We start from the raw sequence: 72,089 nt of genomic DNA, 5'->3' as shown, positions 1-72,089 counted from the left end.
CAACATCGAGAGCATTAGTGGCCTCATTCAAGAGTAAGATAGGTAAATCTTTAAAGGTCAACCAGACTCCCCAGAAATTTTCCACATCAGATAGCCTACATATGAAACTTCAAGGCCTACATAGTACACCACCATGTTTAAATCTCTATGGCCAGGATCAAGCTCATCCATCGGTGGAGCATTGGGTGTGGCTAACTTAGAACTGGGAGACATTGGTTGCCTATACAGGTGTGCGTGCATGACTCCTCTGTGCTAGAATCAACTGCCATAGATATGTCGTTCTCCATTGAATCATGATGAGAGCTAGATGGCATGATTACATTCAATGATAGATTAGGATGGGAATACTCCTCGGCGGTTTCAAATTCAGGCACATGATTACCACATTCAAAAGAAGGTGGGCCTTTCTCAAAGTCAAAATGACTTGCATGACCATTGACTAGTGAAACCGTTGTACAAATTTTGAGACAGAACTATATGGGATCCGTATGCTTGCATGCGATATTGATAATTCCTATAAAAGCCATGGTGAACTTTGTCAGTTTACATGCACTATGTACTTGCAAGCATCGTAAAAGTGAAGCTCTAATTATTATGTCTTGACATGCAATAACTAGATTGATACAAAAGGGGCAAAGGACGTCCAGAAGAGTGTTCTAGTGGAAGGAGAGGAAGACAGATTATAAGCAAAGAAAACAAAAACCATCATTTTTACAAAGTAAATAAGCCTTTGCATGTATACTGTATAGTTAATTGTCCTCTTACAATAGGCAAAGGCTACATTGATCGACAGCATCCTATGTTAGCTATGTTAAAAACTTAATATCAAAATTTCCACCACCTGGTTGTCAATGCTACGATCCCAAACTCGCCTTATCGATGCTTTTAGTTACAATAATCTTTACACTTGTGTTCTCGTTTTGTTCTTGTCATCATCGACCCTTAATGATCCTTCAGAGTTATTAACGTGAGAGTGCTTTCTTACTATCCTTTCTCTTTTGTAATATTGCTCAAAGAATTCTTGATTTGCCTTCTCTAATTCCTTCCAGACTGCAAGCTTAAACATAGTATAGCATGGATTAAGACAGAAGAAAATAATCAAAGTCCAGTTGTCAGCAATGTTTATATGTAAACCTTAATTAGGTAGTTGTGATAGTTTGATTGAATCAATTAGATGATTTCGATTGGCTGGCAAGTGATTCACACCTATGCGGGTGACGATGGGATCAATTCCGGCATGCTGGAAGAGCGCTTTGACACATACTTCTTTGTCTAGACAGAGAGTGAGGCAGCGTTCTATGAAGTGATGCACCTGCAATTCAGAGGAGCGAGCTTGCATGTGTAATTAATGACGTTATCTAGCAGACCTATATATGTATGTTGGTTGATAATTAAAACCCTAATTGACTTAATAATCAAGCTCTAGCACATATTTGCAGCTAAAGGAATAGAGCATAAATAAATGATTACAGGCATGCACGCTCATGGCCTTCCTAATGAAAGATTGCAAAGCCTCATCCATCAAATTTTCTGTTCCTGTGCTCGAATTCGTTGATGATGATGCGGTGTCGGCGCTAGCTGCGCCGCAGCTTAATGCACTGGCGGCCGAGGTACTTGACGAGGAGAATGACTGGCGGCCGAGGTACTTGAGGAGGAGACTGATCTCATGATGTTGTTGCTCGCTCGCAAAGACAGGAAAAGACAGTGGCAGAGTCTATAGAGCAGAAGACGTGCATCACTTATACTAGCAGTTCAGAGCATTGTAGGACGATTACGGTGACAGTAGAGTCTAGACATGCCTTAGACATGTACACATAGTGCTGAAACACCACTCCAGTCTCCAGAGTTACACACTCATGGCGGCCAGACAGTGTCGACAGTAGTGTCAGGATACCAGTACTATATTGAGCCACGCGCTTATATTAGTACGAGCACAGGCCCAAAGTACGGTACAACGTCCTGTTGTAGAGAAATTGAGGCTGGTTACACACAGAACGCCCAAGTTTGGGCATGCTTGCGTGGATTCCAAGTGGCAACGTCGAATTTGATGCGCAAAAAGTGGAGTGCCCAAGGCAAGGGACAGCCAAGCTCCACTGTCCATCGATGGGCGGGGGTGGAGCTCGCGCCGCAACAGCTGGAAGACTCTGACGCAACCAATAGCCTACGCACCAACTGTGCTATTGTGTAGCTTTTATTTTATTGTTACTTGAGGCTGGGTAGGCATGTGTGTAAAGCTCACCCGCCCACCCCAAATTGAACGTGAGGCGGTGCCCATTAGTGTGTAAACGGCCTGAATTACTCTGATTAGCCTATAGTTAACGACGCTATTGATGATCTCAGACACAGCGGTTTCAAAGACGCTATTGACAATCTCAGATCACGATGTGTCAAGTAAATCTGTGCTTGTTGCACTAAGAGCTCCAGCATGGGGGCAGCTATGTCGACAACCACGGCCTGTGAGAAAGAGGTCCCAGGAAGAGCCATTATATAGCTTCTAGGGAGGTTTTCTTTTAGTGAGCCCGCGGCCAGAGCACACGGATCACTCAGTCTAGAGCAGCGCACGCGCTGTTGTTTCCCTTGGCCGCTGGAAAGACCTTGCGTCCTCCTTGGGAGCACACTGAGGGAGCAGCGTGCACGCTGCTTCTTCATGGTGCTCTTTGCAAGCATATTGGATCTCCTACATGACCACGCCACATGATCACATGTCCACCTGGTGCAGGCACATGCGAAAAGAAATAGATTCTCACACAAGGAGAAAGGAGAACGTGTTTTGCAAAGGCACCTTCCCCTCAACAATCTTTCTCAAATAGACCATGGGTGGGGGACGTGGGCAAAAAACTTTGTCTAGCAATATGCAACCAATGACCAGCATGCACATTGCTTGTGACTGGAGGCTACATACCGATCAAGGGAGGTGATGGGGACTGGCCCTAGCACCCTTGATCTCAAGGGTGCCAATGCCCCTTTACTGGAAGACTTGCCCATCAAGTAGCAACACACGAGTATCCTACTCCTAAAAGCGAAAAAACAATAAGACCACAAATAGCTTAGTATATAGTGACAAATAAAAAAAAGACCACAAATAGCAAGTGTTTATGTGTGTGTATGCAATTGTATTTGTGTGTGTGTATTACAACAAGTTTATTTGTGTTTGTGTTTGTAGTATAAAAATGCATGATTGTGAAGTGCGTTTGTAGTATACAAATTCGTTATTTTATTTGTGTCATGTGATACTGTGTGGTTGTGTGTGAATGCAAGTGTGTATATATGTGTGTGTATGCATGATTGTATTTGGGAAATGTGTTGCTCTGTGTGTGTGTATGCATGATTGTATTTGGGAAATGTGTTGCTCTGTGTGTGTGTGTGTGTGTGTGTGTGTGTGTGTGTGTGTGTGTGTGTGTGTGTGTGTGTGTGCATTTCCGCCATAGGAGCTTCCAATGGAGCCCCATTTAGAGTTGCTCCATGCCTTGAAAGTCATGGTGAGAAGGAAGCGCGCACGCTGCCTTTTTACCATGCCTTTCAAGGCATGGGGGAGCTCTATTTGGAGCCCCAATGGAGCTCTTCAATGCCTTGAAATGCATGGTAAGAGGGCAACGCGCGCGCTGTCTTCTCACCATGCCTTTCAAGGCATGAAGGAGCTCCATTTGGAGCTCCATTGGGGCTCCATTGGAAGCTCCTATGGCAGACCTACACGCGCACCCACGTGCGCACACACACATACACATACACCCATTTACATGAGTATAAAATGCACACGCGCGCACACACACACACACACACACACACACTAAGTACCTTCTCTTCTTCTACTACTCCTTCTTCTGCAAACTGAACACATAACAATTTTATATTTCAAGTATAAAACTCCTGGTTTTTGCATTCTTTTGGTTTTTTTAACCGGCTGATATAACTGGTATAGGGGTATAGCAGAATAAATGTATCATTACCAGTGCTACCAGCACTAGTACAAGCACTAGAAGTCTTTTGACTAGTACTAGTACTAGCAGTTTTAGTAACATTACTAGCACTAAAAGTTGGAAGACTAGTACTTGTACCAGTTCCAATATACCAAACCTGTATCTATACTTGTATACTGTCTCTCATCAGGACCCTTATAGAATTTCCTATTTCCTATCTCCAAGGGTAAAACTCTTGGTTTTAACATTGTTCATATATTTGTGAAATAACAATATGTCAGGGAACCGGTAAACCATTAAACATGTATACTAGAAAAGTAATAAAGTAGTATCAGTACCAGTACTACTAGTGCTAGTACTAGCACTAACAATTTTAGACTAGTACCAATACTAAGTATGCCACTTGGTATACCAGTCTAGAAGTATCACAATTTCAGTACCAGTACTAGGAGTACTGGTACTAATAGTACTAGTACTAGCAGCACTAACTGATACTAGTACGAGTATACCATACCTGTATCAGTACCAGTATACTGGCTCTTTGCAAGATTTATGGAATCACCTATCTCCTATATAAGACTACTAGTTTATACACCTTTTTGGTATTCTCAACATAAACAATGTTTGAAAACCAGTTTGTTAATAAACCAGTATAGCGTTATAACAATATAGACGTGTAGCAGTATCAATACCAGTACTGCCAATAGTAGTACTAGCACTGAGAGTCTGAGACTAGTACCAGTACTAGTATACCAGTTGACCAGGATTGTAGGATAGCAGTACTAGTACTTCCAGTATACCAGTACTGACATTGAAAACCTGAGAATGGTATTAGTACCAATACCAGTGTATTAGACTATAATAAGTTTGTTTAAATCGATATAATTGGCTACCAAAGTCTCTTGAAATTTTTCTTTCAATTATAAGGTTACTTACACAAAAAGGTGTACCTATATGAAATGGATAACAACTAGTGTACCAATTTACCAAGATAGTAGGATAGCAGTACCAGTATTGACACTGAAAATGTGAGACTGGTACCAGTACTAGTAGTAGTGTATCAGACTGTAAAAAGTTTGTTTAAAATGATGTAATTGGTTACCAAAGTCTCTTGAAATTTCGCTTTCAATTATAAGGTCACTTACACAAAAAGGTGTACCTATGTGAAATGGATAACAGCTAGTGTACCAATTTAACAAGATAGCAGGATAGTAGTACTAGTACTACCAGTACCAATACTGGCACTAAAAATCTAAGACTGGTATCAATACCAGTGTATCAGACTGTAAAATTTTTGTTTAAAATGATGTAACTGGCTACCAAAGTCTCTTGAAATTTCACTTTCAATTATAAGGTTACTTACACAAAAAGGTATACCTATGTGAAATGGATAACAGCTAGTGTGCCAATTTACAAGGATAGTAGGATATATAGCAGTACTAGCACTACCAGTACCAATACTGGCACTAAAAATTTGATAATGGTACCAATACCAGTACCAGTATATTAGACTGTTAAAAGTTTGTTTATAATGGTGTAATTGACTACCAAAGTCTCTTGAAATTTACATTTCAATTATAAGGTTACTTGCACAAAAAGGTTTTACTTTTGTGACATGGATAACAACTAGGATGCCCATGCATCACCTTCATACAGAGCCAATGCTAACAAAATGTTGTGTTGTTTCTATGGGTGTAAGTGAGGTCTACTCTCTTTGGTTCAACTTTTTTGGTGCTTTACTGTTTGGAAGATTGGCAATTGGTTTGAAGTTTGTGAAGGAGCTTCTTCCTTTTGGATGGGGTCTTTTGGATGTTATTCATCTGTACAAAATCAGGCTATCTAAGTTTGTTTTGTATAATAAACCTTGTATTTATCTAGGTACCTTGTTCGTTGAACATGTATATGTTTGTCTATGGGTAATATAAGTAAATAACTAAAACACACACACACACACCCATGAGTACCTTCTCTTCTTCTTCTACTCCTCCTTCTTCTTCACGACAAAATAGGCTCCTTCACTTTCACTTCACTTCATTGCACTTTCATTTCACTTTTCATGTATTATATTTATAAAATATATACAATAAGCACTTATAAAGAGTATATAATTAAACAAATTGAACACATCACAATTATATATTTCAAATAACTAACCACTTATAGAATAAAATATATATATTGAACTTCTATTAACATATACACTTGTGTTCACACACATACACACACTCACACATACACACCAGTTGTATATATATAGATATGTGTGTGTGTGTGTGTGTGTGTGTGTATGTATGTATATGTACACACACACACACACACACACCAGTTGGAAGCACTATTAGACCGCATTAAATGCAGTCCTTGAACCACCATCTAGAAATTAAAAGGCCCGCCAAATTTGACGCCAAATTCCAATGGAAAGCACAAAATTATAGTTTGTACATATTTAAAAATTATAATTTACCAATTTGAATGCAAGGGCAAAAAAGCTAAAGGATTTATTAGGATTATGTGGAATTGTTTCAAAGGAGATGAAGAGTCAAGGTGTTTTTATTGGGGATGGATATGATAATATTTTATTGCTTCAAAAAAAGTGCATGTTTCCTTTTTTCCATGGGAGTAGATTTCCTAGATAGGACGAAGAGGATGACAAGTGCTTCCTATTTAAAATGTCCACTAAGGGACCAGGTTTTGGGATTGATCTAATGAAACGAATGGGAACGGGTGACTTAAGAAATGTGTGGGTGCATTTTGATTTTACCCATAGGTTGGGCAACAATGTCATGCTCAGTTTGCGATCCAAGGTAATCTTTAAGTATTTAAAATATCTCAAATTTTCTTTCATCATCAAATTTGAGATGATATGTGTGAGAATATTTATGTTGAATATGTTGCAGTATATGATCACTATAGATAATTGCTATATGTGAAACTAAAGAGGAGGATGCAAAGATTCTTTCCAATTCTTATTTTTCTTTATCTGTTTGGGAAAGGCTTACAAAATTGATCTACCTTAAGTTCCTTTTATATAAATATTTTGAGAAGAAGAGCCAAGGTTCGACTAATGAGGACAATTGTGGGATTGCCCATTCAGGTTCCTAGCCTTTCCAAACGTTCCTTTTTACCAAGCAATTAGAAGAGTTCCTTAATTAAATCAAATCTTTCTCCCTAATTTAATTCCTTTATGGTTCCATTTTCCTTCCTTCATTCTCGTCGGCATCATGCCTACCTAAACTAGACCGTTTTCCATATGCATCCGCGTTCCTCCCACCCAACGGGACTCGCTTCCATCCAATCACAATTCTAGGACATTGAATGAACCCAAGCTCAAAATAGACCAACGGTTATCATACCTAGCGAGAAAGGACCATCCCCTATTGCATCCCACAAGTAAACACATGCACCATCCTTTTTCCAAACATTTAAAACAATTTTCACACTTAACCTTGTATGTTATGCTAGGGCTATCCACGTCAAACCTTCCCGGTAAAGTTTTTAATCCTACTTAAAATTTTCATTAGGTTCATTGAGTGATAATACCTTAGTTTCTATTTTATTTTAATGTCTACTCAAAACAAGACCTTAAAAAAACGACGAGTCTCTTAGAAGTTAAGGTTTTGTCTTGACGTAATTTTCAAATTAACCTCGTTGTAGACAAATTCCATTTGTTTTCTTTGCATCATTTTCCATCCATGGCACATCTCCATGGAAGAGATGGAAGTTTTATGTTCAAGAAACATGGTTGTCAATTTTGTGAAGCTATCCCCTTACTCCCCCCCTCCTTCGTAATTACAAAATAAACTTGAAAGTAGGCAGACTTGAATTGAACAATGCATATGCTCTCTACATTGACCCTAACTTTGGAGTTGCAAGCAAAAAACTTTAGAATGCACCAACTTGTAATCTTAAGTCAAATAATCTTAAAAGTTCCTTTGATTACTTATGCAAAATTAGATGATTGTTCATGCAAGAGTAGAATCCTTCGATGAATGGTAGTGTAAGACTAATTTGCAAAATTGATAAAAGTGGACATGTTGGTGTTGTGCAAAATGCTCATACAATGGAGTATGAATGATTAACAAATTCTTCTTTAAGATGGGATTCATGCTTATCTCTGCTTCCATGGAGAGGATTAATCACGTAGCTAGGAGAGGTCAAGAGAGTTGGGATTTTTCAATTGATAAGAAGGGAATAAATTCACTTGGAGGAAGGGAAATTTTCTTTCGAATAAAACTCCTTTGATTATGATAAATTTACCCTTCGAAACTCAACTTCCTCTTGAGATAATTAAATATTAACTTAATTATATCACTAAAAATCTTACACACATAATTTATAAAGAGAAAAAAAGAGTTTATTGCTTCATTTAACTTGAATACAAAATCAAAAAAAGTTGTGAGCCTTTCATGAGAGCATTTATTTTGGAGGAATTATAATTCCTCTTTTAAAAAGTAAGGTAAGTTCCAAGTTTAAAAAATTCCAATACCTATATGCCTTTGATTCAAGGCATTTATCTCTATTAGATAATCTAGGTAAAAGAAAAAGAGTAACTTAAATATTGATAAGAAATTGTTGCCGGGGTTTAGGTGTAAGTGTTGATATTAGTCATATAGATAAGTATGATCTCCTGGCACCTATGGATGAGAGAGTGCTTTCTACTCTCTCTAAGCCATATTAACCTTGTACTCTAAAGAACTTGAAATAACATCATGGTTAGTGGTTAGTAACATTGTTAGTTAATAGATAGAGAAAAAAAAATTGTTCTCCTAAATAAGAAGAAATCTTGCTTATGGCAACATGAGAGCTTGAACATGAGATAACTTAGAATGAAAAGTAATCCAATTTTGTTTTAAGAGGTGCAATAGCATGAAAATAACAAGAAAAAACTACCTTGTGTATGTATAGTAGAGTATTCTCTTTGCTTTGGGAGAGTATTAAAGAAGCTTACTGACGTAATCGTCTCTCTCCTCTTCACCTTCAATTGAAGACTACCAATTGCGCTACTTGAAATTAGATAAAGGAATGAAACAAGGGATATTTAAGCTATGGAAATCTTGAGGGCTAGGCAAGAGGAGAGAAAGAGTGTAATGAGAAGAAGAAGATCACTTTATGGCAAGCTTGATTAGGGTTTTGGCCATGGATTCTCTTGGAGAGGGGGTGTGTGTAGGATGTTTGTGTAGGAGGTGTGTGAAAGTGGCTTTGCTATGGATTTCCCATGCTTACTCTCAAGTTTGCACCTTGAAAAAGAAAAGAGAGAAGTGTTGAATGAGTAGAGGAGGCCTCCTTTTATGCTTATTTTTTATAAGAGCCTTTACCAATCTGAATAGCTTATCTTTTTTATCCATAAGTTATTTTCACTTATCTTGATAAATTTTTCTCCTTTTCAAAACTTCTCCAACAAGTTACTTACTCACCTTATTGTTATCTTTTCTTTGTTTTTCCTTATGATAATTTCTTGAGAGAAAAATGATAATTTCTCATGCATTGGTGAGCACATGTCCCCATGGTGTGAACCAAAAGCGTCTTGTGAGTAACTAGGGGGCTTTAATTTAACCCAAAATTTTTTTTGTTTATAAAAGTTGATGGCTTAGATGCATCGCTCAAGAATAAGGGATAGGAGGAGGCCCTTACAAACTTCCCAACAAAAAGAAAAAGTTGTCCTCAACTCAAAACAATAAAGGAGGATAGTAAATATTTGTCCGCAAGTTACATGTTTAACTTTTAGGTAACGATAATTCATTTTTTGCTAGCTGCCTCATCTATCTAAGGTGCAATCTATCATCATCTCGCACAGTAATCTGAACTCTATCTTTCTTCCATCTTCTTGCCAAGAGCTTTTTAGGATTATCTCTTTTAATCCTTTAGGGTGTCCCTTTGCTCATCACCTTACTTTATGGATCGGTGGCAAGTGTTGGTTTTATCTGTGGACATTTCTCATCTTTAACAAGCAAGTGAATCTGTAAGGAGAAATTTTGTGGAGCGATATGAGCACCTAGTCTTCCCTCACTTGGGAACTTCGGTAGAACAAACCAATGGTGGACATTTCGGGGCATAACAAGGATGACACTTTGGCGTCGGGATCACTTTTGCAACAATGTTCACTTGGATATGGTTATTGAAGCTATGGGTTTGGGTCCTTGATACTACTACGCATTGAGAACAATGCATCGTGGATTCTTGGAATGAGTTTGTTTGCTTGCATAGTCCTTGCTCACCACAAGATATGCTTTTATTCCCATTTTGGCTTGCCCCTTAGAGATCCTTTTGGAATTTCACCTCATGCCAATGAGATGGGGGATACGATAACATGCCAAATTATTCCAATAAATGAGTTATCTAATATGTGCTATGTTTGTGATAGTTTCTCTTATGATCATGTGATGGATGGGCTTATTCACTTGTAAAAAAATAATCTATCTTCATTGCATCTCTTAACAAGATCTTGGTTCTTGTCTTGAGCCCTTGTTTCTCTAATTTCTCTTGACAGATACAGTGAAATTCATTCTTATTGAAATTCATCCTTGCGTATGTATGGTAGAGTCTTCTCTTTGCTTTGGAGGGAGTATTGAAGAAGCTTGTTGACGTAGTCGGATCTCTCCCTCTTCATCTTAACTTGAAGACCACCAATTGCACTACTTCAAATGAAAGAAAGGAATGAGATACCGAAGATTCAAGCTATGGAAATCTTGAGGGCTAGGAGAGAGGAGAGGGAGATTTTAATGAGAAGAAGAAGTTCAAGTTATGGAAAGCTTGATTAGGGTTTTAGCCATGGCTTCACTTGGAGAGGGGGTGTGTGTAGGAGAGGTGTGTGAAAGTGGATTTTCCATGGCTTTCCCAAGATTACTCTCAAGTTTGCACCTTAGAAAATGAAAAAGAGAAGTGTTGAACGAGTAGAGAAGGCCTCCTTTATGCTTGTTTGTTATAATACCTTTTACCAATCAAGATAACTTAGTTTCTTTATCAATAATTTATTTTTACTTATCTTGATAACTTTTTATCATTTTTGAAACTTCTTCAACAATTTACTTACTCACATTATCCTTATCTTTTGTTTCTTTTTCCTTATGCTAATTTCCTTGAAAGGAAAAAGCTAACTTCTCATGCATTGGATATGCCCATGTCCCCATGGTGTGAACCGAAAGCGTCTCGTGAGTAACTAGGGTGCTTTGATTTAGCCCAAATGTTTCCAAACATTGCTTTTTGTTTTTTAAAAGTTGATGGTTTAGATGCGTCGATCAAGGGTAAGAGCTAGGAGGAGGCCCTTACATTTAAGAAAGCCTTTGATATGATTTCACATAGCAATTTGTGAAGAAGGATGGAAGAACTCCAAGTGTTAAGTGAGTTAATGCTTTGTGGTTTCTCAAATCTGTGAGAAGGTTATGTATCAATTGCGCATGGGAAGAGGAATTTCAAAAAAATTGCAAAAACTATTTGGGTTGAACAAGGATATCCATTGTCACCAACTCTCTTTGGTCAATGCATTGATCAACTAGAACAAATTGTACTGAACTTCATTCAAGAATAAGGCATTCAAGAGGTCACTATTTGCAATGCGGTAATCATGCGGATGATGTAGTGCTTCTAGCACACACTTTAGAGGATGCATAAAAGCTTATGGTTGTCCTTGAGAACTTTTTTTGCATAGTGGGTTGATTGTGAGTGAATCCAAAACAAAGGTTATGCTTGTGAAAACCAACCATAAGGAGAAGCCATGCATTGTGTACAACAATGAGACACTTGAAGTTTTTGAGAGCTTTAAGTACCTTGGCCTTGAGGTTCCTGCCAATGGAAAGTGGCATGAATGTGTTGTGCATTGTTTGAAAGCAGGAAAGAGAGCATACTATGCATTGTTTACAACAATGAGACACTTGAAGTTTTTGAGAGCTTTAAGTACCTTGGCCTTGAGGTTCCTGCCAATGGAAAGTGGCATGAACGTGTTGTGCATTGTTTGAAAGCAGGAAAGAGAGCATACTATGCATTTGAGAACGTATGTAATGCGGAAAACATCAAGTGTTGGCGTTGGTGGACTATCACACTTGGACGATGCAGCCTAGTGAGAACTCAAACCAGAGAGTTATCGGCACGATTTCTTTGTTAAAATCCTCAGCTAGCTTGGATATTAGTGCTACCTTGGCCATACTGGACAAAGATTCTTGGATGATTGGCCCTTGAACAACAACTTGTGTCGTCTCGGTGGTGGTTTTTGGCACAGATTCCTTATTTTCATCTTTCTTGGTAAGAGTGACTTTCAGTGGAGCGGTTGTCTCGGGCAAGTCTTTGCTCTGATTTGTCTCCATGGGGAGTCTCCTTGAGAGAGTGTCGGGTAAAGACTTCAATCCTACCCTGTGGTGTTTTCTCCACATTTGTTGTATCTTTTTGACTCCATGGTTTACTTGTTGTTGTTGAGCTTCTGATAAAGCTGGTAAACTCATCTCGAGGTTTTCTTGTACTTTTAACAAGCCTTCAGGCTGATTCACTTCGTCTTGTACCTGTTCAATTTTTAATTCCTGTTCTTGATCAGTCGTCATGGGGTTTTCTTGCATTTTTTGCAAGCCCTCTGATTGATCATCTTCACCTGTAGTCTGCTCGAGTGTTTTTGGCTCTAGGTTGGGTTCTTTTACCACCACCCGGGCCTCTTCTAGGCTGTAGCCTACTGCTAAAAAATCTTGAATGGTCTTGGCATGTTCTTCCTCTATGAGGGGTCTGTATGGAATATCCACCTTTGTGATTTCCTTGTGGAATTGGCTTGCCTGTTCTAACTGAAAGCCTTCATTTGTGGGTGGGGACTCCATGTGAATTAGATTTGTAGGCACAGTGCTTGGTATTTTGATTCTTCTTGTTGTCGAGTTTCCTGTTTCTGCCCTTGCCTTGCCTTCTCCTCTTGCTGGTAGATATGGTCCATCATATCTATGATTGTCATGATCAAAGGTTTCTTCTTTTGCAGTGGTCTCAACAGGTTGTTGGCGGTCTAATCTTCTTTTTAATCGCAATTCTCTAGCAGAGGCACCTTCTTCAGGCTGATCCTAAGTTTTCATCCTTTTTGGCTCCTCCCCTTCTATTTCTTCTTCTGATGGTCTCTTTGATGGCTGGCCTGTTTGTTCTTTGATCTTGGCCCTCATCATATCTGATAAACTATGGGCCTGCTCTCCTTTTCTAATTCTTTTTGTGTCTCTTCTTCTTTGAGCACCCTCTCTTTGCTTTTGTTTCCTCTCTTCTTCTGCTTTCAGCTTTCTCTCTTGTTCATCTTTAGCTTTTTTTTCCCGTTGCTCCACTCTTCTGGTGTATGCCAATAGTGGCTTCTTTTCTTGAGTGGTGGGGTCTAATTGTTGGAGCTCAATTATTTCCTCGTTAGCCTTTGACCTTACTGACTTGGAGTTGGTGGGCCCTTCATCTCTTACATATTCATGTTGTGTTGTCTTTTTAGCTCTTGTGGTTCGCGCCCAAATGTAGATGGTGCTTCCACCTTCTTTGCTTTGGGTTGTATTACCCTTTCTGCCCTTTCATTTGAGTTTGGGGCATCCTCCAGTGAGTCCCTCTCTCTGACTAAGCATGCCTCAATCTTTGTCAAGAATTTGGCTCCTCCGAGATGTGGGATGTCAAAAGGTTTGGCCCGTTTCTTTTTCTCGGCCGCTGCTACAAGCCAGTCGAAGCCCCATTTGGCTAGATCTACAGGCACATGTCTGTGGGTATGATACTAATTTGCATAAGGTTGAGGCTAAATTTATGTCACGCCTCGTGTATCTGGTTTGCCTATCAAAATGGAGGTGTTGGTGTAGTACCTCATCAAATTCCATGTCCTCCTTTCTTAGATGCTACTAAATGTCAACAGCTGCATAGTACTGAGATCCTCGTTAGCATAGCCTTGAGGATTTATCGGCTCCCCCCTTTGGCAACTTTGTGATTTTTCCTATGGAATTCGAGGTGATCTCTACTGTAACCTTCTCTCTGTCTGCCTTTTTAAGATTTTACTCATCCTTTCTTCATCCACCTTCTAGAGAGTTTTGAATAGCTCATGAGCTCTTTGGTAATCATCTCGTACTATTTGTTCAGAGAGGAAATCCTCAACTCCTAGCCTGGATATGGCTTTGTCTGCATTTTGTGGTGTGTATGCAATGGTATTGAAATCTTTGAGCATAGTTGGTGCTTCCATCTCTTTCCTTGCTCGTCTTTCCACACGTAGTTAAAGACTTTGAGGCTATGCTGCGTTTGGATGGCCTCGTCAACAAAACATCCCCTGGACCCTACGATGTGGTCCATGTCGACCTGATAGATTTCCTTTTCTTTGAGCTTGTAGATGCTCTGGTGTCACATTTTCTTGGGAGTATCTGAACCTGTGGCAATACAAGTGACAAAAATCCAATTTTTAGTTGCATAATCATCAAATGTCAGTCATTTTTGCAGTTAAGACTCTAAAAGTTAGTTTGGTCAATATCCTGAGATCAAAGTGTCTAATTTTGGCATATGAGGTGTCATTAGAATTCCCTTGAGGTGTACTTCATCATGGTCAACTCCAATCCCAAAAATCTGACAAGTGGCAGCAACCTTGATAGATGTGCCAAATCTAACTTTTTTTATATAATTTGTAAATTCAGCTCTCCTTGATTCCATCCATGCTATGCATGATTAATTTGGACACCTAAATCTTCAAATCAGGCCCAAAAAGTGTATGGACCCCTTTTGACTTGGTCTTTCCGGAGTCAAGTTGGAATTCTTGACTTTTGACCTGCCTTGTGACTTCATTTTTGCATTTGACTCTTCAAATGGGTTCTCTGGATTGGCAACATGCTATAGCTTGTAAGTTAGTCAATTTTCTAGGTTCAAGTGCACTTTTCAGCTCATGTGGCAACAACCGCGTTACCTATGAACTATGCCCAATTTCATCATGAGTGGTATCCTTTGACTTCCCTTGATGTGTAGAGTCTATTGCCACCCTACATGGTCAATTTGGATCACTGGTTTGGTTACCGCTTAGTTTTTCCTCTTGTCAAAAATTCGATTTGTTAAACAAGCCCTAGTTATGGTTTCATGTTCAAACCTTCCATGTGGCTTCCTATGGTCATTAATGTGCTTTGGAGGGTTGGGTTGCAAACTTTGTCCTATGGCTAGCCAACCTGCCTTTTTTTTTAAAAAAAAGGCACTAAAAACGCTCTTTCTATTATAAGTTGAACTTCCGGACAACTTTTTGCCCTATTCCTTATGGAAATTGGTTTGTTATGGCTAGGTTGAACTTATGGTCCAAAAATTTGAGGCTTCTGCACAAGTTTGGCCTAGTTTTGCAATTTTTTTGCTTGTTGAACTTTGAAACCTGTAAATCTTTGAGTGAAAAGTCCGTCTTGGTCCAATTTGAGCAAATGAGGTGTCATAGGACTCCTCATCACCTATAGAACCTGCTGATGGACAAATTTGCATGCACTGGACCGTGTGGTAGCTATCGCAAACTACCATGTTAGCTATCATACGTGGCCATTTTGCACAAAATTGATATGGTTGGATTCCCTATGCCAAGGAGATCCTATTTGGGCCATGCACTTGTAGTTTGGTCACATGGACTCTGTGTGAGGGTAATATATGGGTTCATGGGCACTTTTCTTGTTCCTGATGGGTTTTAGGTATCCATTTGAGGTGATCATGGCCTCATTGGATCCTTTGGTGATGTACAACATGTGGGTATGCTATATTCCTATTTTGGTGCCAGGTGGCAGCTACCGCGGTAGCTGTCACTGTGACCTGCTATTGACCTAGGTCATACCCCTGCATTCTCCATGCTTTGTGGGTTCTTTTGATGCCTTGCACTTGTCATCTTGACTTTCCTACTTTGTGCAGTGCTCAATTCTTTATTTGAGGTGCTTAGACCCTGTTTTTGTGTTTTTGGTGAGTGGATTAGTTTTTTGGATGCATACACATGTTCTATAAGCAGTATAGAACTCACCACTAGCTCCGCTTGTTATGGGAATGCATGATCTATGTGTATGGGATCTTTGAAGGACGTGCGTGCTACGGCTTGCTCTCTCTCTCTCGCAAAATCGCTAGAAATGTTGAAAGACCTTGTAGATATAAGATTCATGCGACAACTCAAGAATACCCTTTTTCTTTTCTCTCTTGAAACACGTATCAAGAAAATGATTTTTTTCTCCCAAATTTCTCATATCAAAGTTTTTTGCTCAGATTTAGTTTCTGCAATTGCCTTGGTGTACTTTCCTGCAATTAGCATCATCTACATATAAGATGAGAATGAGAAATGAACCACCACTAAGTTTTTGTGTATAAAAGAATTGATATGCTTGACTCCTTATAAACCCTTGGGACCTCATAAAAGCATCAAAATTTTGATGCCATTTCCTTGAGTTCTGCTTTAAGTAGTAAAGCGCTTTCTTAATTTTACATATAATCTCCTACGTGCTAAGTTTCTCAAAACCTTTAAGTTACTTCATATAAATAAATGTCCTCCTCAAGATCCTCGGGAAGAAAGGATGCCTCCATATCCATTTGGACAAGCTCCATGTCCATGGCTACTAGTCCAAGTATTGTACGCAATGTAGTCATCCTGATAATGGGCAAGAAGATTTTATCAAAATAAAATCCCTTCTACTTCATGAAACTTTAGCAACCAGCTTAGCCTTGTCCTTAGGCTTAGGATCCTCATATGTAAAATTCTTCTTGTAAATCCATTTGCAAGGTAAGGCCTGCTTGCTTTCTAGAAACTTGATTAAGTCTTATGTCTCATTGTTGACAATCACATCATACTTTTATTGCATGGCCTACTATTACTTGAACTTGTCATCTGTGCGCATTTTTTGTCATTTTTAGCCCAAAAATGCCCTTTTTTGCACATAAAAAGCCCAAACAAGTTGGGAAAAATCCCTAAATTGTGGCTCACCACAATCAAGTTAACATGACATAGTCCAACCTTGGCTAGGATCATTCAAGTGGATGCAAGGATCTACTAGATCATCTCAACAACTGACTACTACTCTCTGCCCTATCAATTGGGGTGATGCTAGTGGAAGGTGCATCGCAAGTCTTTTGAGCTTTCATTGAATCTCAAGCAACTTTTATTTGTTGAAAATAATGTGTGAACTATAAATGACTTTACAAGATATTGTGATGATATCCCATTTTTCCATCTATACCATAACCAAGGAAAATACACATGTGACTTTGGGTCTAGCTTTTTTGGAAGCTCCTTTGTTACACTTTTGAATCGTCATCCTTTCTGTACCATTTTGATTAGGTGTGGAAGGAGCAGTAAGCTACCTCTTAATAGGTCTCTTTGGTACAAAAATTATTAAACCCCTTGGTAAAGACATATCTCCGCCATTATCACCCATCAAGCATTTTAGCTTTGTGTCAAACTAAGTCTCTTAAATGCTAAGAATTTTTGGAAAGTAGAGGACTTAATCATTATGACACAAAGTATAAACCCACACATTCCTAGTGAAATCATATGTAAAGGTCACAAAATAGCTAGCTTCCCTAGAGACTTGGTCAGCATAGGACAACAAATGTCACTATGAACAAGGTTTAGTGGTGGTTACAAACACTTCCTATTCAATGGTGATACATTATTCCTAGTCTGTTTACCATAGATGTAGCGTTTACACATAGAAAAGTTGGAAAAACTCAACACAAGTAGCCAAAACATACCAATGTTTTCGTTCCCTTTTGGCTTATATGGCTTAGTCGACTATGTCACAACTCAGTGGATGGTAGCTCGGCTATGGATATACAATCCTCTTTTACACATGAGACAAACATAGAATAGAGTGTTCCATGCTTCTGACCTCTAAAATGACAAGGTTTCCCTTCTTGATTATCCATGAACCGTTCATGAAGGTTGTCATGTAGCACGGCATTAAGCTAACCAACAAATACTCTTTGCTAACTTGGGGACATGTTTAACATTCTTAAATATGAACTCCGTGCCATTATGTAGAGCTAGACTAATGTCTCCAACACCATGTATCTCAAGATCATAAGCATCACCAAGCTTCATTATGCCACGTGTAATTTAATAAGTACAGAACCACTCTCTATGAAGTGTCACATGGAAACTAGGCTCCAGAATCTTCGACCCCCAATTGTGATCAAAGCTGGCATCTTCTACAGCAATAGCATTTGGGCTAAGATCTGTTGTAAAGACTACAGCATGTGAGGGAGGTAGGACCCTAGGCGCATTTGTAGCCTTAGGAGACTCTACCATATTGAGCTCCTCAATCTAAGGAGACTCTACCATATTGAGTTCCTCAATCTTAGCTTTGTCCTTTCCATCATTGTCGAACTTTTGTGCATCCTTTGACTTCTTCTTATCCCTTTGCCATGCACAAGAGTCTTTCTTTAGATGCCCTTCCTTATGAAAGTGATAGCACTCAACATTGCGCAAAGAACTTCTAGATCTACCATTAGAGTTCCCATGATCCCTACTTTTAGCACGATTTTGAGTGTGACCCCTCTACCTTTGCCATTAGAAACATACACATCACCTGCTTAACACACTGCATACATTTCCTATGGATCTCTTCACAGTGAGCATATTGGCTACCGCGTCATTGTAGATCAATTTGTCCTTATGCACATAGTTGCTTATGGTTGTGTAGAAAATGTCCATGATGAGAAAGGTAGAGAGCATAACAAGAAGATAGACCACACCTTGTTGGGGTAAAGGCCTATGGCTACCTACTCGTGACTGACACCCTCTACCTACTAGCTTTGCTAACTCATTTTACCTTTCGTATACATACAATAAAGAATACACTCTCTCCTTCTCTTGAGTGGTGTTTCCCCCAAAAGGCTCTCCTCTCTTCTTCTTCTTCTTCTTCTTCTCCTTCCCAAATGCACACACGCATGGGCATGCGCACTCTCTCACAACTGGTATCAAAGTGCCTTCTTGATCCCAAGTCATGGTTTCCCAGCACTCTCCCACTCTCCCACCTCCCATCGCTTGTGCAGCGCACTTGATCTCAACCTTGGGTGACCTTGGAAAATTGATGGCGCTAGAGATTTGAGAAATCGAGCAAATTTGAAGAAGCTTTTATGGGAGTGTACCACAACAAAGCGCAACACCACAGTCAATCTTGCCTTAAGGTTTGGAAGGGTTTTAAGAGCTTGAAGGCCTTTGGAGTTAAACCTTAGCAACAAGGAAAGTAAAGAAAAGGCTTCAACAATGAAATAAATCAAGCAGCACTCAATTTTGCGGAAGCTCTTGGGGGAGAATAGCAAGGGTTGAAGCTTTTGTGTGTGCACACAAACATAAAAGTGTCAATGAGCTTGGGTAGCTTCACACGGTGTCTTTGACAAGTATGAAAAATCAAGCATGTCAATGAGAGTGTGTAACACACACACACATCGGCAGGAACATCGACCTCAAGCCCACTTTTTGGATTTTTTAAAATTTTCAAAATAGCGAGAGTGAGAGAGAGCAGCTTGGCTCTCCTTCGGCATAGCCTCATTTTTCAGCACCATGTTAGACTCGACTTCCCCCGATACCTTTGCATTGGTGGCCTTTCTCAGCTTACCATCGACACCCAGTCTTGGTTTTTTGTCGCATCCCAAACATTGGATTGTAGCATTGGCTCTCCTTGTCGACCATCAGCTTTCTTTTGGCTTCCAGCATCCGCGTTTTTGGAACTTCCATTCAAAGGTAAAAGACAGTGTCAACTTTGGATCTACGTGGATACATAGATTTCTCACAGGCTGACAGGCTTACGAGGGGGCACATAGCCCAAGCATAAATCACTTTTGATGTTCACAAGTGTTTACATATTCTATGCATTTTTTAGAGAGGTTATTGCTTGTCATATGCATATTGGCATCATGCATGACACTTGTGGCTGTTTCTAAGATATAGATCTTAATTTTCTTCAGATTGTCAGCCACTTGGACGCATAGATTGTAGATTCGTTGGATACAGGTATAGTGCTTTCATAGGCATTTTGGGCAATGCTTTTGGCAACACTTTCACTGCGGGATGTTATACATTGACAGATGTGGGATTTTTTTTAGTACTTAGAGTGCTATTGAGCACTTTTGAGAGCAAGTATCCCCTAGGAATATTTTCTACATCTTGCATCAGTTTTTGATGTTTCTTTGTGTGCGGTTCTTACTCATGTATGTTGAGTTGCTAATAATGCCCTCTATACTTTGTGTGGATCCATTTTTTGGTGTTTTTGATAGTCCCTGCCGTTTCTAAAACTCGGAGACTGTGACTAGTGTCTTATGTCTGCTTAGCCTTTTGTCTTGTATGAGGTTATTTTGTTTTGAGATGGGGTAGTCTCAAATGTTGGGATACCTTCGATAATACAAGTTGTTGGATTTTCCCATTTTGGTATCCTTGCCATAGGTCATGTATCTTATGAGATATTTTATTTGAGTTGATGCCGTGTATGGCAATCATTTGCTAGTGATAGTTGACATATGCTCACTTTTACTCTCTTGAGTTGATTTTATGTTTTTTATGCATCATTTGGGTCGACTTTTCAATCCCTGTACAAAGGAAACTCTACCATTTTGGTCGAGTTTTCACTCCCCGTACAAAGGAAACTCTACCATATTTTTCCCATGAGTCTAACTATGCATTTATAACACTTTGAGCACCATTTTGGCTTGAGCTTTTCCTCTTGTTACAAAGGAAGTTCTGTCAAGATTTGTTAACTACATAGCTAACCTATAAGCGGATAGCTACACTTATAATCCCTTGTTGTAAACTTTTGAGATGTGAGTGTTTGATGAGTGAGAATATGTTAAAATTTAAAACTTGATACTCAAGGCATAAGAAACAAGAAAAAAAACTCAATGTTTATGTACACTTTCCACTACCCTTGTTATGTTTTGATAAAGAGTAGGTTAACTAATCGTCACAGTGGATTTTCAACCTATCTCACTCTCTAAAAGATCAACAGTGAGTTGTTCTTTGAAGTTTAAGAGTTTCAAATTCTGGACTCCTAAGGTAAGTTTGAAAGGCCACTAAATAGTGTTTTGTGTCAAAAATTGATCCTAAATGAGCTATAGGAGCACTTTGGTAAGTTGAAACCTTCTCTAGAGAAAATTTTCAAAGGTTTACAGAAGTACATATTATTATCGCCTGTGTGAAATCTGCATGCAAATTTGATTTTTTTCAGCTAAAAGTGCTTGAAATACACTGTAAAAGACCTGTCAAGCATCAAACTTTCAAAACAATACAATTCACACCAAACGATAATAATCGCTTTTTTTCTAAGGTTGAAATTGAGCTTTGGATCAAGGTTTGTCTTGCCAAGGTGAAGTATAAGAAGTTTTTTGAAGGCTCAAAAAGTTTTGATCTCATCTCAGTTGGAAATTGGGCCACATCTGCTTCCATCTTTGATCAACTAGTAAGTGAAGGTGAGTACATCAAAGCTTATCCAAATTTGTTGAAACTTGTTGAATGACCTTAAAATACCTTGTACTAATTGTGGGAAACCTCACAAGTAAAAAATTTTACAAATTTGAACACTTAGATAATAATCACGCTTATTATCTCCACCCTCAAAATTGCAAAATTCTCATTAATTCAGCTTATGTTTCAAACTTGGTGTCATTTGAAGCAATTTAGTGCTAGTAATACCAAATTTGTGACAAATCCAACCATAGTTACAAGAATTGGGCTAGAGACTTGGAAATTGACCCAAACCAAGTGAAACTTGTCAAGGAACCTATTCTTACATTGTACAACTAGAATAGAACCAAAAATTGGAAAAAAATCCTCATTTTAAGCCAGCATATAATAGTCGTGCTTATTATCTCCTAGGCCAAAACAAGATATTTTTGAACGTTTTTTGACGAAATTTTGATCAATGATAGCAATAGAGTACAATTTCAAGTGATTTGGAATAGTTTTGACGGAGATTCACACTTGTTTTGTATTAGAGTCTGCAAACTAATGAAAATACAAAACTCGTTCAAATTTGTTGAGAATTAACTTAGATCTCTTTGACCACATCTTTAACCAGTGGTAGCAACAAAAGTACAAAAAAGTTTTTTTCTAAGCTAGTGGATAATAATTGCTCTTATTACCTCCTGCTAACCAAAGTAGGAATTTCTAAAAAAATTGATTGGCGAGGGTTAAGCACCTATCGAAGGTTGCAGATTGGTCTTTTGGCCATTTCTTCAATTTGGGACTAAATTTTTTTGCCATCATTCATTGTATATGCTTGTGGTAATGATACACTCGATTGTTGTGACAAGTAGGAGCAAGAAATTGAAAGCCCATTTCAATAGATAGACTAACTAGCAGACTGTTTGATTTTGGAGGACTTAATGAAAATTGAATCAGGTTGGTATTAAATTAAACAGTTAGATATTCCATTCCACTAAGCATTATCAATCGTTATGTACCGTAGGTCAAGCCATGTACTAGCAAATTAGGAAGGATTAAATAGAGAAATTAAGAATGTATGAGAGTGCTCCTTATTCCTTATATATGTAAAATGAATACGGAGAAGAGTGGGTAGCTAAATATTGTGTCCGAAAAAGGTTCACCCGTCTTTAACCCCAAAAACCTGCTTTGACACTAGTTGAAGAGCATGTCACTATGGAAGCTGTGTGGTGTAGGGGTGTGTGTGTGTGTGTGTGTGTGCACGCACGCATGCACGCATGCGGTGAGTGTAGCGTGAGACTATGTGGGTGTGGGTGGAGTACTCACTAGTAAAATGAGTGAGACCCCTTATTCTTTTATGTAGAAAAAATAAGGCCAACAATCACTAAAGTCAATGGACATTGAACATCCGCCCTCGAGGCAAGGCACATGCCACCTTTACCCCAACACCCTAAGAGAACTTGGAGGAATTACTACAGTGAGGTGATTACTTGGAGGGGCTGTCATGGACACTTGCCCAATGTATTTTGAACCTAAACTAGAGAGATTGATTTTGAAGTTTCAAGAACAATAAGAAGGCATGTAAGTTTTGAATGAAAAATAATACAATTTTTAAAATGCTAACAGCGTGGCAAACTTTGGTTTTTCGAAACTCATTCCAAAGATTTGACATGGCATATGAAGGTAGTAGGCACACAACTTCCAGATGCTCCAACTTTGCCCTTGCACTGCCCTAACAGCTCAAATAGCATCACTACATAGTTCTGAAGTAAAAAGCTACGGCTGGCATTAATCATCAAGACCCAACGGTATACTTAAGGTGAATGCCTTGGACAGTGTAAAGAAGTTGCCTTCCAGGAACCTTGCCACAAATTTATGAGACAACGCATGACCTGCAGCAGGTCTTTAAGGATTCCCTAGTCAAATCTGCCGAGCAATCCATTCACTCGAAGGCATGGAGCCAAAGAACATATGAATTAAATCACAAACCCAAACCAGGTCTATCTGCCCAAATGCAAAACATCAGTAGCTTGTCAACTCCTTTTCTGTGAGCCCATAAGCATTCAACGTGCAAAATCCTCAAGGTGGAAAATTTTGGTTCACAGCACCACTTGAGTGCTATATTCATGCCTCTTGCAAGAGGAATGGTAGCCCATAAATGCTCTGTAGCGAATCAGTCTAGCAGAGGCAGCATCCAGGTATTTTATACAGCCGATGTATAATCCAGGGCCACTGCAAGAGCTTCACTCAAAAAAACTTGACCCCCCTCTTTCTTGTTACACCATAACACTCACTAGGCAGCCACACACCCAGCTCCTACAAAAAGAAAGTTGACTAATACGAGCATGCTCCCATCTGGCCAATGCCAGAGAAAGCTTCAAATTATTTCAAAGGCTCTGCTGCTTACCAGAGCTACTTCTTCACAGCTTTGCTATAGATAGAATGGTGCTGTTATGAGGGAAAAACAACTACAAATTGTTCGCAAGAATGATAGCTCTTGATACATTTATAACCGAGTACAGCTAAAATCAAAATCACCTGGTGCAATTTGTTGGATCCAATCACTTAGATTCTTTTTTGTCTGCACATTATGAACGAAAGCTAGCTCATACATGCTGCAAAGGTTGAGCACAAGGCTTTCATTAAGGGCAACAAGAGGAGCCTTATCTAGTATACTTTCTAATACTTTAGATGAACCAATAAGATCCCGGTTGTACATGTAGCACAATGCCTTGTTGTTGGCAGAGATAATATCTATGGGGTTGATTGAAAGAGCCAAATCAAACTCTTTGACAGCTTCACTGTATTGCTTAAGTACCACATGTTCAAGACCTCTATTTCGACAATCCAATCCTTTCAATGCAGATGATTGCCCTGAATTTTCCGCTTCAAACTTACCGATGATGTTCCTGGCTTCTGAGAAGGTGTAGCTAGCACCAGTTAAATCCCCCATTTGTAGCTGCACATACCCTAGCTTTGAAAGCAACCATGGATCTGATGGGTGCAATTTGAAGAGCTCCTTAAACCAAGTCAAAACAAGAAGAAAATCCTTTCGATTCAGGTGGTGACTTATGATACAATTGATGATGATTTCCTGCCTATGCTGCCACCGTTTCTGAAGATTTGCATCACTTCTAAAAATGCCCTCCACATTTCTGGTTGAACCTCCCAGGTCATGTAAGGCAGCACTCATTCCTGAGACAAAATGTCCAAAATCAGTATCCGATTCTGCCTGCACTGGCTCTACCTCATTTGTTGGCGACATAGAAGAAGCCTTTCCTGCATCATCTGCAACAGTAAAGACTAGCCATTGTAAATGAAGAGGGAAAGAAAGCAAATGTACACATCATTAAGAGGCATCAATCAATGTCCAAAATCAAAGTGTAGTGTAGTTTTGAAGTGTCTGCCTATTGCAAGTCATAGGAGTAATCTCTGTTCAGCTAGGCCTGCTGCTAAAAGAAACACTTATAACAGCCACAAAGGATGAGACAAGTTACTTGGACAGGATTGTTCATGCGTGGAAACCAATCATCCTCCAAAATCTATCCAAAGGACAAAGAAAACGGCGAAGGGAAAGTTGACGCAGCTAAAAACCTTGATGAGTTTCTTGAGCACTCCTCCGCATTTTAATATTTTATCCAATCCTGTTAGGGATTTATTGTCTATTTAAGAGCTTGTCAAGTGACACGATCCTTTCCATCATCAAATCCTTTCCTCCCTTGCCTCCATATCAGGGTTATGGGATGGACAGGGAGGCTGTCATTGGACAATGGATCCTCATTGGCATTATGGTTAGGTTACATGGCAGTTATGGTTTGAGAGGAAGGCAGACCATGATTGAGTTTGTGAGGTTCAATACACTTAAAAACATAAATTTAGAGAAATTCGTCAAAGTTGAGACATTCTGAAAATTCTACACAACTAGACAATCTTGTAATCAAGAGCAGATTAGGGAGCGAGGGCTGTTTTGTGGCTGTGCCCTGTCGTATGACAGGTAGCCATACCACACCCAACCTATTGAGTCATGTATGAGTAGGCTGGCTAGAGGTAGGCTGCAGGACCCCTGTTCCTAGGTCTTTATGGGGTAAAATAGGGTCTCTCTTCTTGCAAATTTGAGCCTGTTAGGGGATCAGATCCGGTGGTGCCTCCAATATCTCCCAGAAGCAGATTAGCGAGCGAGGGTTATTATGTGGCTGTGCCCGTCTGTATCTGAGGTAGACATATCTTTTCTCAGCGATGCACTCCACGGTATTGCCAACACAGTAGGCTGGTATGAGGCGTGACCCTTGTTCCTAGGGTTACCCGGGGTCAAAGTCACCAGTGTTTTTCAGTTTTGCTACTAAATGTGTGTCCCGGGTCACTTTTAGCGAGTTAACATATTTATTGGCATTTTTTGTCCATTTATCAAGATCGTGGGGTTTCTGAGTATGTAGGGCAATTCTAGCAATTCCCTATATAATGCGACCCCCCCGTACTTTTTGACATGTTGTCCAGTGCAGAGTCCCAACGTTTTGGACACACTCTCTCTCTAGCATTTTGGTGTGTGCAGCCTCTCTCTATCTGTCTCTAGCGTTTTCCATGACCATCTCTCTCTCTCTCTCTCTCTCTCTCTCTCTCTCTCTCTCTCTCTCTCTCTCTCTCTCTCTCTCTCTCTCTCTCTCTCGTTTTTGCATAGCGATCTCTCTTCCTCTCTCTAGCGCTCCCTCTCCTTCCTGTGTAGACACCATACACAAGCATGATTGCTTGCAGGTGGTTGTCGTGCCCGTACGGCGGGTGGTTCACGCTAGGAGCTTGTGTACGAGGAGATCTATCGCGAAAGATCCGAGATCCATTGGCTGTGTCACAAGATGGGCACCACGTGCCGATAGAAAAGAACAGACTGAACACACTTTTAGCACTCCAAGATCCGAGATCCATTGGCTGTGTCACAAGACGGGCACCAGGTGCCGATAGAAAAGAACAGACTGAACACACTTTTAGCACTCCAATAACAACTGAACTAAAAGAGAGAGAGAGAGAGAGAGAGCACACGCGACATGGAGTGGCGGAATTCCATCCCAGAGAGTTTTGGCCCCAAACCTTGGTGCCCCTTTCGGTATTTCTTTATATTACTTGAACTCAAAACAATGCCGGTACTCGCGCTCTGCATTTTCACCTAGAAGAGTGCCAGAGACTGATCCCTTCGCACATATTTAAAGGCTCTTGGCCTCAAAAGCATCTGGTCCAAAAGTTGCCAACGCAAAAGCACGAAATCCGTACAACTGCCACGTCAACAGTTTGTGACAGGTTGCCCGGTTCCGAGAGGAGGTTTGCTCGCCATTCTAGACGAAATCATCACCCGATTCACCCTTTTCCGTTGCACCTTTGACATGGTATCAGAGCCACGGCATGCTCTTGAATCGGCTGATGACTGATGCTGGCCTTCTTGGTGCCAAAATGCTGGTCTTGCTGATGCTTCTGTAGAGGCTCTGTCACTGCTCCTCTGCCTCACTCTGGTGCCCCTAGGACTGCATTTATACTTCTTTTAGCCATTTGCCCTACCTACTTTTAATAAATGTCATGTCAAAGTCACTTATTAAGTGACTGTTCATATGCCTATATGTTTAAGTGACTTAACTGTGCAAGTGAGGGTATGCAACTATGACCTAGCTGATCATGCACGTCCTTCTAGAGGCTCACAAAGTGTCAAGCTAGGTCATATGCTAGACTATGACTGACGCTAGACTGTTATAGAAGCTTGTCCACATAGCGCAAGTGAAGTGCGCACATAGCACATCGAAATGATGTAGATGGGATATCTGGGGAGCGTTTCGTTGTACCCTGGAAAACCTCCAAACGACGCGGACAGGATGTCTGGGGAGCGTTTGATTGTATGCTTGAAACCTCCAAGGGACGCTGGCTACAGTATGGGGAGCGTTTGGTTGTATCAGTCCTCTGAGCTCATAGCCTAAACCTTCTTAAGTTATTTGCACGGGCAGTGACGAGGTAGTCGTTGAGTAGCTTCATACCGTAGACACTTTGTCTCAGGGGAGTGCTTAGTGGCGCTGTTCGTTGTGTCTTGTATAACCGGCTTGTTTTTTTTTAAGTTCGAGTTCTGTTTGATCTTGTTTGGTGATCTTGTTTGGAATCTGTTTGAAATGGATGGTATCTGTTTTGAACTTGTCTTGGTGCCGATTTGAACTGTTTGACTCTGGTTTTAATATTGGTTTCAATGATTCATGATTTTACTCCCGGGTGGAGAAGTGAAAAAAATATTGTTTTGGTATTGTTTGAACCTCGAAACAACGCAGGCCAATGCCTGGAGACGTTCCGTTATATGCTAGAAAACCTCTGAACGACGCAGGCCGATGCTTGGGGAGCATTTGGTTGTATGCGGGAGGAGTATTAAGAAGTCTGAGCAATGGTTACTCTCGGCACCTCCAAATGACGCAGGCTGCAGTCTGGGGGGCGTTTGGTTGTAAAAGGCCTCTATATCTCCCAGCCCGGACCTTTTTAGGTTATGCGGGAGGAGTGATGAGGGAGTTGTTGAATATCTCCTGGCCCGGACCTTGTTAGGTTATGCGAGAGGAGTGATCATCGGCGACTTTATGTTTCTATGTCTTGTAACATGCATATGTAAGCATTTGTGTTGCATTGTGATGTGCCAATTACTGAATATTCCTAATTGGATGAGATTGCCTGGGTATGTAATTTTAGTGCATCAAGACACCCGTGGAAGATCAGAATGGTCTGGGTGTGATGGCTATTTTACTACGCCGGAATATCAAGAGTTCTGATCTGGACGAAAGGAGAAGCTAACTCCTTGATCAAAAGAGCCGAAAGGAGAAGCTAACTCTTTAACAAAAAGAGCAAACTGATTGTCCCTCGGAATGTCCCTCGGAATTTTTGAGCTAACCTGAGTTGTTTTGCAGATATGCTGTAATCACGGACGATTACTCTCTTTCAAGAAGCGGAGATGTCACAAATTGATGACGTGTCAAAGCCCTGAAGAAGGGAGCCAACTTGCAGACGTGGGCCGAGGGGCCTAAACTCCAAGTGAAGAGGCAGAGCAGCAGGAAATAAAGCAGGGCTCACACACACACAAGAACTTGCGAAGTAGGCTGATGACATGGCAAATTTCCAAAAATCACGCTGGTTGATGACGTGGCAGAACTGTACGGATTTCCGCTTTTCACGTTGGCGGTGCTGACGTGGCAAGACTGTACGGATTTTCGTATATTGTGCTGGCTGTCACAAAGTGATGACGTGGCGACCAACAGCAGAAACCCTAAAATTCCTACAAACCCTAATTTCTGCCAAAAACCCTAATTTCCAAAAATCGCGGAGGTGGAATTTTTTTTTTCTTTTTGAGCAACGCAAATCCCTGCTTTTTGGCTTTGCAAGGAAATTGGAAGAGAGATAAAGAGAGAATATGCTTTATTTTTACTCTCATTGAGAGAGAGAGAGAATCTGCTTTTGCTTTCAAGCTTTTGGGGCTCTGCTTTTGGGGCTCTGCTTTTGGGCATCCCTTGTAACATTTAAATATGCGGTGAGGGCCTCACTTCTCAGAGCATCTGGACGCAGAGTCTAAGAGTAAAACCCTAACCACTCTTTGTACTCTGACATTGATTTTAATACATAAAGAAATACCGAAAGGGGCACCAATCTTTGGGGCCAATATCTCTAGGCACGGAACTCCGCCAGGCCAATGAAAATCTATTGTGATCTGTGAATTGTTTTGAAGTGGTTATTTGGTGCCGTCGCGATTGATTCTTGACTTGGAGTGTCCAAGTCTATTACAGTGGTATCAAAGCACGGCCGATTTCTATTCTATGGGAAATCCGATCCCCAAAATTTTTTTCCGCGGCACCTATGGCTTCACGCAAAGAATCAGTCGACTCCCTCTGCATCTGGAGATGCGGGCAGGGATCACAACAAAGATTCCGGCAGAGAGTATGGCCCGCCTCGGCCTACTCAGGCGGAGCAAAGAGAGATGAAGCGTTGCCAGTTGATCGGCGATGCAACGAAGATGATGCTCAATTTTGCGAAGGACCCAAAATTTGCAAAATATATGAGCGAGACTTCTTTTCAGGAAGTGCATGAGCAGTGGCAAAAAACCACTACACCACCCCCGAAACCCACTCTCAAGAAACCTTCTGCTCACAAGAAATATTCAGAGAAGGAATTAGAAGAGGTGGTTGATGCACGGATCGCCCAGCTTTTTGACGCGCAAAAGAAAGCCAAAAAGCAGAAGAAAAGCACTGACTTCCCGGGATATTTGGGTCGTCAGTCGACTTTTGACAAGGCAAAGAAACAGAAGAAGCGTGTTCGATTTGAAGGAGTACCCAATTCTTTTTCTTCTTCTTCTTCTTCTGACAGTTCTTCTAGCTCTTCAGATTCATGCAAAGCCAGAAAAGGTAAAAAGCGAAGCAAGAAACAAAGCTTCGAAAAGGGCAAGAAAAAGGCAAAGAAGGCTAAATCTCGCCCAGATCCTTATAGTTCTAATGAGGACTCGTCTACAGACAGCTCAGATTCTGATGACGGAAACTTTTATGCGAACAAGAAGAATTTTTACAAAGCCAACCAGTATGACTTTCTCGAAGATAAAAGCAAGAAAGTCCGAGAGTTTAAGGAAGGTGGCCACTCGATCAAGTTTGATACTTTTTCAGGATACTCAGATGCTTCGAAGGCTTTGTCTTTTATACAGCAGTTTGACATCGCTTTCGCGGGAGGACGCTATTCAGAGCACTCCAAGATTCGGAGAGCTACCTCTTACTTTAAGGGAAATGCTCGTACTTGGTTGTCCAAGGTTCTTTTAAACAAGACTGCGCCAGTTAAATGGCTGAAATTTAAGAAGCTTTTTATTTCTTCTTGGTTGATGCAAGAATATGAACGAGATATACGAGCTGCTTGGAACCATCTTCGGATGACCAAGAAAGATACAATCAATGCTTACTGTGAAAGATTCTGGAGCTCTTTTCTACCCGCCTCTTCATTCAAGAAGATCTCGTTCAAAGAACAGATTGAGCGGTTTACCTTGGGTCTACCTACAGAGATCCGAGATCACTGCTTGGAACAGAAGTCAGCTTCATTCAGGAGTTGATGAGTCATGCGAAGCGGGGCTTTGCCATTCACTCTAGCAGTCTGACCTACCCCACACATGAGCCCATGACACAACAAGCCGAAGAGACTTCTGGGAATGAAAGTAGAAAGAAAAAGAGCAATCCAGAGAAAAAGGATGCAGGACCCAAGCTTACTCCTGAGGAGAGAACTCGCTTCATCAGAGAGGGGAAGTGCTTTGGATGCGGAGAACATGGACATATCTCCGCGAAGTGCCCTAAAAAAGCACAGAAAGAACAGAATGATAAAGACGACGACAAGCCTGAGAGTTCGAGAGCAGTTGAGGAACGTGGCAAAAGAGGCAGATAGAAAAGCAAAACTGGTACCACATGGCGTGGGACCTGCACCGAATCTAATCAATGAAAGTACAAACTTTGCCGCTTTTGGGGCAAAGTAAAGGATCCGGGAGCTCTTTTGAAGGAGCCAAGGCCGACTTCCTTTCACGGAGAATTAGAGGCTCGATTTGGAATTACGCCCGACAGACTGACGCCACAGGCGAAGGGTGTTCGATTGGCACCCGGATGGGATGTTGCCATTACACCGAGCATTGGCAAACTTCGTTTGCAATGACAGGGGTATTCAGGGCACGCGAGCGACGTTCTATTCAGGATCCCTTGGTATCACAAGAACTACGCCGTGGTTGACTACCAGGCCGAGAAAGCGACTTTGATAAATGAAGGGCTCAGAGAATTGTACTTGATGAACTTCAGTTTCTTTACTCATTCTTTTGGGAGAGAACTGAACGATGGATAAAGGTTGAATATGTTTTGACCTGATCAAAAGAACGCCAAGATTTTTCTCCACACTCATGCCGATTGCTTTTTAGAGGGCCTGAAGATCAAACCATTGACCTGATACCTGGAAGCACGTCACCGAACCGGCCACCTTACCGTGTGAGCCGAGTACAGATTGAAAAGATTATGAACCAAGTGAAAGACCTCTTGGAAAAGGGTCTTGTCCAGCCTAGTACTTCGCAGTACTGCTCTCCACTGTTGCTGGATTTGAAGAAAGACGGATCTTGGAGAATGTGCATCGATTATAGAGCTCTCAACAAAATCACCATCAAGAACAGATTTCCGATTCCTAGGATCGATGATATACTCGACAAGTTACAAGGATCCTCGTGCTTTAACAGGATTGATCTGAAGAGTGGATAACATCAGATCCGAATCGCGACGGGAGACGTCTACAAGACAGCCTTCCGGACTACTTTTTTGGATTATTTGAGTTTTTGGTGATGCCTTTTGGCTTAACCAATGCTCCTGCGACATTTAACCGGATGATGGACGGGATTTTTCGAGAGTACAAGCTATTTGTTAGCACTTTCTTTGATGATATCATTGTTTCTCCAAGAATGAGGCAGAACACAGAGATCATCTGCTTCAGAGACTTTTTGGCACACTGTCTCAACAGCAGGAGTGCAAGTGGATTCAGCCAAGATAGAGACTATACGTGATTGGCCCGATTTGAAGAATGTGTTCGTACTACAGGAAGTTCATTCGAAAGTTTGCAAAGGTTGCTTCCCCTTTGCATATCTTGATACAGAAAGGAGTCCCTTTTCTCGTGGGGATCCACAAAGGTGACTGCCTTTCAGACATTGAAAGAGAAATTGACTACAAGACTAGATTTGGCTTTGCCGGACTTGCAGAAGTCATTTGAAGTATTTTGTGATGCTTGTGGTCGTAGTCTGGGTGCAGTCTTGATGCAAGAAGGCCATGTCATTGCTTACGAGAGCCGATTGTTCTCTAGGCCGGAGATGACAGCACAGATTTATGAGAAAGAGCTTTTGGTGATTATCCATGCTCTTACTCAGTGGCGGCATTACATACTCGAAGCGGATTTTACTGTCTTTACAGACCATCAGAGTTTGCGCTACTTCTTGTCACAAAAGCAGCTTTCGAAAAAGCAGATGCGGTGGGCGAACATCTTGTCATAGTTTCACTTCCAGATTGTCCGCGTGCAGGGACAGAAGAATGTGGTGGCAGATGCTTTGTCTCGGAAGCCGTTGGTTCTGGCTATTTCCGCGATACATCATAGGAGCTTCGAGGATATGGTCGATCAGTATGCCACAGATACAGATTTTGCAAATATTTTCACACGGATACGGGATGGGGAGCCAGTAGAGCAGGATACTCTCTTCACGAAGGCTACTTGATGAGAAAAACCATGTTGTGCGTTACACAGCCGTTGAGGGAAAAGGTTATGACTGAATGCCACTGTCCACCTTTTTACGGGTCACCGCTGCATTGCTACCACCATGAAAGGGGTAGAGAGATACTTCTTTTGGCCGAGACTCAAAAAGGATGTGGAAGAGTTTGTGCGCATTATGCCAGAAGGTCAAGTTTGACAGGCATAAGGCACATGGATTGTTACACACCCCTGGGAAAGTATTGCAATGGATTTCATTTTTGATCTCCCGAGAACACAGAATGATCACGATGATTTTCCGATTACATGGCACGTTTGAGGCATGCGGTTGCAGTTCTCGCCATCGTTCCACTTGCAGACTGACAGGCAATCTGAGATTGCCAATTCAGTGGTTTTAGATTTATTGAAGTCTTGTATCTCGGATCAGAAGACTCAATGGGAAAAGAACTTACCTTTGGTGGAATTTCCCTACAATAACAAGATACACTCTTCGACGGGGAAGACGCCGATTGGTGAAAGTGCTGCGAAGGTTCCATCCTTCCTGAGCACGAAAGATTAGATATTTGAAGCGGACGAATATTCGCGAGATTTGGATACGGCTTTTGCCAAGGTTCGCGAGACTTTGCAAAAGTCTCAAGAACGACAGAAAAAGGCAGCGGATCGCCATCGTCGCGACTTGAAATTGAAGGAGGATGATTGGGTGCTCTTACGTTTTGAGAAGGCACGCCTAAGAAAGAAAAAAGGAAAGGAGAGGCTTTTTCCAAAGCTTAATATGCAATACTATGGACCTTTCCATATCACTGAAAAGATAAATAATGTCTCCTTCCGATTGAAACTACCAGATACTTGGAGGATCACAATGCATTGCATGTGAGTCTCTTGAAACCTGTTAAGGGTGATGTGCCTGATGATGGGGAGCCTGATGAGCAACCCGAAGTGGAAGAAAACGAGGAGACCCTTGTTCCGAACATATTTTGGCACATAGGGATACAAAGAAAGGTAAAGTCCGAAGGCGGTTCTTGGTTAAGTTCAAGAACTTTCCTGCATTTGATGCGAAGTGGATGGAGGAGGAGGACCTAGCAGATACTCCTCGGATTGTGAAACTTTACCTCGATGCTTTGGCTTAGCATAGTCTACTCCAAACGGAACCCGGAAATTCAGTTTGGCCGAAGGTCTAGTGCAGTGGGATGCACAAGAGGGGAGTTACTCCGCTCCTTTGTCAACAGATGCCTTGATTTTGATACTAAAGTCATTGATGTCTCTTTGAGCTTCAAGGATACTGAGAGCTGACAGTATTCTGCTGGATGACTTTATGAAATGGAATTCCTGATTATGATACTGATTTGTTCTTGACTTCTTTTAAGTGCAGGAACCGATAGACGAAATGACTGCAGTATTTTGGTCTAATTGATCTAGAATAGACATGGTTGCAATAGGGGTTAGTCAATCGGACATCAATGAGGTCCCGATTGGACCTAGATGCGATTGCTAGCTACATTGCCGATAAATCATGCTCTAAGATCCGAATGAATGTTGAATGTCATGTGATGTCTGGTGATGTCGTGAGATGTGACTGTCGATTTGGTACATGTATGTTCCTAGTACGTAGGTACTAACAGTCAGTGTTTGCTAAGACGGTTTATGGCTTTTATCGGTTTTGCAGGCGTAATCGCGGTCGATTACAATGCTTTCAAGAGGGGGGTATGTCACAAAGTGATGACGTGGCTACCAACAACAGAAACCCTAATTTCTGCCAAAAACCCTAAAATTCCTGCAAACCCTAATTTCTGAAAATCGCGGAGGTGGGATATTTTTTTTTTGGAAAAGAGATAAAGAGAGAATATGCTTTATTTTTACTCTCATTGAGAGAGAGAGAATCTACTTTTGCTTTCAAGCTTTTGGGGCTCTGCTTTTGGGCATCCCTTGTAACATTTAAATATGTAGTGAGGGCCTCACTTCTCAGAGCATCTGGACGCAGAGTCTGAGAGTGAAACCCTAACCGCTCTTTGTACTCTGACATTGATTTTAATACATAAAGAAATACCGAAAGGGGCGCCAGTCTTTGGGGCCAATATTCCTAGGCACGAAACTCTGTCGGGCCAATGAAAATCTATTGTGATCTGTGAATCGTTTTGAAGTGGTTATTTGGTGCTGTCGCAATTGATTCTTGACGTCCAAGTCTCTTACACTGACAGCTTTTTGGATTTGCTTTTGGACCAGATACTTTTGAGTTTGAAGGCTTTTCACTGTAATTGCTTTTTAGGCCAAGGGCCTTTAAATATGAGGTTAGGGCTCATTCTCTAGCATGCTTCCTGGAGAAGGTGCAAAGTCTGGAGTACCGGCTTGTACTGTGTTGATGCAATATAAAGAAATACCGAAAGGGGCGCCAAGGTTTGGGGCCAATACTCTCTGGGGTGGAATTCCGCCACTCCGTGTCGTGTGTCGTCTCTCTCTTTCAGTTCAGTTGTTATTGAAGTGCTAAAAGTCTGTTCAGTCTGTCCTTCTCTATTGGCACGTGGTGCCCGTCTTGCGACAAGAAGCAATCTCAGCATAATTTCAGATGAACCTCCTGTAGTAGGAACTAAGCCTAGAAAGCTTCGAATGTCATGTATGGACTTCAAGTCTGGCCATGACCTAATTGCTTCCACTTTGGCAGGATCCATGTGTACCCCATCCTTGGAACAATGTGCCCAAGGAAGTGAATCTCTTCCAAAAAGAATTCACTCTTCTTCGCATTAATGAGTAGCCTGTTCTTGCGTAGCTCATTGAAAACTGCGGTCAAGTGATCCCTATGCTCCTCTTCAGACTAGACAATCATGTCATCAAAGAAGGTGCCCATAAAGTTTCTATGTTGTCTAAAAATTTTGTCCATCATTCTATTAAACGTGGCAGGAGCATTTGTGAGACCAAATGGCATGACAAGAAACTCATAGAGACCAAATGTTGTCCTGAACACAATCTTATGGACATCTTCTGGCCTCATGCATATCTGATGGTAGCCACTCTTTCGGTCTATCCTTGTAAATAATGACGCTCCCTCAAGCCGATCAAGAATGTCATCTATCCTCCGTATGGGGAACCTGTTGTCACGTGACACATCCCAACCCTATGTGTCCGTGGACAAGCTACAGCATAACAGGGTTCAATCAGTCCGGTCAGTCTAGATTAGAAGTGATCTGGCACTTTTGTGAGTCTATCCGTAGCCCGTGCATGCCCAATCACTGAGTGTAGATGCATATCCTCTGGTTGCACACAGCATGATCATCAGTATTCCCTTCAGAATCCATCAGATTCAGTCAGGAGAATTTTCTAGTGCATTTAGCCTATTTTTCCTATTTTTGGTATTTTCACTTATTAGGTAGGGCAATTTTGCTAAGTTAATATATAAGCAAACCCAAGTTAGCACTTTCTGGCAGAAGAGGCTGCAGGAGCACATGCTCAACAGGCACCTTCTTAGCAGAACCCCAGCAGGAACCATTGGCGTTTTTGGTTTCCCCCACCTTCGCCACACATCAGTCCCAGCGTTTTCCCTTGCATGATCGCCATCCTCTCCAGTCCCCTAGCGTTTGCAGATTTCCCTTGTCACAAAACGGGAGCATACGCGAGCACTTAGAAAATCTGAAAATTATAATTCTTTGAAAACATGAGAGAAGGGAGAAGATCGACACAGTATTGGGGACCAGAAGATGGGCTGGTCCCCCCCCCCCGTTAAGAGTATTCTTTTATTCAGGGAGAATTCTTATACAAGCACGAGAACCCGAGGAAACCCCTCCGTTCTGTAGTCTTAGACCCGAAGGTTGTGCTTTTCCGTAAAGGGCTTGGACACAAGGCCGTTCCTTCCCGTGAGGGACTTAGGCGCAAAGCCGTACTTTCCCGTGAGGGTCTTAGGCGTGAAGCCGTACTTCCCGTGAAGGGCCTTCCCGTGAGACGGGAGATTCCTGCAAAACAAACCACACAAAGCAGCAATTCTCAATGCGTATCAACACCTTATACCTGTCGCTCCTTGCTCGGAGAATCAACCTCCGTACTCAGTCGTCACGCGAGCACTTGCAAATTCCGTCGCCAGTCTCTACTCCAGAATCCCAGCGCTTGCACTTCCTGCTGCTTTCGGCTCCTCCAAACTGAAACACTGGCTACCCTTTTATAGGGTCTGACACCCGGCAAGAATAGGGGTCCAAAAGCAGAGCTTGGTGCTCCTAGAGAGAGGAGAGAGAAAATCGCGTTTTCTAGAGAGAGGAGAGAGAGAAAATCGCAATTCAACCCCCCCTGCGTTGGTTTTAGCGTTGGCTTTTTCTATAAGAGCCTTGCCTGCTTTATTTTATTAATAACGGGGCCGGTCACTTAAAAGTGACCGATCACTTTATAAAATAAAGTGTGAACCTGTTCAAACTTTAAAAACTCACTCAGTTAGTGAAAACAATGCTACACGGACACATTCCAGGCGTCCCCGGGTGCAGGACACACCACAGATGCAATGCAGACACAGACTCCTCGCGGGAAAACATCTGTCCTCCCGTGACTGTTCCTGCTTTTCGTAAAAAGCTTCATTGAACCCATCTTTATTCTTGTGCTTGCGTTCTTACGCGTATTTTCTTACTCAGTTCGGATTTCCTTCTTAGCCTACGGGATGTCCCCTTACTGATGCACCCGTCACCCATCATGTGACGCATCGGCGGCACTCGTAACCCCGGCCCTTTCCACCGAACTTACGGAAACTCCTTCGCGATGTTTACCGTCACCCATCAAATGACACATCAGAGTTGTCCGTTCCTGATGGCAATTCCTATAGCTACAATCTTTTTAACAGTTCTTAGTGCACATAATAAAATATCCTAAAAAAGAGATTTAATCATTAAAAATAAGAAAATAGTCCAATTAGCAACATCCCCCCAATCGCCAGCAGAAGTCCCAGGTTTGGCCTAGCATTTTACTAACGCTACACATCAGCCTCAGCGTTTTTGGTTTTCAGCCTTAGCGACAGCAGAACAGCAGCGGTTTCAGCCTTCTTGGACAGCAGACCATTCAGCCCTAGTTGGTTGCAGAATACCCCCATTTCCAGCCATAAAAACGCAGCCAAAACAGTCATTTTCAGCCACCGAAACAGTCCCGAAATTCAGCAGTTAGAAGACCACAGGTTTCAGCCCTAAAGTCGCTGTCGTCATCACCGTCGTCGTCATCGGCATAGTCCCAAGTTGCATCAGTCCATTGCATCCGCATTGTACCACTTTGTGCAATCATAAGTAGACCACTCTCACCGACGAGAGTGGGGCCTTCGGAGGAGGGTTTTACAACGTCTCTGGTGTCGTATCTCTCTTCTCTCTCTATCTCTCAGTCTCATACACTTGCACGCACATTGTCCATTCACTTTGTTTGTGATCATAGCATTCTCTCACAAAGAACGGAAGGCTCTCCCTTGCATAAGAACTAAAAGGAACCTTGAGCACAATTCGGAGCACTCATCTTGAGCAAAGCGCAAACAATCATTCCGCTGCACCTAACATTGGTATTAGAGCTTTGGCAGTGTTCTGTATCACTCAAGGAAAGAACCACAAGAACCACAAGAATTTATTTATTTTTTCTTGTTGAGGTCGCACGAACCCAAGTTCTCTTGGGCGTGTCGATTCCTAATCGTGTTTTGATGAAGAGTGACGGGAATCCCAAGAAAGAAGGGCTTGTCCAGCCTCCCCTTGTGTCTCTTTTCACTCATTGAGAGCGGACCGTGCACTTAGCGGCCGACCAATCGACGTGAGGTGGGAAAAAACAACCTTGGTGTGAGCGTAAGGCCGCCAAGGGGTGCGCCCGCGGCAAAGAGTAGAACTCGAGTGAAGAGAAGATCCTTCTCCAACGCGATTTGCAAGCGAAAGAAAACCTCAAGATCCTCAAGAACCCAAGAACCCAAGACCCTCAACAACCCAAGTTCCTCGTGAACTTACGAACCAAAGATCATAGTGCATGGTCGTCACCCGAAGCGGAATGGATATTTCGCATACAAGTGATGAGCATGAGAGAGGCGGCGAAGATTTTTCCCCACCAGGAGACTTTTCGACCCTCCCCCTTCGCAATCTACGCCACGAGTTATGCTAACTCCAATGGAGATGATGGTCAAGTCGATGTTGGACATGATGGCACAACAACAAGAAACGAATCGGGTTGCATTGGCACAACTCGCAAGCAAAGCAGAACAACAAGAAGCTAAGGACCGTGAGCGCGACGAAAGAATTGCAAGACTTACCACAAAACAAGCAGCTAAGGACCGTGAGCAAGCAGCTGAGGACCGCGAGCGCGACGAAAGAAACGCAAGATTTGCCGCACAACAAGAAGAAAATCGCATTGCTTTAGAACGCGAACGCAACGCACGAAAAGAAAGAAAAGAACTAAGAAAGGAGGAAGCGGCAGCACGAAGCGCGGCCTTGGAGATCGAGCGAGAGGCTCAAAGAGAACTACGAACTCAAGAGTTGGTTCGACAGGTACTTGCCTCGAAGACCGAACCACCCAAAGATCCTGGGAGTTCATCAAGTGGCACAAGCCACGAGCGGATTCCAACCATCCAATCACAGAGAAGTTGACCTTCAGTAAGTATGATGGTAAGATGGATGCTACGGTTATTCATTCTTGGTTGCATCAATTTAATGCTTATTTTGCGACAACTAAGAAGACAGGAAATAGCAAAGTTTTGATGACAGCTATGTACCTTGCCGGTGATGCCATCAATTGGTACCACGCATGGCAAGAGGCACAGCTAGCCGCGCACCTTGAGGAAGCCGATGGATTCACGCCCCTTTCCTTCAATTGGGCTGATTTCCAAGACAAGCTCAAGGCGCGGTTTATGCCACCTCAGTACCTCACACAATTGAAGGATGACTGGCGCTCTCTTAAGCAAAATGGTATGCCGGTTATATCTTTTTCTAATCGTGTTTTGCAGCTAGGCACTCAATTACGAAAATCGGATGATGAGCGCAAAGAGGCTTTTCTCTTTGAATTAGACGAGTATATCAAGTACGATGTCGAGGTACTCGATCCAATCGATCTCAACAAGGCGGTAGCGATTGCTCTCGCACAGGAGATTGAGCACAACCAGGGAAAGCCTAAGGAGAACAAGACTTCCACAAGTACCTCGCAGACTTCTCAGAACCCTCAGAACGGTAAGAATGGTAAGAATGATAAGTCTTCTAACCAATCTTCCAACAGTCTCTCAGCAAAGAATTCTTCCAATGAATCTAAGGGTAAGGCTAACACAATTGCTAAACCTAAGCTTACTCCATATGAAAAGGTAACACAAGGAATTGTAGGAGGATACATCACGTCAGAAGAGCAAAACACTTATTCTAGGGAAGGTAGTTGTTTTCATTGTCACATTAAGGGTCACATAAAAAGAACATGTCCTAAGCTTGAATCGAATGAATCTAAAGAACCCACGGCACCCACTTCCTCTGTCAATGCAATGAATGATAACACGAGTATGTCCCAAAGTTCTCAGGACCCTCTCATTGATGATTCTCTCATTAAATGTTATGGTCGTACGTCGGGGCACCGTTTTGTCATATTGTTTGACCCAGGTAGTATGCATGATGTGATCAGTTGCTCTCTTGTTGAGAGAGCCCGCCTCGAAGTTAGTCCGAGATCTCCTATCGAGGTCTCTGGCTTTCATCCCGATATGGACGCTCTCATCACGGAGGAGTGCCTTGATGTGTTGTTTGCAATTCAACAGACTGCCTTCACTAGAAGATTTGTTGTTTCTCCTCTCTCAGGATGTGATATGATTTTGGGCATTCGATGGTTTCGTGATAATGACGCTCTCATGGATTTTAAGACTAACACTATAACTCTCAATGCCACAAGTGATTCTCCTATTGTCATTCATGGAGAGGACATTGCTCATTCTCCATCTCTCATTGCTAATATGCAGGACAAGATTGAAAGGATTCAGGAGAAGGAGACTCTCTCAGTCTTTTTTTCTCCACAGCATGACACAGAATTTGCATGATTATGAGAAGCATGAAGATTTGAATGATAATGATTTACATGATGATTTGCATGATCAAGATGTGATTTCTCACAAGCATGATGAGTTGCATGAAGAAGATGTGATTGTTCACCAGGATGAGGTGTTAGTGAATGCTTTTTCTAGCAAAGCTAACCTCGTTGTAGATTCGATCAATCACGAAGAACCGATCTTGGCTCTCGAGCCTAGGTCCAAAGAACCCTCAGAGGAAGTATTATGTGTTCGCATGATTGATACGCACGCATTGTTCGAGTGTTTCATTCGTGATCATTTCCTGTATTTTAGTCAACATTGTTATGTGATCCCTTTTCCTAGGCATGACATTGTATGTTGAACACGTTTCTCTCATGGATGAGCACGAATGTATGCGGAAAGTATGTATGTAAGGAAGTCACATTCCATGTCTCTTCCTTGGAATGACACAGTTTCTAAACGAGCACATGAAAGTATGAGCACCAAGCATAGGCATTTCCGTTGTGAATTGCCACAGTTGATTGCTCTAGATCATAAGAGAAAGATTCGATCGCACCAAGCATGGGCATTTCCGTTGTGAATTGCCACAGTTGATTGCTCTAGATCATAGGAGAAAGATTTGATCTCATTGTTTGCGTGTATGTGGTGAACGGTTTAGCACTCCGTTTCTTTGTTCATCCACATTGCATGCACAGTCTTTTGAGGAAGACAAGATTTTTTCCACTCACTTTACATGGAATAGTATGTTCATGGTTTTGTGTTGGAAATGGTTTCAAGAATTTTCAGCCATGGAGATTCTTGAAGACGAAAGAAGCAGGTCTCTAGACGAAGTTGAAGCAAGGAAGGAGCCACAAAAGACTTTGTGTCGCTTTCGGCGCGGCCTGTTAGGGAATAAAGGCCTAAGTGCCTTGTACTTATTAACTTATAAGTTAAAAGACTTATAAGTGAGGGGGCCCAAGTGTGAATGGCCCCCTAGTCACTTACTCATATACTCAAAGGTCAAGCCCAAAATGACTATTGTGACTTTTCCCAAACTTCTACGAGTTCTCTCTCTCTCTCACGTATTTTTTCTCTGCGTGTGCTTCTTCTGCGCCACTCTCCTCTTCTCCTTCACTCTCATTGCATAGAGTAGCAAGTGGGCTCTCTCTCCTGCTACCCCACACATGGTATCAGAGCTTTAGGGTTTCCAAGAGAGCCATTTTCGCAACACAGATCAGAATTCTGTTCTTGCTCACTGCGGGAAGGATATTCAACCGTTTTCGATCAACTCTGTCGCGAAGGGATCCTCTCACCGTGTAGAATCGACCTCCGGTGACAGTTTCCCCAAAATTAGGGTTTCAAAAACTGACGAACAGCAGCCTATTTCTGCTGAAATTGACCAATTTCGGGGTCAATTTGATGCAATTTCAGTAGGGCAAGTCTCACAGGTCAATCTTACAGGTGTTTCCACCAACGAGGTTCTGAAAATTCGGCAAAACAGGTGTTTACAGGTGTGTTTTTTGCCCTAAAACAGGGAATTTCAGCAAGCAAATGATGTATACACCTTGTGGAAACCCTTGGTAAGGGTTTGGCAGTGAATGTACGCCGTTTTTGGGGTGATTTCGCGTGAAATTTGCTCGCTGTTTTTCTGTAACAGCAAGCTGTTTTTGCCCGATTGCGCACATTTGGGCGTGTTTAGGTCGGCAAAACAGGGTTTCAGTGCTTGCAATCACTCAGAATGGCTTCTAGCAATGAAAGTGGCAATTTGTTGCACATTCGCAAGCTTGAAGGGGCCCATAACTTTGCTATATGGAAGAAGCAATGTTATAATGTGATGTTGCAGAAGAAACAGGCGAAACCTATTAAGTTACAGGGTGTGAAACCGGATGATATGGAGGTTGAAGAATGGGAAGAAGTGGACGAGTTGACTCGCTCCACGATCATGCTTTCGGTGTCTGACAATTTACTCTTCAATGTAGAGAATGAGCAGACAGCATGGGGCATGTGGAAGCGTTTAGACGAGTTGTATGCACAGCAGAGTGCTGCCAGTAAAGTGTATTGGCTTAAGAAGCTTATGGATCTCCGCATGAAGGAGGGCACGCACATGTCAGTGCACCTCAATGAATTCAATTCTATTTTCAGCCAACTGACAGAGCTGAAATTCACGATTGATGAGGAGTTCAAAGCTACTTTTCTGCTATGCACATTGCCCGAGAGTTGGGATGTATTCCGGACAGCTCTTAGTAACTCAAGTGCGTCACTTAAGTATGCAGATGTAGAGAGTTCTCTCTTGATGGAAGAGATGAACAGGAAGAACACCACAGGTGGGTCTTCTAATGCATTGCACTTGAGAGGCAGGTCTCAACAGAGGGAGAAATCTGACAATAAGGACAGGGCACGCAGCAAATCTCGTAGGAAAGATGTTGTGTGTCATCATTGTGGAAAGAAAGGGCATTATAAACGGGAATGCTATGAGTGGAAGAAAGAGAACAAGGGTGCTGAAACTGATGCAAAGGACAAGGGACATGCCAAGAAGAGCACTGTGTTGATTGAGGAAATCAATGTTGCTAGTAGTTGTGACAGTGACAGCAGCACTGATGTACTCAATGCCTCTTCTGTGGATGCACATACCCTTGCTATGGGTTCTGATGTGGACATGCATACTTGGATTCTTGATTCAGGTGCCTCCTTTCATGTAACACCTCATAGGGATTGGTTTACACAGTACTCAGGTGAGGTGCAGGGCACTGTTTATTTGGGAGACAACTATGCATGTGACATTGCAGGTATTGGCAGTGTCCAGTTTTCCTTTGCTGATGGTATGACTTTTGTTTTGCACAAAGTGCGCCATGTGCCACAACTCAAGAAGAGTTTGATTAGTACAGGGCAGCTAGATGATGCAGGCTATCACACCACTTTTGGTGATAGCAAGTGGAAAATTTGTAAAGGGGCCCGGATTGTAGCCAAGGGTTGTAAATCGGACACTTTGTATCCTTTGCATGTATCTAGTGTGCGTGACCATGTTGTCGCCGTAACCGAGCAGCCAAGTGTTTCTTTGTGGCATGGCCGGTTGGGACACATGAGTAAAAGAGGAATGGAAACTCTGTCTCATTGTGGTTATTTGCCGTGTTTGAGGTATGCTGATTTTTCTCATTGTGAGCACTGTATTTATGGTAAGCACAGTCAAACACCGCACAAAAGGTCTCTTTCTTTGAAGTCTGACAGGTTGGACTTAGTGCATTCCGATGTATGTGAAATGCCACAGTTGTCCTTAGGGGGAAAGAAATATTTTGTCTCGTTTATCGATGATGCTACACGTAAGGTGTGGGTGTATCCAATACGTGCTAAAAGCGATGTTTTGGATACTTTCAAGAAGTTTCTTGCGTTTGTTGAGAATCAAACTGACAAGAAGCTTAGGTCTTTGCGCTCAGACAATGGGGGGGAGTATGTATCAAAAGCATTTATTGACTTTTGTGCTACTAAAGGTATTAAAAGAGAGCTCACGGCTCCTTTTAATCCCTCTCAGAATGGAGTTGCAGAGAGGTTGAACCGGACTATCCAAGAGAAAGTTCGGAGTATGCTGTCACATGCTGCATTACCTCATGGTTTTTGGGCAGAAGCTGTGCAAACAGCTATTCACTTGATTAATCGCTCACCTAGCAAGGCTTTGGGTGGAAAGGTGCCTGAGGAGGTGTGGTCTGGCAAGCCACCCTCATATGCACATTTAAGAGTGTTTGGTTGTGAGGCCTATGTTCACATCCGGAGTGAACTGCGCACCAAACTAGAACCAAAGTCTCATAAATGCATTTTCCTAGGATATGGTGAGGATGGTGAAATGGGGTATAGATTATGGGATCCCGCATTACGGAAAATCATACGCAGCAATGATGTCATCTTCAATGAGAATTGCATGCACAAACAGCCCACAAAGGTTGAGGAAGTGTGCCGGGTTGTTTTTCGTGAAGATGTTACATATGGACAGCCAAGAAGGCCCAATGTTCAGCAGCCTTTACATGCTGAAAATGGTGCTGAAAATCAGCCATTAGCTGCTGAAAATCAGCCCCAACAAGTTGCCATTGATGCACCACCGGTAGGGGAACAGGTTGATGCTCCTAGACCGCCCGTTGTTGCGATGCAACCGGCTGAACAGCCTGCTGTTTTTGATGGTTTACAGGCTGAAAATCCACCTGTTATGGATCATTGGGTGCGTAGGTCTACTCGGGTGACAAGGCCCCCCGATAGATATGAACCGTCTTTGGACTATGTCATGCTTACTGATTGTGGTGAGCCGTCTTGCTATAAAGAGGCTATGCAACGGGAAGACAGTAAGAAATGGTTCAAAGCAATGGTTTCGGAAATGCAGTCTTTGGAGAAAAACCATACATGGGACTTGGTTGATTTGCCTAAAGGGCATAAGGCTCTGCCATGTAAATGGGTTTACAAGACCAAGGTCACATCTGATGCTTCTTCTAAGTACAAGGCACGTTTGGTTGCTAAAGGGTACAAGCAAAAGCATGGTGTTGATTTTGATGAGATTTTTTCTCCTGTTGTAAAGCTTGCCACATTACGTCTTGTTTTAGGCCTGGTTGCTTCTGAAGATATGGAGTTAAAGCAAATGGATGTCAAAACAACGTTTTTGCATGGCGATTTGCTTGAGATGATCTATATGATGCAGCCAGAAGGTTTTGTGTCAAAGGGGCAAGAGAAGAAAGTATGTAGACTCTTGAAGAGCTTGTATGGTTTGAAACAGTCTCCCCGTGCATGGTATCACAAGTTTGATACATTCATGAGGTCTCAAGGATACAAAAGAAGTAATTCTGATCACTGTTTGTATATCAAAACGGCAAGTGATGGATCTCTTCTATTGCTGATTTTGTATATTGATGACATGCTTATTGCGGGTAAAAATGTCACGGAGTTGGATGCATTACAGCAAAGCTTAAAGAATCGCTTTGACATGAAGGATCTTGGTGATGCTAATCATATTTTGGGCATGCGTATCTCTCGAGATAGACCCAACAGGCGTCTGTATCTATCTCAACGAGATTATGTTAATAAGGTGCTACATCGTTTTCATATGGATGGGGGAAAGGCACTTGGTACTCCGCTGCCTCCATATGTAAAACTGACTGCACATGCCTGCCCAAACACAGATGATATGCGGGCTGAAATGGCCAAGATTCCTTATGCATCAGCCGTTGGCAGTTTGATGTATGCTATGGTTGCTACACGTCCGGACATTGCATTTGCGGTGGGAGTGGTAAGCAGGTACATGAGCAATCCTGGCAAAAAGCATTGGGAAGCAGTGAAGTGTATCTTGAGATACTTGAAAGGCACTAAAGACTTGTGCATTTGTTTTGGGAAGAGTGAGACATCTGTGCATGGCTTTACAGATGCAGATTTTGCTGGACATCCAGATTGCAGGAAGTCTACCTCTGGATATGTGTTTACATTCACAGGAGGTGCAGTTTCTTGGATTTCTAGACTGCAAAAATGTGTTGCTTTGTCTACCACTGAGGCTGAGTATGTGGCTGCCACTGAGGCATGCAAAGAAGCTTTGTGGCTCATGCGTTTGGTAGAAGAGCTTGGCATTAAGTCACCGGTTCCTGTGCTACACTGTGATAGTCAGAGTGCTATTATGCTTGCAAGGAATCCTGTTTTTCATGCCAAGACAAAGCACATAGAGGTGAAGTATCATTTTATCAGGAGTGTGCTTGATGACAAGAGCATTACACTTGTCAAGGTGCACACAGATGACAATCCTGCAGATCTTTTGACCAAGAGTCTTCCAGCAGAGCGGTTTGCATATTGCCGTCAGATGATGGGTGTTGGATGAGTAAGTGCATGATCAGCTGATGTATCATAGTTAGCTGATTCTTTGATCTCCCAAGGTACATTGCCTTTAGGTGGGAGGTTGTTAGGGAATAAAGCCCTAAGTGCCTTGTACTTATTAACTTATAAGTTAAAAGACTTATAAGTGAGGGGGCCCAAGTGTGAATGGCCCCCTAGTCACTTACTCATATACTCAAAGGTCAAGCCCAAAATGACTATTGTGACTTTTCCCAAACTTCTACGAGTTCTCTCTCTCTCTCACGTATTTTTTCTCTGCGTGTGCTTCTTCTGCGCTACTCTCCTCTTCTCCTTCACTCTCATTGCATAGAGTAGCAAGTGGGCTCTCTCTCCTGCTACCCCACACGGCCCAAAGGAGCAAGCGTTGCAGACCTTTATGAAGTTCAAGTACCACACGACCCACACAGCAGAGTGGGCCGGCGAAGAGTCCCTTCCAGGATTCCGGATGCTATTGGCAATCTCCCTCAACGCCATATAGTTCGGTACCAATACCTCACTTCAAAAAGGAGGGGATGTCACGTGACACATCCCAACCCATGTCACGTGACACATCCCAACCCTATGTGTCCATGGACAAGCTACAGCATAACAGGGTTCAGTTAGTCCAGTCAGTCTAGATTAGAAGTGATCTGGCACTTTTGTGAGTCTATCCGTAGACCGTGCATGCCCAGTCACTAAGTGTAGATGCGTATCCTCTGGTTGCACACAGCATGATCATCAGTATTCCCTTCAGAACCCATTGATTCAATCAGGGAAATTTTCCAGTGCATTTAGCCTATTTTCCCAATTTTTGGTATTTTCACTTATTATTTTTAAGTGACTTCCCAACAAAAGTAGGTAGGGCAATTTTGCTAAGTTAATATATAAGCAAACCCAAGTTAGCACTTTCTGGCAGAAGAGGCAGCAGGAGCACATGCTCAACAGGCACCTTCTCAAAACCTTCGCCACACATCAGCCCCAGCGTTTTCCCTTGCATGATCGCCATCCTCTCCAATCCCCTAGCGTTTGCAGATTTCCCCCCAATCGCCAGCAGAAGTCCCAGATTTGGCCTAGCGTTTTACTAACGCTACACATCAGCCTCAGCGTTTTTGGTTTTCAACCTTAGCGACAGCAGAACAGCAGCGGTTTCAGCCTTCTTGGACAACAGACCATTCAGCCCTAGTTGGTTGCAGAATACCCCCATTTCCAGCCATAAAAACGCAGTAAAAACAGTCATTTTCAGCCACCGAAACAGCCTCGAAATTCAGCAGTTAGAAGACCACAGGTTTCAGCCCTAAAGTCGTAGTCGTCATCACCGTCGTCGTCATCGGCATAGTCCCAAGTTGCATCAGTCCATTGCATCCGCATTGTACCACTTTGTGCAATCATAAGTAGACCACTCTCGCCGACGAGAGTGGTGCCTTCGGAGGAGGGTTTTGCAACGTCTCTGGTGTCGTATCTCTCTTCTCTCTCTATCTCTCAGTCTCATACACTTGCACGCACATTGTCCATTCACTTTGTTTGTGATCATAGCATTCTCTCACAAAGAATGGAAGGCTCTCCCTTGCATAAGAACTAAAAGGAACCTTGAGCACAGTTCGGAGCACTCATCTTGAGCAAAGCGCAAACAATCATTCCGTTGCACCTAACACCTGTTCTTAATGGTATTCTTATTCAAGGCGCGATAGTCAATGCACATGCGCCATGAACCATCCTTCTTCTGCACTAGGAGTACACGCAAACAAAAAGGGGATGAATTGTGCTGAATCAGCCCCTTCTCTAAAAGCTCGTTGAGCTGACTCATAATCTCTTTCTGTTGGGCTGCACTAACCCTCTATGGTGGTCTATTCGGTGGACTACAACCTGGCATAAGATCTATGGTATGATCCTTGGGTCTCTCAAGAGGTGACTCCCCTGGCAAAGAGTCCAAAAAACACACTAAAACCACTCAAAAAAGTTGACCTATCTTTATCTAAGGTAGACAAATTAGATACAACTTCAGGTGTTTCTTTTGCAAAGATCAAGCACATAGAAAGATGATTCTTTATTACAGATGAAATAGCAGAAGCAGAAACAACTGGAACAGACTCGCGTTTAAAGCTTTACATCAAGGACATGAGTCTTTCCTCCATGTACAAGGGTGATCTTTCTGTTGTAAGTATCCACCATAGCATGCAAAATGTAACACCATGGGATACCCAATAACACATCACAGCCCTCAAGTGGCATAATATGAAATTCTTCCGCATCCACATAGCTCTAAATGTGCAGACGAAGCTTCCCAAAATGGGAGTTACAGGCTCTGAATGACCTGGGCATGCCAAACTTGCTTCCCCTATCATACCCATCTCCTCTACACGAATGCCCAACTTTGATGCCAATTCTGGTGATATGAAATTTGCACGGGCTCCTGGATCAAAGAAAACCAGTATTGTTTGGTCTCTAACTTTGCCCCAAGCTCTGCACAGTTCCGTGGCATCACTGGTCTCCAACCAAATCTGGGACAAGTCCTGCACTTGGCTTTGGCTTCTTCCCTTTATGGTCTGACTTGTCATCCTTATCCTCTGACTTCTTTTATGGGCATTCATTTGCAAAGTGTCCTCCCTCTTCACAAATGTAGCATTTCTTGGCCTCCCTAAGAGCTTTCCTTTCTTCAAAGGTTTTGCCAGAAAAATGCCTTTTTTGTCCTTGTCCTCGTCCCGAAGAAGATTTAGACTGCTTCTTGGACGTGTCAGCTTCTTCATTGGAGGGCTTCTTTGTGGGAGGCACAGAAGGCTTTGCTGCAACATTGCCCTTGGCTGAAAACTATTTGCCCTGGGACCCTTTCTTGTGGGTATTACATCCATCGGAATCTCCCTTCGACAGATTGTTGGCCACTCTTGCATTCTCAATCAACTAGAACATATTCATGACAGTAGTCTTTGTGCAATAGTCCCTGATTTTCTTGGGCAGTCCGCAGCAGTACTTCTCAATTTTACTGACAATGGCACAAATCTGTAAGAGGTGACTGGTAGCAGTGCGGCCCAAAACTGTTTATTGTACTCTTCTAGATTCGCACACTGTTTAGCATTCAACTCGTGCCATTCTATCATCACATCCACTTCAAAAGAGTTTGTCAACCATGCAGGCGCAAAAAGCTGTTTGAATTGGACCCACGTTGTTGGGGCTTGACCCTGGTTCAACAATGCAGTCCACCATTGAAGCCCATTCCCTTTCAAGAAAGTGGCAGCCTTGCGTATCTTTGATTCTGTGAAGTTTCCTCCAGCATAAGCTGCATCGAACTGCTGTATGAAAGTCAAAGCCTTCAGTTTATCTTCAATTCCTTTAAAAGTTTCAAACTTCACTCCTTGCCCACCTTCCTTGTAGTCCTTTGGCTGACTCAAAGGAGCCACATTATCATAAACAGGTGCATGTAACAGTGGTGCTCCATGATTGTTCACTCCAGCACTCACATCACCCGTTTTACATGTCATATCTGCATTTTGGGCATATGGCTGCGATAAACCAGCAATACCAAACTGTGTTCCAGGCACTCGAAACTGGCCATAGGCACCCTGAAACCCTGGTTGGACACCCATGTTCGCGTACATAGGGTTATCGATGCCTATTTGCATTGTCCCGAACACATTCACTGGCATATAAGGTCCGGCCATAGCTTGAAACACTGAACCACCCCCAAAATAACCAGGATAAGTAATAGGTAATGGAAGGGTCTGACACATAGCCTATTCATTACTCCCTTGACCATTCACAAACGGTTCCTATCTAGCTAAAGCAAGTTGCTTTATATCATTGGACACCGCTAGTTGCTCAACCACATGCGCTTTCCCTCGAGCATCATGAGTCCTCTGCGCATTGGAAATCTCCCTTTCCTGCAATGGCTCAGTCATGCCCTGTGTAGGAGGCTGAAAACCTTGTGTCAAAGCTTGTAAAAACTCATGCATCCTTGGGTTGCTAGCCAACTACTGAAACATGTCCATGCAGCAACGCAGTTGAGCTCTAAACAACATGTCCTCTTCTTAAAGAGTTGAAGGAACTTTCTCTATGCCATGTGAGGAAGATCCCTCTTCAAGTACTTGGTCTCTGTTCTCTGCCATAACGGCAAGCTCTGTGTTTCTTTCACACACAACAATCCATGCTGCACTTTTGAAGAAAAAGTGACTATCCCGTCGATGGAACCATATAACCGGCATGTACAACGTAGAGGGCGGTACTATTTCAATTACTTGTTAACTTTACACAAAGCACTGAGAAGGAAAGAGAACACAGATGCGTCCAGCGACTAGAATGTCACTGCACACACAAGATCGACACCCTGTAGGCCCCAAAGACTAGCACCCCTTTCGGTATTTCTTTATTCAATTTAAGGTAGACAATCCGAACACTTAGTACAAGCTTTCATTTAGCTGTCCAAACTTGGCGAGGGCTGAAAACGCAGGTTTTTTACCTAATTTCGATAGCATAACGGCACAAAAACCACTGTAGGTCAAAAGTACCTGTCTAGGACGGATTCCCTCGCTATCTGGAAGCTTTCAGGTGAGCTGTCACAGAAATTCAGTGTGCTGTAATTCTCTGTTTTTCATTGCCGAGGCCCAAAAGCCTGTACACGCATCCCAAGGCTTTCACGGGGCTCCCCTGGTGTTCCCTTGCAGTTTAGGTGCGAAACCCTAAACCCGCAGAAAAAAAACAGCAGGCTGTAATTCCCTGTTTCGGATCGTTTTCAACGGAGCGAGCACGCCTACGCGTGTCCCAAGGGCTCCCGCACGCAATGGGACAGTTCCCATGTGAATTGGACGAGTTTTCACGTGCAAAACTCTCCAAACTCGCAATCTTTCGCGATGGAACTGTGCGTACCTGTGGGGGATTAGCAATTAGCTAATCCGGTCCCTGTTCAGAAGGCTCTTGCCTTGGCAAACGCACATAGACCTCCAGAACTGTACATATTCATTTGAGTAGCCCAACTAGTGGGGCATTACCATATGTGCCAAAGGGGAGAGAGAGATGCACGAGAGCAAATCATCGCGCTACATGAGATAGAGGAGAAGGCAAGCTTTCCATTAAAGTTGTAGACCTACACCCACTACTCACACACACACTGTAGGTCACTTGTGAAGCTAAAATCAGCCCCAGCCTCAAAATGGGCGCCCGCTCCAACTGAGGTGTCCTGCAAATGGCTCTACAACTGCCAAGTGTCCAGTTTGCCCCTTTGAGTTAATTCCCTAGTTCCCACTCACTTATAAGGTTGTAAGTGACTTGCCGAGTGGCCCAAATTCCTTCTGGAGCACACAGGCTTCCGTACTCATCAGAATTCAATGCTACTTGGCCCCACCAGTGCTAGACTGACCGGCCTAGACTCCCGATGTGAGAAACCTGTTCGGCTGCAGCCGTTTCACACTGGCCATGTAATGTCCACTTGCACCTTTTCAAGGGTTCCGAGAAAAACAAGTAAAAATAAAATAAATAAAAATATACAGTACTTATTTACGGAAGGCCATAGGAAAAATACACCTCCTGGTGACATCTTGTAACATGCATATGTGAGCATTTGTGTTGCATTGTGATGTGCCAACCACTGAATATTCCTAATTAGGTGAGATTGCTTGGGTAAAGCTCCAAACGACGCAGACAAGATGTCTTGGGAGCGTTTGGTTGTATTAATCCTCTAAGCTCATGGCCTAAACCTTTTTACATTTGCACGAGCAGTGACGAGGTAGTCGTTGAGTAGCAGACCGTCTGTCTCGGGGGAGTGCTTAGCGGCGATGTTCGTTGTGTCTTGTAGCATGCATATGTAAGCATTTGTGTCGCATTGTGATGTGCCGACCATTGAATATTCCTAATTAGGTTAGATTGCCTTGGTACATAATTTTAGTGCATCAAGACACCCGTCAGAAGAAGAAGAAGAAGAAGAAGAAGAGGGTTTTAACGTCGTAGGAAACTATCCCAAGAGACCTCAAAGATCATAGCGGTCTGGGTGTGATGGCTAATTTTGCTACGCCGAAATATCAAGAGCTCCAATATAGAATGAGACACCCGTTACAGATCAGTGCGGTATGGGTGGGATATTGATTGTTCCTCCGAATGACCCTCAGAAACTTTTGAGCTAACTTGAGTTGTTTTGCAGATATACGATAATCGCGGAGACGATTACTCTTCTTTCAAGCAGGGGGGATGTCACAAATTGTTGATGTGCCAAGCCACTGGAGAACAGAGTCAACCTGCATATCCCAACCAAGGAGCCTAAACCCTAAGAAGAAGCAGCAAAAGAATCTGTCACCAACTTACATGTCCTCGCCAAGTGGGGGCAAATTAATAAAAATTTACCAACTTATGGAACACCCGTTCGATGTGGCCCAAATGACCCAAAAACAGTTAAAATAAAGCAAGACCCACCCCCACACACTCAAACAGTCAATTGTGTCTCAAGTTGATGACGTGGCAGGCTGGTGTGGTGATGACTACACTGGCAAGGACTCCCGCCTTCTAGTCACATGGAGGGGAGTGCCACCACCAGCTTCACCAGAGAGAGGCTTGTGAGTGGCACACAGGGGCAAGCAATTCTCCCTATATTTAATTTGGACCCTTGTGTTGGAGTTCAATTTACCAATGTTTGAACCCATGGGTCAGAGTTCAAGGCACATGCATCTGGCAGGGAACCAATCAGATGTACCTAAAACACTATGGATGTGCGCGCCAATCCATTGTCGTTGGTCGGATTATGGACAGGATGTGTTCCACAATTCATTATCTAGGAGTATTTTTCACAGTTCACAAATGGAGATTCTTGGACGTGGTGCGGTCTACAATTCAAATTTTCTAGCCATAGAGAGAGGGGCACTATGGGGGTTGGAAACCCATCTGGTGTCGTATCTTTTCTCTCTCTCTTTAGCACTCTCATTCACTTGCACTCTCAGTGTTCATTCACTTTGTTTGGTGATTGCACATCCACTCTCTCTCTAGCACGGAAGGCTCTCCCTTCCGGTATGTAAAAAGGAACCTTGAGCACTTATTGTTCACTCATTCTAAGCCGTACACAATCATTCACTTCCGCTGCACATTACATTGGTATCAGAGCTCTTTGGAAGTGTTCGGTATCATCACTCAAGGAAGAATCACAAAGAACCATAAGATTTTTTTTTGCTTGTTTTGATCGCAGGTAACCCAAGACCACTTGGACGTGTCGATCCCTAATCTATGTTTTTTAAGAGTGGCAAGTAACCCAAGAAAGAAGGGCTTGTTCAACCTCCCCTCGTTCCTCTTTTCACTCATTGAGAGCGGACGTTGCACTTAGCGGCAGGCCAATCTACGTGAGGGGGGGAAAAGCAACCTTTTGAAACACTATGTTCAATATAAACTTAGTGTGTGACTTGCGAACTGCATGAAAAATCCCCAAGATGAATCTAATTTTAAGTATGAAGTTCATATTTTCTGGAAGAACTTGCTAGTTGTGGCAGATAACACGTGAAAATCGCAAATGAGATGATGATGAATTCGGAGCAATAACAGCTCCAGAATGAACCTGATAACAAAAAAATCTTAAATCATGAATGATTCATTGGAATTGTCATGAGCGCATCAAGAGTTCTCGCTAGATGAGATGGCCACACAGCTGGAACTGAATGACTGAAACACTCTATTCAGATGAACTCAATGTCTGATTGATGGATTGGGATCCCCGGAAATGATTACTCGCACATGACTGTGCTTGAGTACAAATGGAATGATTGACCAAATGCTGCAGCATTTCGGTCTCGTGAAATCTATGGACATGATTGCAATATGGGATTAGTTAATCCAGCATCAGTGAGATCCGGGATGGATCTAGATGCGATCACTAATTACGTTGCTAGAAATTATGGTCCTAGATCAAAACAAAATCCATGGACATGATCGCAATATGGGATTAGTGAATCCGACATCAGTGAGGTTGGGTGCGGATCTAGATGCAATTGCTAAATACATTGCTAGGAATCATGGTCCTAGACTCTATCTGATATGATTTGAATGTGATGTGATGTAATGTGATTGTCGTCTCTGTACAAGTACTGGATTTGTGTCGTCTGGTGCGTCGGTACTTAAGAGTTAGTGTCTACTGAACCGGTTAGTGTCTACTGAACCGGTTTATGTCTAATGTCTAATTTTACACGCGTAACCGAGGGCGATTACAATTCTTTGAAGACGGGGTATGTCACGAAATGATGACGAGGCATGACCGCCCGCAGATAGAACGGGCTGAAGTGGTAGCAGACTGTACGAAATCCCGGAATTTGCGCTGACTGACGTGGCAGACTAGAGGGAATCGCGGAATTTGCGCTAGCTGATGACGTGGCAAACTGTACGAAATTTCGCAAATTGTGATGACTGCTTTTGGCAGTTTTTGGGACCAGTTGCTTTTGGGACTATTTTGCTTTTGAGTTAGAAGCTTTTGGGGCTCTGCTTTTGGAGCATCCCTTGTAAGAATAAATAGGCCCAAGGGGCCTCACTCTTCAGAGCATCTGGACGCAGAGTCTGAGAGCAGAGGACCCCTTGGGTGTTGTACTTTGCTCAAGCATTAATATAATAAAGAAATATTGAAAAGGGCGCCAGGTTTGGGGCCAATACCTCTGGGCACGGAACTGCATCGGGCCATGTCGACTCAATTATTAAAGTGTGTTAAAGTTGTTAAGTATTTTAAGTGATTCTCTCGTGTGTCGTGTCAGATTTCCAACTTGGGGTGCCCAAGCTTGTGACATACCACGTGCCAACGAAAAAGACAAATGGAACAATTGAACACACGGCACAGGAGACACGGAGTGGCAGAGTTCCACCCCAAGGGAGCACTGGCCCCAAACCATGGTGCCCCTTTTTGTATTTCTTTATATTGCTTCAACACGTTACAACTCTAGCGAAAATTCTTTGCACCTCCCAAGCCGTAGGATGCCAATGAGTGAGCCCTTAGTCATATATAAAAGCCATTGGCCATGCCCAAAAGCAATTACATGAAAAGCATAGGTTGCAAAAGCATATGGAGCCCCAAAAGCTAGCGCCTAGCGGCTAAGTACACGCTGCCAGGCGCACCCTGTCAGCGCAGATCGCGGCACAATTCGCGGAGATCTGTACGACCTGCCATGTCATCAGCCTTTACGCAATTTCGATCCGCTTTTATTTTGAAAAAATTCAGGTCCCTTCCCTTGGACACCTTCCTCGACCCATTTGCTAGCTGCAGACTCCACCACATTGGCGTTTTGGGCATGTTTAGGTCCCAAGAGCAACCTCCTTGGGGTGCTCCTCTCCATTGGCATCAACTTTCTTTGCTATTAGATATGTGCTCCTCATCTACACACCCGCACTAGCTCATATTCACCATCTTCCTTATGCAACGATGCAGTCAAAGAGACTTGGACTTTGTATCCAATTTGCAAATTAGCTATGTAGGTTCTCAACAACGGAGGAGTTCTACGGCAGGGATTTTTCATTGAATCTAGCCTTTGGACATCCGTCTACACTGGATCTACAATCGCTTCGACAACAAAGATGGCATTACGATGTTTGCTTTTGAGCTATAACTCTATTTTCGCCTCCCAATGGCTTTGCACACGGAGATCTACCATATTTGGACCACTCGAATACGGTCCAAGAGTGGATGAGCATGTTAATTTCGTGGACACAAGCGAAATCAACATGTTGATTTCCCTCGACAGCAACATTTTCAGCCCCTTGCAGGCGTGTTTCTGGGTGGACAGTGGACTCCAAGTTTGCTACTTTGCCTCTTCTAGAGTTACCCTCTGATAGGACACCATCCGGTGGTGGTCTGTGCGGTCTATCGGTGACGACTGTTGTGGCCTAGGGTATACTCGACATCAGCTTAATCATTTCTTTTGAGCATGAAATATAGGGGACTTGTCATGCTGAGTACAACTTGTGGTTTGACCAGTACAACCATACGAGTGGACTTTACAAGAGAGATGGCCTTTCTCATGGGATAGGAACTGCGACTTCCCCAAGGAGACCCCTGTAACAAACTTGGACACCCCAAGTCAAGATTCTACCGCAACATAGCGGAGATTTACTTCAAAACACTTCACACTTCACAATTAGGTCGACACGGCCCGGCGTAGTTCCGTGCCTAGAGATATTGGCTCACTCTCAAACTCTGCGTCCGGATGCCCTAAGAAGTGAGGCCCTGCCCATTTATTTATTGTTACAAGGGATGCCCAAAAGCAGAGCCCCAAAAGTTGTCAACTTTAAAAGCTTTTAAAAATAAAGCAACTGGCCCAAAAGCTGCCCCAAAAACAGCCAGCACAAATTCAGGAATTCCGTATGGTTGTGCCAGCGTAAAAAGCGAAACTCCGTACAACTGTCCGTACACCTGCCACGTAAGCATGTCAACGGATTTTGCGCCGTAAAATGCGGAGATCGTATTGTACTGTGGCCATGTCAGCCTGCCACGTGTCAGTGTGTGTCCCGGGGTCTGTTGCCACTTTGTGAGTGTATCCAGGAGCATGCCACGTTACCCATCTCTGACATACCCCCCTCTTGAAAGCATTGTAATCGTCCTCGATTACACTTGCAAAACAGACAGAGGCCATAAACTATCTTAGCAAACACTGACTATTAGTATTGACGCACTAGGCACAACACATCTAGCACATGTACCAATCGACAGTCACATCACAGGACATCACAAGACATCATACGACATCACATGACAAATCACATTCAAAATCATTCCAAATCTTAGACCATGATTAATCGGTAACGTATTTAGAAATCGCATCTAGATCTAGCCGAGACCTCACAGATGCCCAATTAACTAATCCATATTGCAATCATGTCTATAAAGATTTATGAGACCAAAATGCTGCAGTCATTTCGTTTATCAGTTCTTGCACTCACTACTGGCAGCTCAGCAGTATCCTTGAAACCCAAAGGGACATCAGTGACTATATCAAAAATCGGGGTAATTTGTTCACAAAGGAGCGGAGTGACTCCCCTCTTGTGCATGCCCATTGCACTAGATTCATCCATGCTGAAATCGGGGTTCTATCGAAGTAGACTATGCTAAACGGAATGCTTCAAGGTAAAGTTCCACAATCTGAGGAGTACCTGCTAGGTCCTCCTCCTCCATCCACTTCGCTTCCAATGCAGGATAGTTCTTGAATTTAACAAAGAACCACCTAATCACTTTACCTTTAATCTTTCTATCTTTATGTGCCAATATCTGTTCTGGAACGAGTATCTCCTTGCTTTCCTCCACTTCGGGTTGCTCATCTGGCTCCCTATCATCAGGCACATCGCCTTTAAAGGCTTCAAGAGACTCCCATGAAAAGCATTGTGAATTCTCCAAGTATCGGGCAGCTTCAGTCTAAAGGAGACATCATTTATCTTTTCTTTTATCTGGAAAGGTCCATAGTATCTCATGCTAAGCTTTGGAAAAAGCCGCTCCTTTCCCTTTTTCTTTCTCAGGCGTGCCTTCTCAAAACGTAAGAGTGCCCAATCGTCTTCCTTTAATTTCAAATCACACCGGTGTCGATCTGCTACCTTCTTGTGTCTTTCCTGAGATTTTGCTAAAGCCTCCCGGACCTTGGCAAAAGCAGTGTCCAAGTCCCTGTGTATTGGTCGGCTTCAAAAATCTTATCTTTCGTGCTTAGGAAGGGTGGAACCTTCGGAGCACCTTCAATAATCTCAAATGGCGCCTTCGCCATTGAAGAGTGGATCGTGTTATTGTAGGCAAATTCCACCAAGGGCAAAAACTTTTCCCATTGAGTCTTCTAATCAGAAATGTAAGACTTCAATAAATCCAGTACAACTGAATTTGCAATGTCAGATTGCCCATCTGTCTGCGGGTGGAAAGATGACGAGAACTGCAACCGTGTGCCAATGTTCTCCCAAATAGCCTTCCAAAACAAACTCGTTGTCGGGGGATATGTGTTCGCTACGTGAGCCGGGCAGGTGCCGGGCCTCTGGCTGTGGGAGGTGCGAGAGACTAGATGCCAAACACAAAGCAAAAGACTCTGAAAACACCTTAAATGCTAAAAATTTGACAATCGGAATGTTTTAAGCTGCTAATGATTAGCCGAAGTGAAATTTGATTACAAATGTTTGCCGTTAACGGCACTAATGGTGATAGGAGAGTTAATGCTCTCAAATTAGATCATGACTGTAAATTTCTCACTTATGTCTGCCATTAGAGCCATTTGAAGCTGATCAGGACGTACAATCTGGTGAAATTTCCTACTTGATGCCCTTGCAAATTTCCAATTATGGTAGAGCGAGGTTACCCTCTCTCCTTGTTGCTTTACAGCTCCCTTATCTTGCTGCTTAACCCCAGGCTCCCTGAATGCTTTGCCGATTACGACGTCTCAGCTTGCCTCCCTTTGCTTGCCGACCTCCAACATCTGCTCTTGCCGGATTCCCCTCGCCTTATCTTTCCCTTGCCGAGATCTGCCTTACCTGCTTTTGCCAAGCATCCTTTCCCTTACCAAGTGCTTCACCGGATTCAAGCCTCGAGCTTGCTCTCCACAGTCGAGAGAGAGAGGGAGAGAGAGAGAGAACTCTCTTGCTTACCCTCACCCCTTTCTGCCTTCGAGCTTCTCGCCTCTTCTCGTTCTCCCGTTAGCCAAGGTCGAGAGAGAGGAGGCCTTAAAGACCTCACTTTTGAGAGATCGAGCTTCCCCAATGCTAAGGGAGAGAGCCCATACTTGAGAGAGAGAGCGAGAATGAGAGATATTGCCCTTGAGCTTCAAGAGCTAGAGCTTGCTTTGTGTTCTTCTTCCCCCTCCTTCCATGTTCGCCATCACTTGCCCTCACGCTCCTCCTCCCTCGTTCATAGCCTTCTTTCTTCTTATGCTTGCCCTCGTTATGGCTTCCTCCTTCAATTGCCTCGCCTTCGTTCAAGCTTCCCCCTCTTCACTCGTTGGCTTGCAATCCTCTTGGTTCACCTTGTTTTGCTTCCCCTTGTGAATCTCATGCAAAAGAGTCCCAGCTATTAATAGCTTGCCCCTCCCTTAACAGTGGTGCCGCCGCTACTGACGTGGCACATGAACCGGTTCCATGACGTGGCAGCTGCGGAGGTTTGAGTGGCGTAGAATTTGCCGGGACTAGGGCCGAAAGAGTTCGCCATGGGCTGCGCTGTAGTTTTCGTTTCATGGCGGTCGCGTTATGAGCCTCACCGAGCCCACTGCGAGCTGCTCCTCTCCCCTGCGCTATTCTGCGCGCTGTTCCCCTTCTCTACGCCATGGGCCCTCTTATTTCACACACAACCCTCTTTTAATTTGGTGGGCGGCCTTTGAATATATTGGGCGGGCGGCCATCGAATATATTGGACGGGCGGCCCTAGTGGGCACCACATTGCATACATGCCGGCCAAAGCACTGGCAAGCTCAACAACTCCAGGAGGCTTCATTCCCTTGCTTTGAGCACCACATTTAGTATACACATCAGGCAAGCATTACCTAGCAGCACATTTTTCTCGAGCAGTCATTGACTAACAATATCATCGTGAATTTTTATTGTCCATTCCGACATCTCGAATAATGCTAAAATAACCCAGCTCAGCATTGCCGATAACTGACACCGAACTCTGCCTGCCAAGCCGTAGACTTCTCAAACTGCATAGAATGCATACAAGCTCTGCTAAGGCTGTAAATTTCCAGATGGCGCTCCGACCGAGGCGACCGGCCTAGCACGGAACCGGCCCCCGAGGAAACTTAAATTGGCGATATCTTGGCAACCAGAACTCCACTCACTGATTTGAAAAGACCGACGTACTCCACAAAGTGAGCACTTTAGGCCCATGCATTCATTTCATTTCTGTCACCTCAGCTGCAGTTGCCCAATCCGGTACGGATCTGCAATTGACTTAAACTTCAAACTGCCATAACTTCTTCACCGTAGCTCCAATCGACGAGCCATAAAGACAGGCCGGTAGAGCACTTCAAGCACTGCAGTTCTAGATCATAAACTCACATATGTGCTCACTTCAAGCATACTCCTTTTTGGCATCATTAAGGCATCAATTGGCCCTTTAAAGCCGCTTCTGGCATACATTAATCATTAGACTTGGCCTGTTAACAAGCCCTCATCATTGACCATTAATCAAGTAGGCTTCAAAGAAGCTTAGCTTGCATTTCGTTGCTCTTTTTCTCTACATGGCAGCGGAGCTGCACGACATCGTGAATCGGGGATCTCTGTCAAAAACTGTCGTCTCAGGCATGTCATGCAATCTGAATATCTGGGCAATGAACAGTCTTGCTAAATGATCCGGCTTGACTATTTTCTTCACTGGAATCAAATGAGCCTGCTTGCTAAATCTGTCAATAACAGTCCAGATACCATCGTGCCCACTCTGTGTCTTCGCGAGATCAAAAATGAAATCCATAGCAATACTTTCCCAGGGGCGGCTGGGAATGCGTAAAGGCTGTAGCAATCCATGTGCTTTATGCCTGTCAAACTTGACCTTCTGGCATACCAAGCAACTTGCGTACAAAATCGTGCATGTCCTTCTTGAGTCTCGGGCAAAAGAAGTATCGCTCCACACCTTTCAAGGTGGTATCAATGCCGCGGTGACCCGAAAATGGTGGATAGTGGCATTCGGTTAAGACATTTTCCCTCAATGGCTATGACACGCACAACATCGTTTCCTTCCTCAAGTAGCCATCCCGAATGGAATATCCCGCTACTACCTCCCCATCCTGTATTCGACCAAATACATTTACAAAATCTGGATCTGTAGCGTACTGATCGACCATATCCTCGAAGCTTCTATGGTGAATCGCAGAAATAGCCAAGACCAACAGCTTCCGAGACAAAGCATCTGCCACCAAGTTCTTTTGTCCCTGCACATGGACAATCTCGAAGTGAAACTGTGACAGGATGTTAGCCCACCGCATCTGCTTTTCTGATAGTTGCTTCTGTGACAAGAAGTAGCGTAAACTCTGTTGATCAGTGAAGATCGTAAAACCGGCTCCGAGTAGGTAATGTCGCCACTGAGTAAGAGCATGGATAACCGCCAAAAGCTCTTTCTCATATATCTGTGTTGTCTATTCCGGCCTTAAAAACAATTGGCTCTCATAGGCAATGACATGGCCTTCTTGCATTAAGACCGCACCCAGACTACGACCACAAGCATCACAATATACTTCGAATGACTTTTGCAAATCCAGCAAAGTCAAAACTAGTCCTGTAGTCAATTTCTCTTTCAAAGTCTGAAAGGCAGTCACCTCTGTGGGTCTCCACAAGAAATGAACTCCTTTCTATGTCAAGAAATGCAAAGAGGAAGCAAACTTTCTAATGAACCACCGGTAGTAAGAACATAAGCCCAAGAAGCTTCTAACTTCATGGACATTCTTCAAATCGGGTCAATCACGTATAGTCTCAATCTTGGCGGATCCATCTACACTCCCGCTGCGGAGACAATGTGTCCCAAAAAATGTCTCTCTGATAAGAAAAATTCACTCTTCTTTGCATTGATCACCAACTTGTGATCTCGCAATGCTTGAAAGACCTGTAGCAGATGTTCTCTATGTTCTGCCTCATGCTTGGAGAAGACTATAATGTCATGAAAGAAAGTTCCAACAAAAGATCTGTACTCTCTGAAAATCGTGTCCATCATTCGGTTAAAGGTCGCTGGAGCATTGGTAAGGCCAAAAGGCAACACCAAAAATTCATCTAAACTGAAGCTCGTCCGAAAAGCTGTCTTGTAGACATCTCCCGGCGCAATTCGGATCTGATGATATCCGCTCTTAAAATCGATCCTCCTAAAACAAGAGAATCCCTATAGTCAATCAAGAATATCATCGATCCTCGGAATCGGAAATCTGTTCTTGATGGTGATTTTATTGAGAGCTCTATAATCAATGCACATTCTCCAAGATCCGTCTTTCTTCAAAACCAATAACATTGTAGAGCAGTAAGGTGAAGTACTCGCATGGATAAGACCCTTTTCCAAGAGGTCTTTCACTTGGTTCATAATCTCTTCATTTTGGGCTCAGCTCACACGGTAAGGTGGCCGGTTCGGTGGTGTGCTTCCAGGTATCAGATCAATGGTATGATCCTCAAGACGACATGGTGGCAACTCGCCTGGCAAGCCCTCAGAAATGCAATCCGCATGAGTGTGGAGAAAATCATGTCGTTCTTTATCAAGGTCAAAACATATTCAACCTTCAATCATTATTCAATTCTCTCCAAAAAATCAAGTAAAGAAACTAAATTTCATCAAGTACAATCTCTTTGCCCTTCATTTGTCATAGTCGCTTTCTCAGCCCGATAGTCAACCACGGCGTTGTTCTTGTGGTACCAAGGGATTTCAAGGAGGACGTCACAACCTTCTTAAGGGCATTATGTAGAAGTCCTCGTGCCCTAAATACCCCTGACATTGCAAACGAAGTTTGCCAATGATCGATGTAATGGAAACATCCCATCAGGGTGTCCCTAGAACTGCCTCCGCATGTGGCCTCAGCCTGTCGAGCATAATTCTAAGTAGAGCTGCCAATTCAAGCAAAAAGAATAGCCTTGGCTCCTCCATCAAAGAAAATGAGGGCTTCCTGATCTTTCATTTTGCCCGAAGTGCGGCAAAGTTTTGTACTTTCGTTCATCTGATTCCATTCGGGCCCCACGCAATGTGATACCAATTCTGCTTTCATCTGCCTTTTCTGCCACGTTTCTCTGTTGCTCTAGAACTCTCTGGCCTGTCTTCAGTTTGTTCTTGCTGTGCCTTTTTGGGGCACTTTGCGGAGATGTGTCCAAATTTCCCGCAACCAAAACACTTCTCCTCTTTGAGATAGATAGCCCTTTCTCTAAGAGTCTGTCGGGGAAGTGTACCTTTTTTTTTCTTTGTCCTGGGAACTCTTTCTCTTTCTACTTTCATTGTGAGAGGTTTCTTGGTTCTCTGAGTCAAGATCTCATCAATGGGGTAAGTCAAATGTCCCGAATGTATCGCAAAACCCCGTTTTGCATGACCCATCAATAATTCTTGAATAGAATTCGACTTTTATTCCAGGTAGTAGTCTCGGCTCTCAGTAGAGAGCCCGCAACAATACCGCTTAATCTGTTCCTTAAAAGAGACCTTCATAAATGAAGAGGTTGGTAGAAAAGAGTTCCAAAATCTCTCGCAATAAGCGTCCAAAGAATCTCCCTTGGTCATCCAAAGATGATTCCAAAGATGATTCCAAGCAGTTCGTATATCTCGTTCGTACTCCCGAGTCAGCCAAGAAGAAATAGAAAGCCTTTTGAATTTCAACCATTTAACCGGAGCTTCCTTGTTCAGTAGAAGGGTGGACCACCATGTTCGGGCATTTCCCTTGAAGAAAGAGGTAGCCCTCCGAATCTTGGAGTGCTCTGAGTAATGCCCTCCAGAGAAAGCCATGTCAAACTACTGAATGAAGGCAAAAAAGCCCTCGGAGCATCTCGTAATCCACAAAAAGTGTCAAACTTAATTGACTATCCACCTTCTTTAAATTCTCTAACTTCTTGCTTTTATCTTCGAGGAAGTCATATTGGTTGGCTTTATAGAAATGCTTCTTCTTTGCGTATAACATGAGATCTTGGCTTTTTGTCGTGCTTTTTTGGCTTTGTTGTTTGCGTCCAAAATCTGGTTGATCTGTGTCTGAACCACCTCTTCTAATTCTTGCTCTGTAAACATCCTCGGAGAAGGAGGTTTCTTGGGTGTTGATGGGTGCCTTCTGCCACTAGGTGAGCACTTCTTCGAAGGATTGTTGAGTCACAAATTTTGCAAATTTTGGATCCTTCGCAATGTTGATCATCATCTTTGTTGCGTCCTCAACCAATTGTCAACATTCCATCTCTTCAATCTCAGCCTGAGTAGGCCGAGGTGGGCCGCACTCTTCATGAGAATCTTCTTCGTGATCTCCCGCATTCCCAGATGCAGAAGAAGTCGATCGTTCTCTGTTGGAATCCATAAGTGTCGCAAGAAAAGGATCGGATTTCCCGCTAAAAAAATCGTGTCACAAGACGAGCACCACGTGCCAATAGAAAAGAACAGACTGAACAGACTTTTAGCACTTCAATAACAATTGAAGTGAGAGAGACACGACACACGACACAAAGTGGTGGAATTCCACCCCATAAAGTATTGGCCCCAAACCTTGGCACCCCTTTCGGTATTTCTTTATATTGCATCAACACAATATAAGCCGGTACTCCAGACTCTGCACCTTCTCCAAGAAGCATGCCCGAGAATGAGCCCATGGCCTCATATTTAAAGGCCCTAGGCCCCAAAAGCAGTTTACAATGAAAAGTCTTCAAATTCAAAAGCATCTGGTCCAAAAGCAATGCCCAAAAGCTGCCAACGTAAATCACAGAAATCGGTACAACTGCCACGTCAGCAACCAATGCAAAACGCGAAAATCCGTACAGTTTGCCACGTCAGCAATCCAGTGTGAAATCTGGGTTTTCCGTACAATTGCCACGTCATCAGCTGCTACGCAATTCCTTTTTATGTGTGGGTCCTTCTTTATTTTAATTCCTTTGTCTTTTGGGGCCCCATCGGACGGGGTCCCCATAAGTTGGTAGGACTTCGTCTTCTGTTACTTGTTCTTCTTAGGGTTTAGGCCCCTCGGCCGGCATCTACAAGTTGGCTCCATTCTTCAGGGCTCTGACATGTCAGTAGTTTGTTACATCTCCCCTTCTTGAAAGAGAGTAATCGTCCGCGATTACAGAAACAACTCAAGTTAGCTCAAAAAAAATTCCAAGGGTCATTCAGAGGGACAATCAGTTTGCTCTTTTTGTTAAGGAGTTAGCTTCTCCTTTCGGCTCTTTTGATCAAGGAGTTGAATTCTCCTTTCGTCCAGATCGGAACTCTTGATATTCCGGCGTAGTAAAATTAGTCATCACACCCAGACCGCACTGATCTTCCACTGGTGTCTTGATGCACTAAAATTATATACCCAGGCAATCTCATCCAATAAGGAATATTTAGTGGTTGGCACATCACAATGCAGCACAAATGCTCACATATGCATGTTACAAGACATAGAAGCATAAAGTCGCCAATGAACACTCTTCTCGCATAACCTAACAAGGTCCGGGCCGGGAGATATTCAACGACTCCCTCATCACTCCTCCCGCATAACCTAAAAAGGTTCGGGCCAACAGATATAATAAAGGCCTTTTACAACCAAACGCCCCCCAGACCGCAACCTGCGTCGTTTGGAGGTGCTTAGAGTAACCACTCCTCAGACTTCTTAATACTCCTCCCGCATAACCATCCAGGTCCGAGCCGGGAGTCACAACAACAATTATTTTACAAGCATACAACCAAACGCTCCCCAGGCATCGGCTTGCGTTGTTCGGAGGTTTTCTAGCATACAACAGAACGCTCCCCAGGCATCGCCTCCGTCGTTCCGAGGTTTTTAAACATACAACGAAACGCTCTCCAAGCATCGTCTTGCATCGTTCCGAGGTTCAAACAATACCAAAACACTATTTCTCACTTCTCCACCCGGGAGTAAAATCACCAATCAATGAAACCAATATTAAAACCAGAGTCAAACATTTCAAATTGGCACCAAAACAGGTTCAAAACAGATACCATCCATTTCAAACAAACTCCAACAGGATCACCAAACAAGTTCTCAAACAGATTTGAAACTTAAAAAGCAATCTCGACATTAGTCGAGCTCGAAAAGTCGATTGACTTTCCATCCTGAAACCTGTACCAAAAATTAGGGTTAGGTTCATTCCATAAGGTCGTAGCCAAGCACAGCATGGTCCATCAGCTCTTGGACAGACTGTGTTTTCTTTGGCGGCGATGATAGTCCCAAGATAGCAATCGCACTGGACCTCCAAGGTCATCTGCTCGTGAAGAGACATCTACTGAGAGATGTCGAGAAATTTCAAGTTATAATCTGCTAGGGTTTCCATGGCAAGCATTTCAAGATACCCCACTCTGCCAGAAGTTGCACTCCGAAAGAAGATGTCAGAAACCATATAACTTTGAGCAAAAAAATTCTTGAAAGCTTGCCAAGCCCTTGAAGTGTGCGGCTTGGTAGCTGTAGGCATCAACATCTGCATGGCACTGCTTTTGAGAAAAACAGTGAATATTGGATCCTTCTCTTGCAAGTGATTTGTATGGCTTATGCCCTGTAAGACATGAGCGGTGAAGACGGGAGCGCGCCCGATGCACGATGTATGAAGGGTTGGAGTGGCTAATAAGTCCGGGGTCGGGACCGACGAAAATACTTCAAATAACAATTTCCAATAGTCTCTGGTTTGCTTTGTCTGCTCTTTGGTAGGACCGGTATGCTTTCAGAAACGCACTCGCCTGATGCTCTGATACCACTGTCACAAGACCGGCACCACGTGCCAATAGAAACGAACAGACTGAACAGACTTTTAGCACTTCAATAAGAACTGAACTGAGAGAGAGAGAGAGAGAGAGAGAGACGACACGGAACACAGAGTGACGGAATTCCATCCCAAAGAGTATTGGCCCCAAACCTTGCCGCCTCTTTCGGTGTTTCTTTATATTGCATCAACACAATACAAGCCGGTACTCCAGACTCTGCACCTTCTCCAGGAAGCATGCCCAAGAATGAGCGCCCATGGCCTCATATTTAAAGGCCCTAGGTCCCAAAAGCAGTTTATAGTGAAAAGCCTTCAAATTCAAAAGCATCTAGTCCAAAAGCAATGCCCAAACGCTGCCAACATTAAATCACGGAAATCCGTACAATTGCCACATCAACAACGCAAAATACGCAAATCCGTACAGTTTGCCACGTCCGCAATCCAGCGTGAAATCCGAGTTTTCCGTACAATTGCCACGTCATCAACTACTATGCAATTCCTTTTTATGTGTGGGTCCTGCTATATTTTAATTCCTTTATATCTTTTAGGGCCCCATCGGACGGGGTCCCCATAAGTTGGTAGGACTTCTTCTTCTGTTACTTGTTCTTCTTAGGGTTTAGGCCCCTCGGCCGGCATCTGCAAGTTGGCTCCATTCTTCAGGGCTTTGACACGTCAGCAGTTTGTGACAAATCGGCCACGCTCTAATACCACTGTAACAAACTTGGACACCCCAAGTCAAGATTCTTACGCGACACAGCGGAGATTTACTTCAAAACACTTCACACTTCACAATTAGGTCGACATGGCCCGGCGTAGTTCCATGCCTAGAGATATTGGCCCCAAAGACTGGCGCCCCTTTCGGTATTTCTTTTTGTATTAATCTGTGTTCAAAGTACAAGAGAGTGGGTAGGTGCTCACTCTCAAACTCTGCGTCCGGATGCCCTGAGAAGTGAGGCCATGTCCACTTATTTATTGTTACAAAGGATGCCCAGAAGCAAAGCCCCAAAAGCTGTCAACTTCAAAAGCTTTTAAAAATAAAGCAATTGGCCCAAAAGCTGCCCCAAAAACAGCCAGCGCAAATTCAAGGATCGTACAACTGTGCCAACGTAAATAGCGTAAATCCGTACAACTGTCTGTACGCCTGCCACGTCAGCATGTCAACGGATTTTGCGTCGTAAAATGAGGAGGTCTGTATTGTGGCCACGTCAGCCTGCCACGTGTCAATGTGTGTGTCCCGAGGTCTGTTGCCACTCTGTGAGTGTCCAAGACCATGCTACGTCACCCATTTATGACAACCCCACCATCTGCTGGTGGACAAAGACTTCATTGGACCTTGGTATGACAAGTACATTACCTTGGAGGGGAATTCTCTTGACCTTGATCTATAGACTAGAGTGGAGCTTCACTACTTTGGACTTCCTCGGAGAGTTGATCTGTGAGATGCGAGGGTTCAATCGTGTTTGTTTGCTTGATCAGCCAATTGCTCTCCTCCTCTCCTGATCATTTGGATTCTTACCTTCAGAGTTGCCTACACTCTATTAAAGTTATGGCATCTCAAGTGAATTGCCTAATGTGATCCCAATATTTATTTTGGCTTAAGGTATTTGTTTTGTCAAAGTCTGGGTAGGGCAATTTGCTAAGGTAACTATATAAGTACACCTTGCCCCCATTGTATAAATATCGGTTTCATTGCCAAGGTTGGTTGGTTCGGCAGTATCTCTCTCGAGTCTCGTGTACTCTCCCCGCTTGTGTACGCTTCCGCATCGTCAACTTTGACACACTCACCCTTGGTAACCTTATAGCATTCACATCCCTAGAGCTGGCCAGATGTGATCTCCGGAAGAAGCACATGCAGAATGGTGACAAAAAACAAGAGACAAAAGAGATGTGCTAGAGAAGTCGACGAGAAGGTCCTTAGGTCACTTGTATAGTGACCCAAGTATGGAAATCAAGGCCCGTCTCAAAATAAGGGCACCCAAAAATAACACAAAATGATCTAAAGATGCATATGCATTGCTAAATAGAAAACAATAGCCAAAATTCCTATCACTTGCATAATGGGTGCTTAAATACATTGACCAGCGATACAAGCATGCAATGCACCCTATGTGGCACTGTAAAATGACAAAAAGCTTTTCAATACTTCAGTTTTGATTGTGTTGTAGTCTGTCTTGTTGTCTTCACCCCTTCTACATTGCAAAATCTGGGTGGACACCCATTGCATAGGAGTGTATGCAGTTCGAGCAATGTATGGTACCAGGACAGCCTCCTATACTACAACCTTGCCCTCAGACTTTCAACTTTCTTCACAAAGGGGAAGGAGGGCTAGACATTTTGTCCAAGAAATTCGTGAAATAAAAGAGAAAAGCTGCATAGAAATTGGAAATAGCGAGACCAATGTTCTCACAACAAAGTTTTAAAACTGTAAAAACAAACAGAGACTTTCCGAACAAAGGTTATATTGCCTAATGAATATAAAATCTGGGCAAAGAGAAGAAAGCTCAAAAGATAGGTAGAGAAGGGAAGAAGGAGAGGAGAAAAGTAAAGAAACAACATTGACAAGATGATGTGGACTGGCCAAATCTGTGTACAGTTAAAGCTAGTCCACAAACAAACTTGAATTTTAAAGAAAGGCATTTATTTGTATCCAAATCCAGAGTCTCCAACTGCCTATGGCTTGTAGGCACACGAATATGAAGCTGTACCTGTAGATGGACAGACGCTATTTTTCAAAAAACCGTTTTACAAGATGCGTACCATTTGAATGAAGAGCAGCGGAATCCAAGGCTTGGTAAGATGGAGCAGATTGGCAGTTGTCAAGATGTTCTTCGGCATTATCCGTACATGCATTTGACGGAGATGCAAGGAGTTGATCTATGCGTTTCTGGCAGAGATCATACAACGAATAAAGGCGCTCCATTGCCACAGCAGGTTCGTTCAAGTAATAAGGGAGCTCTGCATGAAGCCATCGAAGCACAAAGGGCACCATGGAGCCTGTTCTGTGAGGGTATAACTCGGGATAATGATCATACCGGTACTGTGGGCTGTCTAGATCTGCTAGAGCATCCATCTCCAGGGATGCATCGCCAAAGCTTCTGAGTTTCATGTGCGAGAGGACAAGGTATGCATGGTAGACGAGCTGCTCGTGAGGAAGATGAGGTAGGGAAAGCTTTCGGGCCTGGGAAACGGCGTCGATCAGCGCTCTCCATGAGCCCTGTCGGGCAAGCTGCTGTAGGTTCGACAGGTTATAGCACAGAGAATCAAGCAATGAAGATTGTGCTTCCGTCGCCATTGCAGTGAGTAATTTTTTGTCAAAGGGCTTTTATTGCAACAAAAGAAAACAAGTATCGAAAGCACGAGGCCTGCAAGGTTAAGAGGAAAATTTGCACAATTTTCTCCACTTTCAATCCCTTTGTAAGAAATCATCAATGAATACATCAAAGGTTATTGCTCAATGCTCTCTCTCTCTCTCTCTCTCTCTCTCTCTCTCTCTCTCTCTCTCTCTCTCTATGTGTGTGTGTGTGTGTGTGTGTGTTTAGTATCAAATCATAAGTTCAAGCCTCCTTGGGTAAATCTTTAAGGTCTCTTGGGATAGTTCCTACAATGTTTTGCAGGAAAAAGACCCAGGCCCAAAGGACAGGTTTCCACAAAGGTCGTGTCTGCATGCAAAAAAGCGTGGTGCACAGCCTACTCATAACAGTAGGATATTCCACAGCCTTCACTAGAAAATTAAGCACCATTTCCTCAACGAATTGAGCAGCAAATCTCCCACCATGCCCACCAAATACCTTAGCAAAAATTTATGTCAGACATCTAAAACACATCCTGCAGTGAGTAACCTATATTTGATGAAAAGGGAAAAAACTTGTGTTTCTACAGGCAACAAATACATGAAGAAACACAGGAGTAAAATTTAGCATAGAGAGATACAATTCTGCAAGCTCTTGTATCCTAGACAATAATCTTACAGGGGATATTCCACTGTGGGCTTGTGAGCACTCACTTAATTGACCTCTCCATTAATAATCTCTCAGCCATCACTTCCTTAGAATTTCAATCCCTTTCAACTTTGTCTTAGCTTATGGTGGTAGACAACAAGCTTTTGGTGATATTTGTACTCTTTTGGGCTAGTACAACTTGAACTTCACGGTTCTCTACCTCTAGCAATGACCTCTCGGGACATGAGGTGTTCTCAGCTCTCCGTTTGAGCTTCCATGCAATTGTGAAGCCGGAGAATTTGGCATGCCTCAAGCCATATTAAAAGCAGAAAGTAATCTTCTTAAAATTTGCACAAACCAATAGCAACATGACCTTCATATTCAGAAAAAGGAATACTAGATGTGCCTTCATAGAAAAACCAACTGAAAAACTGGGCGAAGACTCGTAAATGAGTGTGTGGTCAGAATCTATAGAGCATCACCTCCAAGAGAATGTGGTCTGAGACCTGTGTCCACATAGGGGTTAATGAAAATGTCGACAACGCTATAGAAATGCACCAATTGGGCATACCATAATAACCATAGCACCACCACATTGGTGGAGGACAGAGCTTTGAAGCAAGTGGCCCAAGGTCCATGGGCTGCAATGAAGAAAAAGAGGGAGGGTTGCTCTGTTGGAGCACGAAGCCATAGAAGAGGGGGTAGCCCTTGTCATTCACTAGGTAGCCATTTTCCCAACTGATGTAGCTTGACACAATGTCAAAGTGAATGATCTCACTATGCCATGACACCACCATAGCCTTGCCCTCCTCTGTCACCTTCATGGGTGGGAGAGCTATGTTGTTCAATGTGCACTACATTGAAGGGCTTGTTGGTATTCGACTTAGGCATGATGTAGAAGAGGCCATGTCTGTGAGGAGGACAGATGTGGAGATGGAGGCCCACACCTTGCTCGACGTAGCGAACCTTAGCGGTGATGCTATTTGTGATGATGGCATAAATGGTGTGGCCACTAATGGATGCAAGGTGGCGACGAAGAGTGAGGGCATGGCGCTCTTGGTCTCCATCAAAGGAGGTGGAAGGCCACTCGATAAAGAGGGAGATGTGCAAGAGGGAACTTTGCATGGAAGCAGGCTCTTTGGCCTTCCAATTCAATTCTACTACCTTCCTCTTAATGTTATCATTACCCCATGTTAAATATAACCTCGTCATGAAATAATACATTCTTTCAATCCAGCAATAGAAATTTCTAGTTCTGCATGATCTTGGAAATACTTTTAGCCAAAAAAAAATAGAACTCGACTCTAAAGCCTTGCCCCTTGGGTAGGCCAAAAAGAAGAGAACAAGTATGTGTGCTCAATTTTGATTTATTCCCAATTGAAGCGAATAAGCGAAGATGCGCCGATGAGAGGGAAAAGGAGGCAAAAAGAAAGGTCATTCTGGATCTTTCTGTCTAGAAAGTTGTTGATGTAGATGAAGGTGGGGTGATGGGTGTCAAAGCTTGCCGACCTGCAGAAAGGCGGTCAGGCAGTTTGATCTCTCTCTCTCTCTCTCTCTCTCTCTCTCTCTCTCTCTCTCTCTCTCTCTCTCTCTCT

At 43.0% G+C, this 72,089-nt stretch overlaps 1 protein-coding gene across 1 annotated transcript; it reads right to left on the bottom strand.

The window, feature by feature from the left end:
* Positions 1-23,682: 23,682 nt before the first annotated feature.
* Positions 23,683-69,890, bottom strand: LOC147453712 (Tetratricopeptide repeat (TPR)-like superfamily protein). The gene is made up of 2 exons (XM_086515815.1): positions 69,314-69,890; positions 23,683-24,534 (listed from the first exon to the last, which is right to left on the bottom strand). The coding sequence occupies exons 1-2, from the start codon at positions 69,846-69,848 to the stop codon at positions 23,753-23,755; spliced, it is 1,317 nt and encodes a 438-aa protein (XP_086371941.1). The 5' UTR covers positions 69,849-69,890; the 3' UTR covers positions 23,683-23,752.
* Positions 69,891-72,089: the final 2,199 nt, after the last annotated feature.

This window comes from Adiantum capillus-veneris, chromosome 7 (assembly GCF_014529385.1).
Source record: "Adiantum capillus-veneris isolate H3 chromosome 7, ASM1452938v2, whole genome shotgun sequence".
Lineage (NCBI taxonomy): Eukaryota > Viridiplantae > Streptophyta > Polypodiopsida > Polypodiales > Pteridaceae > Adiantum > Adiantum capillus-veneris.
Note: the sequence above shows the minus strand (reverse complement) of the source record. Positions and strands in the feature narration are given on the sequence as shown.

What these genes read in the sequence shown, in the direction of transcription:
- LOC147453712 (XM_086515815.1), bottom strand. Translation starts at nt 69,848, where the DNA reads ATGGCGACGGAAGCACAATCTTCATTGCTTGATTCTCTGTGCTATAAC. An exon ending in CGCTGCTCTTCATTCAAATG is followed by an intron (nt 24,535 to 69,313) that starts GTACGCATCTTG and finishes TTACTGTTGCAG; the next exon opens with ATGATGCAGGAAAGGCTTCT.